Genomic DNA, 72,089 nt, shown 5'->3' with positions numbered 1-72,089 from the left:
ATAGACTTTTGTTAGGAATCTACCAACTGCACCAACATTTAACAACATGACCTTCCTAAATATCAGCAATGTCATATGAGAAGTCACTATCTTCTCATGATCCTCTCTAATGAGCATATTATTTCTCTAGATCTCTAGTAGAACTACTATTAGATGGCCTTAAGACAAACTATAGTTTAAAAATTCAAAAACTAAAATCAGATAAAACAAAAAAAAGTTAATTTTAGATCATGTCATAGGACAATAATTTGTTGGCAAATAGAAGTTGAGTAGCTCTACTCTATTTTTGATTACGAGGGCAGGAAAATAAATTAATCAGGGTCTTTGGTAACAAGAAAAATGTTTTTTTAGTATGTCTGAATTTAGAATCTGGATAAAATTTATAAGATTCTGAAAAATTTCACAATTTTTTACGTAATCAATTTAATTCAATGAGATTTTACGAGATTTTACATCAACTATGTGAAATTTTACGTAAATTTAAAATCACCAACTATTTTTTATTTCTATCTTATCTTCTCTAAATATATTTTTCAGTTTTTAAGCCAGATGCAGAGGTAAAACACCTCCCAATCCAGACATTCACCATGAATTAAACCCAAAAGTAGTTATTAAATAATATATGCTATTGTTGTGCAAGACATGCCTGCATATAACAAGACTAAGTCATATTGACAACCCTAAGGATAAGTTATATGATTATCTAAATTTGTATGTTGTAATTGTAATCCTTGAGTCTGTAAAAATGTTAAGTAGATTAGACTGGAGGATTTTTCTGTGAACAACCTTTAAGCTAAAGAATAAACTCTAGAATTAGATCAATTCCTGATCATGCCTCAGAGAGAAGTATAACAGCTTGGATTTGAATAATTATGTTCTAGGAAAAAAGTTCTAAGTCAGATATCGACAAGTCACAAATCAAGGGATATCGAGAAGTCTGTCGAGAAGTCCAAAATTAATTGTAGAGAAGTCCCAAGAAATATCGACAAATCAACATGCATGTAGAGAGCTCAGATGTAACACCCTCCAGACCCGGGGTATAAGTCCGGGGGTGACTAACTAATCACCAAACCTGTACAATCTGACTAACAAATAACAAAGAAATGAATCTAAACCCCTTTAACACTAACCAGGAACTTTTTAGGTTGAACTATGAAAACAAGAACCACTAACTACTTTATTACAAACCAAATTCAAAATCTTACAAACTCTCTTTATTACAAACCATTGTCTAACCAGTTTTAAACTGATTTCATTTTTTATTCAAACACACACACTAACGATCCACACTCCACCTGTTCAGGCAACTCAAAGCTTTCCTCCTGGATTGGGATCAACACCTTGGGTATGAGAGGATCCCGAGGCTTGACCCGCTTCTTTACCACTCAAGTCATGATGGGTTTCATATTCCTTCTTAACTGAAAACAATAAGGGGAATAACAACAAAAAGGGGTGAGCCAAAAATTGCTCAACAAGTCCGCAAAATATAAACAGTGTTTAAGCAATTTAAATGAATCGGTAACCTGGGTATATCTGCAAAGATATAACCCCATGAAAATAAAAAGAAGGCCATTACTGGCAAGTACAAATAAACAAAACAGGACACAAGTTCACATCTATATTCTGCTGATCAGCCAAGATATAATGCAGATCTATATCTCCCTATATTGATCCAGTCGGGTACCCAGGCTCCACGGCCCATCTCAAGGCACCGGTCATATTCCGGTCCTTAGGATCAAGTAAAACTTAATCCCCAAAATATCATTATCCAGTCCATAGCATAGCAACCGGAATAATCGCTATGATTTGATATATTCTAATCACCAGAATATATCAACATAAGTGAGTAACAAATGGAATATGAATAAGGGATTCAAGGAAAAAGGAGAAATCAAGAATCGAAATGAAATATGAACAAGAGAATAACAAGTGTGTATCAGTGTTTATGAACAAGAATCAAAAGAGTGCAAGCGTGATAAGAATCTGAAAGAAATATCACTATTCTGAAATTAGAATAGGGGAAAATCTTGCCTTCTACGCGACTCACTGCAATTATATCACCTTCGTCTATCACCGACTCAACCTGCCTTGCTGGCTTAGCTTCTGTTTGAGAAATAGACTGGTTTAGTCATTTCGTACTTCAATTGCGTCTTGAACCGACTTCACATCGTTCCTATTATCTACTCATGCGCTTATGACTGACTCGTATATTATATATTAACAAGTAGGACTCGATTAACCACATAATACACATAAGCACATAATTATTTTTATAGTTAAAATAATTTTTAGAATCAAAATCGACTCGCTGATCGCTCAACTGATCATTATCTGACTCGTTTCCTATTTTTCGAAATTTTTTAAACTAGTATCGGTAGGCGATTCAACTGATACTCAAACAAATAACAAAGTCAACTAATTTTGTAGAAGAAATTAGGTTTTAATATTATTTTTAATGAAAAGAATGCATTTTTCTGAGTCAAAGGGCTTTCGTTTCGCTCGAATCGGACTAACGGTCTATTTAATATCAATTAAACATGGACAATTCAATTTATTTTTCAATATAAATAATTATTACTAATTTTTAAACCCTAAAATAATTTTTAAATAATTGTTTAAGAAAAATCAGAATTAAAAATGATTTTTCTATAATTTTTGGAATTAAAATGAATTTATTATGATTTATTGAAAATTATTTGATTAATTATCAAAATAATTAATTATTTTTAAATAATTAATAATTAATAAATAATTAATAAATAACTAACTAAGAAAATAATTAAATCTGATTTTCAGAAAATATTTCAGAATAATTTACAATATATATCAATTAATTAAATACTTAATTAATTAATTTATAATATAAATAAAACTTATTTTTAAAATTAATAAAAATAAAAAGTAAAAATAATTTCCAGAAATAGTTGTCAGAAATTGTATTCTGACAATTTCGGATCAAAACCCGGGTTTAAAAACTGTGTTGAAATTGGGTTATTAGGGCCAATCCGGGTCGGGATGAACTGGCCGGAAAATTTCCAGAATCCGGCGAGTTCCCCGGACTCCGACCATGTTCCGATAAGCCTCAAATCTTCACCGTTTGAGGTGATTCTTGAGGGGTTTTCATTGCAAATCATAACAACAATTCAGTCCAATAGTTTGTTCATCAAAATCATCCCAGTAACAATTTCTCCAGCCAAAATCGATTGAACACCGGCCAAACTTCGGCCAAACATCGAACTTACAAAATCGTACATGAAATTGAACGTTTAATAGTGCAAATTATAGCTAATAACACCTACAATCAAAGCCCTAACATTAATAGAACCAAAGATTCACATAAATTACAGAGTTATGATTTGAAAATCGAACATAAACCCTAGAAATCGAGTTCATCGATTCAAGTATCGTTTGTTCAATTAATTATTACCAATCGATTGCTTACAACACAAAGAAACTATATCAGTCATCAAAATTATTCAACAACCCCTAGAACTAAAAACCCCAAATCGCAGTTATGAACCCTAGAATCGAAATCACAAATATACTGATTTAAACATGAAATTGATAACACAAACCGAAAGAACAACTCAAGAGCTTCGTTTTGACTATTTACATGACTATAATCGATGCCGGAAACTGATCGGAATCACTGCTCGAATTCTTGATCCGAATTGCAAACCCTAACCCGACTGTAGAGAATTTTCTAATTTTATAATTTTTAATTAATTAATTAATAATTAGGCTATTTATAGTAGTAAAATTAATACTCCTAATTAAAATTAAGGCCCTAATTCTACATTTTTTAACCTTAATAAGCCCCTAATTTTATAATTTTTGAGTATTAAAATTTAATTTATCAATATTATATATATACAATATATATGCCAAAATTTCCCAAAAATTGTGAATAATGCAAAAATACAAAGAAATGGTATAAATAAAAGTCTTATAATTTTATAAAAATAAAAATGTGATTTTTTGGGATTTTTAACACCCAATGGGGCCCGGAAAAGTCATTTTTCGCAAAACGAGAAAATTTATAAAATACCTAGATGTTCAGAATATTGCGATGGTAAAAGCCGTTTGATAAAAAATAAGGCCCATTGTTTTATTTGAAATACCAGCTTTAAAATCATGATTCGGGTCGTAAAACTTTTGAAATGCAAGCTATAAATGAAAAATAAAATATCTGAAAAATATCTTACAAATACCAGGTGGACACAAAATGCACATAACACATAGCAATTAGGGTTTGACAGTTAATTCCATGTAAATGACACATTAACACACATAATTTATTATAAATATGATATAATACAGATGTAAGTTTCCCAGACGTTACATCCTTTCCCCCTTAACGGGATTTTGTCCTCAGAATCTCACTAAGAAAACAAATGAGGATATTTCTCTAACATTTCACTCTCAAGTTACCAGGTTGATTCTTCAACCATAGGGTTTCTCCACAATACTCGCACTAAAGACACAGATTTATTTCTCAACACTTTCTCTTGCTGATCTAAAATCCATATCGACTATTCTACAAAAGATAAATTAGGTTGGATATCTACCGGTTCATACTCTATTACATGTCTAGAATCAGGATTATATCGCTTAAGCATCGACACGTGGAACATATTGTGAATATGTTGCATATGAGGCGGTAAAGCTAATTCGTACACAACTTTTCCTACTTTCTTCAAAATTTCAAATGGTCCGACGTATCGTGGCTTCAATTTACCCTTGTTGCTAAATCTGGTTAATCCTTTCCATGGCGATATTTTGAGTAACACATGCTATCCTTCCTGGTAGTTCATATCTTTCCTTGCTTGATCTGCATATTTGCGTTGTCTATTTTATGCTGCATCCAATCACTTTCGAATAAGTTTTTATCTTTTCTTTAGTCTATTGAATTAATTCTGGACCCAAAATCTTGCGTTCTCCAACTTCATCCCAATATACTGGTAATCTGCATTTTCTTCCATATAACGCTTCGTACGGTGGCATTCCAATGCTTGTGTGATAGCTGCTTTTGTAAAAAAATTCAACCAAAGGTAAATGCTCATCCCAACTGCCTTCGAAATCAATCGCACAAACTCATAGCATGTCTTCAATTATTTGGATAGTTATTTCACTTTGCCCATCGGTTTGCGGATGATAAGCGGTACTCATGTTTAATTTAGTTCCAAGACATTCTTGAAATTGTCTCCAAAATCTTGAATTGAATCGGGGATCTCGATCAGACACGATAGATATTGGAACTCCATGTCGCATCACAATTTCCTTGAGATATAAGTGCACTATCTTGTCGAGCAAAAATCTTTCATTAATTGGTAGAAAATGTGCCGACTTTGTTAGTCTGTCAATGATTACCCATATCGCATCATGATTTGCTTTAGTCCTTGGAAGTCCTACCACAAAATCCATTGCTAGATATTCTCATTTCCATTCTGAAATATCCAATGGTTGCAGTAATCCGCTCGGACGTTGATGTTCACCAAAAGTTTTCCTTCAAATCGCGGTACATTTTTTGTACTTCCGGGATGAATGGAATACTTCGAACTGTGTGCATCTCTCAATATTTCTTCTTTCAGTTCTACCATGTTAGGGATCCAGATTCTTAATGCAAAGCGTAGAATTTTTTCATTATCCTTCTGAGTTGTAATTTCTTCTCCCGTTAAGTCGTCATCTTGACTCATCACTTCTTCTTGACAGCGGCGAATCTTCTCTAATAATTCCGGTTGAAAAGTCATAGCGTAGATATCTTCAGTAGATTCATTGGGAACACGAATTTCCATTTCCAACTTGTCAAATTACTTGGCTAATTCTTCACATGAAGTTAACAGATTCAATCTTTCTTTCCTGCTCAGAGCATCTGCCACAACATTCACTTTCCCTAGATGATAAATGATTGTAACATCGTTATCTTTAATCAATTCCAGCCATCGGCGTTGTCTCATGTTCAGTTCCTTCGGCTTAAAGATGTACTTCAGACTTTTATGATCCGTGTAGATTTCGCATTTCTCACCGTAGAGATAGTGTCTCCAAAGTTTCAACGCAAATACGATCGTTGCTAATTCCAGATCATGCGTAGGATACTTCTGTTCATGAGGTTTTAACTGTCTCGAAGCATATGCAATGACGTTACCATGCTGCATCAGTACACATCCTAATCCGTGAAATGAAACATCGCTGTAAATGATAAAATTTACATGCTCGTCTGGAAATATGAGTACCGGTGCGGTTATTAACCGATTCTTCAGCTCTTGGAAACTTCCTTCACATTTGTCATCCCATACGAACTTTTCACTTTTTCGAGTTAACTTGGTCAACGGCGTTGCTACTTTCGCAAAATCTTTTACAAATATTCTATAATATCCTGCCAATCCCAAGAAACTTCGAACATCTGTCAGTGTCTTCGACCTTTCCCAATCCAACACAGCTTCAATCTTCGCTAGATCGACTTGAATGCCTTCTCTACTGATTATGTGCCCTAGAAATTATACTTCCTTTAACCAGAATTCACATTTCGAGAATTTCGTGTACAGTTGCTCTTTTCTCAGAATTTCCAAAGCTATCCTCAAATGCTCAGCATGCTCTTCTTCCATTTTTGAATAAATCAAAATGTCGTCAATAAATACAATCACGAATTTATCCAAGTATCTTTTGAATACCCTGTTCATCAGATCCATGAATGCTGCTGGTGCGTTGGTCAAACCGAATGTCATTACAAGAAATTCATAATGTCCATATCTAGTACGGAATGCAGTCTTGGAAATATCTTCAGCTTTAATCTTTAATTGATGATAGCCCGATCGCAAATCTATCTTCGAAAACCATGCGGCTCCTTTTAACTGATCGAACAAGTCATCGATTCTCGGTAGAGGATACTTATTCTTGATAGTGAGCTTATTCAATTCCCGATAATCAATGCATAATCGCATGCTACCATCTTTCTTCTTCATGAACAATACCGGTGTACCCCACGGAGATACACTGGCTCTTATAATGCCTCGATCTAGAAGATCTTGCAATTGTATTGACAATTCCTTCATCTCGATTGGAGCCATTCGATATGGAGCTTTCGAAACTGGTTCTATACCCGATGCTAAATCAATCGTAAATTCAATTTCTCGATCTGGCGGTAACCCTAGAAACTCATCTTAAAAAATGTCAGGAAACTCACATATAAATGGAATGTCTTCTATTTTAGGACTTCCCTTCTCGGCATCTAACACGTAAGCTATGTACATCTCACATCCATGTCGAAGCAATCGTTTGGTCTGCATTACTGTTAGGAATTTCTTTCGCTATTTTTCGCCTTTGAACATTACCGTTGCATTTTCCGCAGTTCGTAATTTGACTTTCTTGTTCGCGCAATCGATCTGAGCGTTATGACACGCTAACCAATCCATTCCCAAAATAACGTCAAACTCTCCTAACTTAAAAGGAATCAAGTCTACGGAGAAATGATGTCCGGCTATTTCTATATCGCACGCAGGACATACTCGATCTACTTGAACTTGGTCGTCATTCGCTAATTTTATAATTAACGTCTCGCCCAACCATTCAATTTCGCAATATAACTTATCAAGAATTCTTCAGAAATAAATGAACAAGTAGCTCCAGAATCAATTAATACTTTTGAATCTACAACATTCACCAAAAGCGTACCTGCAATTACACTTGGACTCTGCACTGCTTCTTTCATTGTCATGTTGAAAGTTCTTTCTCTGGGTTGATTAGGCGGTGGTGGAGGAGGTAATGCCAATACTTTTGAAATACTAGCTACCATTGCTAGTCCTTTACAATTCCTAGCGATATGCCCTTTCTTTTCACATTGGTAGCAAGTAATTTCTGCTTTTTTCCCGTTGGATATTCGTTAGAATAGTGCCCTTTATGCTTGCATTTGTAATATGTCACATCCGCTTTGATACATACGCCGGTATAATTTTGACTACACGTATTGCAATACGGTACTGGGACTCTGACAATTCCCTGCTGTCCGGGGGCTTGGAAACGATTACCCATTTTCTGGATACCTTGTCCTATCCTTTTAAAATTTAAATTTATCCGGGCTTGAAATCCCGGCTTCCTGCTGGAGCGATCTTGAAACTTCTCTGTCCTCTTTCCTTTTGAGATCTTTCACTTTCCCCTTCGATGATTAAGGCTTTCTGGACTACGGCGGTATACGTCGTTAACTCAAAAACTGCAACTTGTCCACGGATCCACGGTCGTAATCCTTCTTGAAACCTTTGGACTCATTTTTCTTCAGTATCAACTTGTTCTGGAACAAACCTAGCGAATTCAGTAAATTTGGCCTCATATTCTGTCACGGACATACTTCCCTACTTCAATTCCAAAAACTTAATCTGCATTTGATTTCTCACATAGCGAGGATGTTTTTATAAGAACAGCTCTTTAAACCTATCCCATGCAATAACATCTTCACCCTCTAAAGTCTTCTTAGATTCCCACCAATAATTCGCTTCTCCTTTTAACAAATAACTAGCAAAGTCAGTCTTATGGTCTTCACCTATCTTTACTAGTGCAAATGCTTTCTCTATTTCTTTCAACCAAGTGGTAGCCTTAATAGGATCTGCTGACCCATCATACTCTGGAGGTTTAACCGACTGAAACTGTTTGAAAGTAACAATAGGTATAGCTGGTGGTATCTGGGGCTCAGGACGAGGTGGCTGTTGTAACATTTGATGTTGAATCTGTTGCTGCTGTTGCTACTATTGTTGCTGTATCTATTATTGCATCATTACCATTTGTTGTTCCATCAGATGGAACATTTGGTTCATCGTATCATTGGTCTGTTCTTCGGAATTGCTGTTGGAAGTCTCAGTCCTAGTCTTTCTCTTTGGTGCCATTTCTTGATAATAAAACAAGTGATGTCTCTTTAACAGTTTATTAAACAATTGACAGTAGGTAAGAAAACAATTTATCATGTATTAACAAAATTTAGATAATGGTTCGAAGAAAGAAAACAGTTTACTTAATATAAAAATAGGAAGTATAACCAGTTTATGTTAACAGAAAATGTGAACAGTTAAATGAAATATTTGTTCTTTTTTTTCAACAAAATTTAAAGTACGAAAAGCTGTAAAATAATAAAGTAAAGGTAAATGCTGTAAAACTGTAAAGACTGAAATTAAATAAAAAGAAATTTGAAAAGTTCATTCTATATATGACACCAGCCTCAGGTGTAAGTGCTTGGTACAAAAAGTCTCGCTCTGCTGGTCATAACTGCGGCTACAAGTCAAACTAACTACTACCAGTCAAACTACTACTACAAGTCAAACTACTACTACACACATACACACTACTCACTATGTCATACTAAGCTGCATCTATATACATCTGTCCTCTGAAGTCAACATCTCAGAACCCCGGCTGAATACGCCTCAGCTCATCCCTAAGTATCTGAACCAAAGTCTGCGCCAAATGGAAAATCCTGTAAAACTCTGTAAAAGCAGGCGGCCCCTCATGTGTCAAATCATCCAACTCCCAAGTAGCACTCATCAAAGCAGACTGTAACCTCTGCCTCATCATATAATCTGGCTGTAAGGCGGCTAACGGTCCTCGGTCTCTCTGATCAAATAAATGCATGATCTCCCTACACTGAGCTCTCCAATACTCAACGTCCTCTCTCATAACCCTGTACTCATGGTACGATACCATATGTGGCTGTGCAACCTGACCCACTGACTCCTGTGACGGAACCCTCAGCATCCATGCACCCTGATGTGGTAACCCCAACTGTAAATCTACATCCAGCTCACCCATCCCCTCAACTGGGATCATCTGAAATATGTATGGCTCTGGGGCATGTACTGGTATAGGCGGTAACACTGGTGGTGGTGGAAGCTCTGGCTCAATCCCCAGTATAAACTGATGCTCTACCGGAAGTGGAAGTGGGGTCATCGGCTCAAAGAACTCCAATGGATCAAACATCTCTATAGGGTCATGAACTATCCCCTGCACTGGGGTGCTGGCTCCTGTGGCAATGGTGGTGGAGGTGGAAGAGGAGGAAATATGAACTAATATACTGGTGGCACAACTGGTGCGACTGGCTCGGTAACTGTCCTCTCAGAAGAAGCCGAATAACATGACGACACCATCTGATAATATACCAAAGAAAGAAGAAAGGTCACTAAATCATTCCTAACACTAATATTTTTCTATCCTAATCTTATCTAATTCCTAACACTACTCTTCCTATTTGACTATTCCTATCCTATGTGATCTCCCTATCTTATCTTAACCCTAATGTTCTTGTTTGCAGGGACCAAACCAACAGCTCTGATACCAAACCTGTAACGCCCTCTAGACCCGGGGTATAAGTTTGGGGGTAACTAACTAATCACCAAACCTATACAATCTGATTAACAAATAATAAAGAAATGAATCTAAACCCCTTTAACACTAACTATGATCTTTTTAGGTTGAACTATGAAAACAAGAACCACTAACTACTTTATTACAAACCAAATTCAAAATCTTACAAACTCTCTTTATTACAAACCATTTTCTAACCAGTTTTAAACTAATTTTATTTTTTATTCAAACACACACACTAACGATCTACACTCCACCTGTTCGGGCAACTCAAAGCTTTCCTCTTGGATTGGGATCAACACCTTGGGTATGAGAGGATCCCGAGGCTTGACCCGCTTCTTTACCACTCGAGTCCTGATGGGTTTCATATTCCTTCTTAACTAAAAACAATAAGGTGAATAACAATAAAAGGGGGTGAGCCAAAAATTGCTCAACAAGTCCGAAAAATATAAATAGTATTTAAGCAGTTTAAATGAATCGGTAACCTGGGTATATCTGCAAAGATATAACCCCGCGAAAATAAAAAGAAGGCCATTAATGGCGAGTACAAATGAACTAAACTGGACACAAGTTTGCATCTATATCCAGCTGATCAGCCAGTATATAATGCAGATATATATCTCCCTATATAGATCCAGTCGGGTACCCAGGCTCTACGACCCATCTCAAGGCACCGGTCATGTTCTGGTCCTTAGGATCAAGTAAAACTTAATCCCCAAAATATCACTATCCAGTCCATAGCATAGCAACCGGAACAATCGGTATGCTTTGATATATTCTAATTGCCAGAATATATCAACATAAGTGAGTAACAAATGGAATATGAATAAGGGATTCAAGGAAAAAGGAGAAATCAAGAATCGAAATGAAATATGAACAAGAGAATAACAAGTGTGTATCAGTGTTTATGAACAAGAATCAAAAGAGTGCAAGCGTGATAAAAATATGAAGAAATATCACTATTCTGAAATTAGAATAGGGGAAAAACTTGCCTTCTGCGCGACTCACTGCAATTATGTCACCTTCGTCTATCACCGACTCAACCTGCCATGCTGGCTTAGCTTCTGTTAGAGAAATAGACTGGTTTAGTCATTTTGTACTTCAATTGCGTCTTGAACTGACTTCACATCGTTCCTATTGTCTACTCATGCGCTTATGACTGACTCGTATATTATATATTAACAAGTAGGACTCGATTAACCACATAATACACATAAGCACATAAGCACATAATCATTTTTATAGTTAAAATAATTTTTAGAATCAAAATCGACTCGTTGATCGCTCAATTGATCATTATCTGACTCGTTTCCTATTTTTCAGAATTTTTTGGACTCGTATCGGCACGCGATTCAACTGATACTCAAACAAATAACAAAGTCAACTAATTTTGTAGAAGAAATTAGGTTTTAATATTATTCAATATAAATAATTATTACTAATTTTTAAACCCTAAAATAATTTTTAAATAATTGTTTAAGAAAAATCAGAATTAAAAATAAATTTTCTATAATTTTTTGAATTAAAATGAATTTATTATGATTTACTGAAAATTATTTGATTAATTATCAAAATAATTAATCATTTTTAAATAATTAATAATTAATAATTAATTAATAAATAAATAAGAAAATAATTAAATCTGATTTTCAGAAAATATTTCAGAATTATTTACAATATAAATCAATTAATTAAATACTTAATTAATTAATTTATAAAATAAATAAAACTGATTTTTAAAATTAATAAAAATAAAAAGTAAAAATAATTTCCAGAAACAGTTGTCAGAAATTATATTCTGATAATTTCGGATCAAAACCGGGTTTAAAAATCGGGTTGAAATCAGGTTATCAGGAACAATCCGGGTCGGGATGAACTGGCCGAAAAATTTCCAGAATCCGACGACTTCCCCGGACTCCGGCCATGTTCCGATAAGGATCAAATCTTCACCTTTTGAGGTGATTCTTGAGGAATCATACCAACAATTCAGTCCAACAGTCTATTCATCAAAATCATCCCAGCAACAATTTCTCCGGCCAAAATCGATTGAACACCGGCCAAACATCGAACTTATAGAATTATAACAATCCGGGTCGGGATGAACTTGCCGGAAAATTTCCAGAATCCGGCGAGTTCCCCGGACTCCGGTCATGTTCCGATAAGCCTCAAATCTTCACCTTTTGAGGTGATTCTTGAGGGGTTTTCATTGCAAATCATACCAACAATTCAGTCTAACAGTCTGTTCATCAAAATCATCCCAGCAACAATTTCTCCGGCCAAAATCGATTGAACACCGGCCAAACTCCAGCCAAACATCGAACTTACAGAATCATACATGAAATTGAACGTTTAATAGTGCAAATTATAGCTAATAACACCTACAATCAAAGCCCTAACATTACCAGAACCAAAGATTCACAGAAATTACAGAGTTATGATTTGAAAATCGAACATAAACCCTAGAAATCGAGTTCATCGATTCAAGTATCATTTGTTCAATTAATTAGTACCAATCGATTGCTTACAACACAGAGAAACTATATCAGTCATCAAAATCATTCAACAACCCCTAGAACTAAAAACCCCAAATCGCAGTTATGAACCCTAGAATCGAAATCACAAATATACTGATTTAAACATGAAATTGATAATAGTCGGGATGAACTGGCCGGAAAATTTCCAGAATCCGGCAAGTTCCCCGGACTCCGGCCATGTTCCGATAAGCCTCAAATCTTCACCTTTTGAGGTGATTCTTGAGGGGTTTTCATTGCAAATCATACCAACAATTCAGTCCAACAGTCTGTTCATCAAAATCATCCCAGCAACAATTTCTCCGGCCAAAATCGATTGAACACTGGCCAAACTCCGGCCAAACATCGAACTTACAGAATCATACATGAAATTGAATGTTTAATAGTGCAAATTATAGCTAATAACACCTATAATCAAAGCCCTAACATTACCAGAACCAAAGATTCACAAAAATTACAGAGTTATGATTTGAAAATCGAACATAAACCCTAGAAACCGAGTTCATCGATTCAAGTATCGTTTGTTCAATTAATTAGTACCAATCGATTGCTTACAACACAGAGAAACTATATCAGTCATCAAAATCATTCAACAACCCCTAGAACTAAAAACCCCAAATCGCAGTTATGAACCCTAGAATCGAAATCAAAAATATACTGATTAAACATGAAATTGATAACACAAACCGAAAGAACAACTCAAGAGCTTCGTTTTGAGTACTTACATGACTGTAATCGATGCCAAAAACTGATCGGAATCACTGCTCGAATTCTTGACTCGAATTGCAAACCCTAACCCGACTGCAGAGAATTTTCTAATTTTCTGATTTTTAATTAATTAATTAATTAATAATTAAGCTATTTATAGTAGTAAAATTAATACTCCTAATTAAAATTAAGGCCCTAATTCTACATTTTTTAACATTAATAAGCCCCTAATTTTATAATTTTTGAGTATTAAAATTTAATTTATCAATATTTTATATATACAATATATATGCCAAAATTTCCCAAAAATTGTGAATAATGCAAAAATACAAAGAAATGGTATAAATAAAAGTCCTATAATTTTATAAAAATAAAAATGTGATTTTTTTGGGATTTTTAACACCCAATGGGGCCCGGAAAGTCCTTTTTCGCAAAACGAGAAAATTTATAAAAAACCTAGATGTTCAGAATATTGCGATGGTAAAAGCCGTTTGATGAAAAATAAGGCCCATTGTTTTATTTGAAATACCTACTTTAAAATCATGATTCGGGTCGTAAAATTTTTGAAATGCAAGCTATAAATGAAAAATAAAATATTTGAAAAATATCTTACAAATACCAGGATGACGCGGAATGCACATAACACATAGCAATTAGGGTTTGACAGTTAATTCCACATAAATGACACATTAACACACATAATTTATTATAATTATGATATAATACAGATGTAAATTTTCCAGACGTTACATCAGATATCGACAAGTCAAAATATATATGTAGAGAACTGGAGATATCGATAAGTCATTTCTTCATGAAGAGATCTAGAGATATCGATACGTCAAAAATCTTCATGTAAAGAGTTCAAGATGTCGATAAGTCAAAAGCCCATGTAGAGAACTGGATATGTCGACAAGTCATTTTACATATAGAGAACTGAAGAGCTCAACAAGTCATTTATATATGCCGAGAACTCGAGATATCGATAAGTCATTTTACCTATCGATATGTCACTTTTCTACAGAATTAACGGAGACCTCGATAACCTATCTCATAGTTCATAATACATATAAGTTCAAGATTCAAGATTATCAGTTAATAAACAATTCATTCACTTAATTGGAAAGTCTACAAAATCGGCTTGAAGAATACAAGATCAAGGGCCAATATTCATTGGGCAAAAGATGGTCACAAACCTACAAGATTCTGCACAGATTTGCTAACACCAGAAATTGAATTAGACAAGATAGCTTTAGAAAATGTGTTAGTACATTTTAGTGCAAGTTTTGTAAACCCGTGTTGTTGGTCTATAAAGCATGCACATGTCCTTAATTTAGAGGTAAGAAAATAGATCTATAAAAATATTTTATTTTCTCTCAAGATTTGTAACTGAGTTCTTATTTCTAAGAACACGGATTTGTAGTAAAATAAATTTGATTAATACAATCAAGTGAGTTTTTGATATCTTATTTTGTGTGTTTACTGGCAAACAATTCATCTCTACAAATTCACATCTACTTTGTTCAATTTAAGCCAAATACTTTCAAAGTGAATTAAAATTGAAAGAAACACATTCACCCCCTCCACTGCACTCAATATCTAACAAGCGGTATCAGAGTAAAATATGAAAGAAAACAAATAAAGATCTTGGAAGAATGAGTGCTGAGAAAATAAGCATCATCAAGATCCATGTCTTTGATAAGACAAACTACATATTATGGAAGAAGAAAATGTTGTTATTCATAAAGATGGACAACTCAATATACATTGAGATTCTCAGGCATGGATCCTTCATTCCTATGAAAAGGGTTCCTGAATCAACAGATAAAGATATGGTCATACCAGCACAATTTGCACCTAAAGATCCCTCAACCTACACAGAGCCTGAAAAGGAAAAAGGTTTCACTGGATAGTGGCTTACAACTCATATTGATTAAGTCTTTTGATAATGTAACGTACAATAACATTATTAACTATGAGTCAGCTAAATAGATCTGGGACAAAATAGAAATACCGTGTGAGGAAACAGAAGAGGTTAGATCAAATCAAATAAGGATCTTGGTTTCGCAGTATGAGAGTTTTATGGCTAAACCAAAGGAAGGCATAACTAAAGGTTTTAAAAGGATCAATAAGTTGATAAATGACCTGCAGCTTCATGACAAGTATTACGAAGCTGAAGAGGTCAACCTTAAATTCTTGCTCACCTTCTTGATCACCTAGAACAAAAGATATCTACAATCAGGGAAGGAAAAGATTTAAGAAGAATAACATTTGAGGTATTGTATGGTATTTTAAAGACCTATGGGCTGAAGATGTTACAAAGAAAGTCATTGAAAGCTGGTCAAGGGCATGTTGTTGAAGGATCAAGTGCCTTGGTAGCAAATGACAATAAAATGTCTAAAGATGAACTGGAACCCGAGACTTAAGTTGTTAAAGCTGTTGAGCAGAAAAACAAGGAGCCACAAAAGCAAGTCATTTTAGAGCTGGAAGAAGATGAGTTTTACACTCTTGATGAACTGAATGAAATGGATAAGTCAATGGCTTATCTTGCAAAAAAAAATTTAAACATCAGAGTTAAAAAGCCTAAGTGCTGGAAGAGTAAGGGCCAAACATCCAACAACAATTGGAAAGGAAAAACTCAGTTCAATGCAACTGGCAAAGGTGGCTATAAGTCAGGATCTGTGGACAGATCAAAGATAAGGTGCTATAATTGTGTTGAACTTGGTCACTTTGCCACAGAATGCAAAAAGCCAAAGAAAGTGAAGAAAGACAAGGCTTATTTGGAATTGAAAGCAAAATATGAAGCACTCTTGAGAAAGCAATAGGTAAAGGCTTACATTGCAGAAGGACAAAGTTGGGATGGTACAGATGATGAGGATGACTATGAAAAATATGAAAATTATGCTCGCATGGCTCTAGAGCAAGGAGAATCATCTGCATCCAAATCATAGGTACATATTCTAACTATAATTGATTTAAATGTCACTCTATATAAAGAAAATGTTGAGAAAATGATTGTAGAGATGTTTCATATCCATACAAGCATGATGACAGCTACTGAGGAAGTGAGTAGGCTGTCAAAAATATATGAGAAGCTTGAGATTGAGAAAGAAGAGCTAGAACTGCTTTTTGTTGGTCTTGAAACAGTCAAACAAGAAAATGAGTACCTCAAGAACAAGCTTAAGTGTGCTGGAGAAGTAGAGGTAGTGTTGAGAGAAAGAATTAAGAAAAATGATCTGAAGCTCAAATAATTCTAGAATACGTCTCAGTTGATTGGTCAGTATCATGAAAAAAAACAAACCATGTGCTAACATAGCTATTGATTTGGAATATGAGGCCTTGAACTCTCACAATAAAATTGAAGCTGACAAAGGAAAAAAATTGTGAACCAGGATGTTCATGTGATGCTGAAAAGAGTGAATGCACCTCTATTTAAAGCTTGTGAAGTAAATTTCAGTAAAGTGGAGTTGGAAATCAAGCAAGAAATTGCAGATGAAGACAAAGAGAAGAAAGATGCAGAATCCACTCTCATCACTGAATGTGAGAAGAAGCCTATAGTGAGTCAAGCTACTAAGACACCAACAAAGAAGATCAAGACTAAAAACATTGGGAAAAAGAAAAAAAACAGTAATGGAAAAATAGGTGTACACAAGAGCAACAATTATGCCTATGTTGCATATGCTCCAAGGAAGCAATATCGGAAATGTGGCTCAACAAATCCCTTAACTCACCTTTGTAAAAAGGCTGTTAGTGAGCCAAAATTTGGGGCATGCAAGTACAATGAGGCACTGGCTAAAGATCCCTATTTCTTCTGTGATAAGTTTGATTGCATTCTTTGTAATATGAAGGCTATGACAAGTTGTCATAAACTGAGGAAAGAACTTAAATAAGTCAATTTTTATTCTTCAATTAAAAAAGGATAATGTTGATCAAACTATAAATGTTGTTCTTTTCGAATGTTCAAATTTTACTTCTGCAACTTCTGTGAACACACTTAATCCTTATTGTGTGCAGAGTAAGAAGAATAAAGTCATATGGATCATTGATAATGGATGTTTCAGGCATATGACATGTGATAAATCTCTGTTATCATTGAGGAGATGGCTGACCCATTGGTGACTTTTGGAGACAACATAAAAGGATTCACAATGGGATATGGCAAGTTGAATTTTGATAATGTTTTTATTGATGATGTAGCACTAGTTGTTGGTCTTGAAGTGAATCTTCTAAGTGTCAAACAGTTTACAGAAAAAGGTTTTAAAGTAATATTTGACAAAGAAGATTGTTCAATCACTAGCAATAAAACTGGTGAAGTTGCTCTAGAAGGAGCAAGAAAAGGATGGAATATGTTGCTTCTACACCAAGGCATCCAGTGAGCAAAGCAAACTTTACCACAGGGAATTCTCTCACCTGAATTACAAAACAATCAGCACCTTGGTGAAAAAGGAATTAGTGAGAGATACGCCAACTCTAGAATTTGCTCAAGATGAAGTTTGTGAAGCTTATCAAAAAGGAAAAATGAAGAGTTCCATTCACAAGAGCAAGACTGTAAATTCAATAAGTGCTCCATTGCAGCTTATTCACATGGACCTGTTTGGATCAGTTAATGTCTTATCTATATCCAGAAAGAAATATGCATTGGTAATGGTGGATGAATACTCAAGATACACTTGGGTGAAATTTATGCATTCAAAGGATGAAACTCCACACATCATCATTGAACACATAAATAAAGTTGAGAAGCAGGCTGAGGATCAAAATTGTGTTAAAAGTTTGAGAAGTGATAATGACACAGAATTCAGGAATGCAGCATTAAGTGAATTATGCAAAGACAAGGGCTTTATTCAAGAGTTCTCAGCTTCAAGAACACCTCAGCAAAATAGTGTGGTTGAAAGGAAGAATAAAACTTTAGTTGAGTCTGCAAGAACAATGCTACAAGATGCCAATTTGCCAAGAAGTTTTTAGGAAGAAGCTGCCAACACTGCATTCTACACTTAAAATAGATACCTAATTAATAAAAACCTTGGCAAGTCACCCTACTCAATTTTATCAAAAAGAAATCCTACTGTAAAGCATCTGTATGTGTTTGGAAGCAAATGATTTGTGCTCAAAGACAACTCTGAATATGTTGGAAAATTTGACTCTAAATTATTCGAAACTATTTTTCTGGGATATTCATTGGAAAGAACTGCCTACAGAGTTTATGTATTAGAGCAAAAGAAAATTATGGAAAACACAGATGGGACCTTTGATGATGATAAGTGTCCAGGCTTGTAATGCCTTGATTAAAATGAAGCTGAAGCCCTAAAATTTGAAAATCTAAACATTGACAGTGATTCTAAAGATGAAGCCGAGATCAACATAAACAATAGATTGGAGCCTTAATCAAGTGAACTAGTGAACTGTGAAAATGAAAATTTATCTCATTAAAGAAGCATACCTGAATTTGGTGGCACAAACTCAGGGGGAGAATAAGATGATAGTTCTGCAGCCAATAATGGAGAAAATGCAAACAACTCTAGTCAACAAGATCATACCAAAAAATGGGATGAGAATCTCACATGTGATGCTATAATTGGTGATCTAAGTGCTGGAGTGAGGACTAGGAGTGCCACTACAAATGAATGCTTGTATGCATGCTTTTTGTCTTAAATTGAGCCAAAGAAAAATGAGAAAGCTCTGTTTGATTCTGACTGGATAACTGCTATGCAAGAAGAGCTAAATCAATTTAAAAGAAATAAAATTTGGAAATTGGTTCATGCACCAAATAATAGGAGTATTATTGGAACAAAATGGGTGTATATGAACAAAATGGATGAGCATGGAATTGTGACAAGAAACAAAGCCAAAGGCTACTCACAAGAAGAAGGAATTGACTATGATGAAACTTTTGCTCCAGTTGCAAGACTTGAATCAATAAGAATGTTTCTTGCATTTGTTGCACATTCAAACTTCAAGGTGTATCAAATAGATATGAAAAGAGCATTCCTCAATGGTGAATTGGAAGAAGAAGTCTATGTGCAACAACCACCTGGCTTTGAAGATCCAGAATTTCTAAACTTTGTTTATAAATCGTTGAAGGCTCTTTTTGGATTGAAGCAAACACCTAGAGCATGATATGACACACTGTCATAATTTCTACTCAGACATGGATTCACTAGAGGGACAATTGATAAGACTCTATTCTACAAGCAACATGGTGATCACATTGTCCTAGTTCAAATCTATGTGGATGATATCATTTTTGGAGCTACTAATGAAAAGTTATATCAAAGATTCTCAAGACTGATGCAGAGTGAATATGAGATGAGCCTGATGGGAGAGCTAAGTTACTTCCTGGCCTTCAAATTAGTCAAAGAAGTGATGGAATCTTTATTAGTCAAACCAAGTATGTCAAAGATCTGTTGAAGAAATTTGGCATGGTTGACTGCTCACATGCATCAACACCTATGTCTATAGCTACCAAGTTGGATGAAGATAAGAAAGGAAAAAAGTGTAGACATTTCAGGTTATAGAGAAATGATTAGATCTTTGCTCTACTTAACTGCTATTAGACTAGACGTCATGTTTGCAAAATGTCTGTGAGCTAGATTTTAAGCAAATCTTAAAGAGTCACATTTGATGGCTGTCAAGAGGATTTTCAGATATTTGAAGAGAATAATAAACTTAGGATTGTGGTGTCATAAGAGAATTGATTTTGAAGCTGTTGGATACACAAATACAGATTTTGCTGGATGCAGGGTAGACAAAAATAGTACAAATGAAAGCTGTCAATTCCTTGGTCAAAGACTTGTATCTTGGTATAGTAAGAAATAGCAATATGTGTCAACTTCCACAGCTGAGGCTGAATACATAGCTGCTGGAAGTTGTTGTGCTCAAGTACTTTGGATTAGAAATTAATTAATGGACTATGGCCTAGTGTTACATAAACTTCCAATCATGTGTGACAATATTAGTGCCATATCTATTGTTGTTAATCCATTTAATCATTCTAGAACTAAGCATATTGATGTAAGGTACCATTCTATTAGAGAACATGATGCAAATGGTACTATTGAGCTTATTTTTATTCCAATTGAAAAATAATTTATTTTCACTAAACCTTTGGATGAAGCAACTTTTACTAGACTTGTAGGTGAAATTGGTATGTTAAACTCTTCATCCTAAAGGCAAGAACTCAGCTAATGTGTTGCAGCAGATTAATTTCTGATAAATCAAAATTAATTTGATTTATTTAAAAATTAACTGGAATATAATTTATAAATATTTCAGGATTCTCTGTATATTTATTTTTCAAAATTCAAATTTAACTTGGAATTTTTCTAATTCCAAGCAAAATTGTCTAAATGTTAATTCACATTTTCAGTATGTGAAATTAATATAAGACAGAACTGAGAAAGAAAAAAGTATGTAGAGAACTGAGTTCTCGATAAGTCTAAATGACTTCTCGACAAGACATATTAAGACTTCTCGATCGAGTTCTTGATAAGTCTTTTCTATGACTTCTCGATGGACTTCTCGATAAGTTTCTTTATGACTTCTCGATAAGCATTGAAGAGATCTCGATATGCTCTATATGGAGTTCTCTACAAGTTCAAATTTTAGACTTCTCGATAACTCAAAATTGAAATAATTTAATTTAATAAATTATTTCAGTTAAATGCTTTTGATATAAAATCAATTCTAATCCTATGTTGAAGATATATTCAATATAAATTGGAATAATTCAGTCCAATTAGGATAAACTGGGTATTTATTCTACATCTCGTTAAGTCACTATCTAGTTCTCGATAAGAGTCAGGATAGTGACATCTCAACATGAGTCTTCTAATTCACGTGACTTCTTGATAAGAAAATATCAATCTTTTATTCCTTACTTCTTGAGAAGTCACATCTCTAGCCTATAAATACCTAGAAATCTCGACATAACCCCTCTTTACGCTTTCGAGATCTCAATTGACCTAATTTCTGTAAATCTTCATTGTTCCTACTCATTTCAAGCTCTTTCTTTCTCTAGATACTTACCCACTCAAACTCAAACACTTTCAATGGCTACCAACAATGTTAGAGCTGTTATCCCCAAGGATGGAACAAACTACTTGGCCTTTGTGGATGCAAATCAAGCACTTGATACTTTCAATTGCTTTGTTAAATTTCTTTCTGATTCCTATCTCGCAGGATCCTTGACTGTAAATCCTGTGCTATATTTGGATGTGCTTAACGAGTTTTGGAACTCAGCTGTTGTAAACACAATTATTCATGAGAATCAAAAAGTCTTCTTGTTGGTTAACTGCATAATTCAAGGTGTTCCTGTAGAGTTTAATGCTGATGATGCCAACCAAGCCTTGGACATTCCTAGAGACATCATTGTGGAGGCTCCAACAATACATGAGTTGGCTGAGTTTATGGATTTTATAAACTACAGTGAGAAGATTGATATGGCCAGGATGAACAAGAAGAAACTGATGAGAGAATGGTCCTTCATCTTCGATTCTGTCATTAGAGCATTCACATGCAGGAAGAATGGCTATGACAACATGTCTAGTATGGTGCAGAAGTTGGTGCATTCTATAACATACAACATGCACCTCAATATTGGCATGTTGATCCTGGAAGAACTCAGCACAAGGCTGAACATGCCTTTGATAAGTAGATGTAAAGAAACTTTCTTCCCTAGATTTATAATTTTCACTTTAAATTATAAAGTAGTTGACATTTATATGCTTGAAGGAATAAATAGAAATCAAATAGGCAATTGTAAACATGTGTCCAAAATTTTATTTGGTTCACTAATTACAAAGAACCAAGTACAGGTTAGGCTAAATGTCACTGACTTCATGTTGAGGAAATTTAGAACCTATCCTTACCCTTTGCCTGACATGAGATCGACTATCACTTATAACACAACTATGGCTCCTGCACTCGTAGAAGTATACAAACAGGATAGCACACAGGGGCCTTCCACAGGTGAGACCTTTCCTTCACAATCATTAGATTATAGGAAGCCAATTACTTCATCCTCTCAAAAGGATGGAGTTAGTAAAAAGAAGAGAAAATAAACATCTATAGTAGTTGTAACTGAGAGTGGTGAGGACCAAACACATACCGAGTCTCCCTTGGTAAAAAAGCCAAAGAAGCAAAGGAAGGTTGAGTTGACCACTCAAATGGCCACCTCTGCATCTTCTCAAAAAGATGCGGTTGTAATAATGGGGCAACAACATACTCTAGTGGCACCTTCTCAACAAGGTGTCACTATTGAAACAAAATTCTCCCCAATACATCTTGTCAAGAGTCTGCACCCCCTCATGAACATTCTCAAGAGGGTGAAAAAAATCATTTGGTTGGCACATATAGTGAAAGCACATCAATTGAAACTCCATTATCCATTCAGGGAAGTTAACAAAAATCATTCCTGAACTCACTCATCTCATTTCTCAAATTTCTTCATCTTACAATGAGAGGTTTGGATCTTCTTCTCAAGTCTTGCCAACATCATATGACATAGTTCAAGAAACTGTAATCACCACTCAAATACAATCTTTAGATGGTGAGAGACTACATGCTAAGATAGACCTTGATGATACCATAAAAAACACAGGGGTTTCATCAGTTTTTACTGAAGACTCTGTGCAGATTCCAACTGCACCTTCATGTGCACAACAGTCTTCACGGACTGCAAGGTTTGAGGGTACTACTCTTGAGGGGAGATACTCAAATCCTCTCTAATTTAATTGGAGGTTTCTCATGCTGAAACAACTCCCCCCATAACCTTAGATGAAATTTCTTTATCAATAGAAGATAGGAGTTCAATTGTCAATGATCCAGTTATTAGGGATGCAAGTACTCAAGCACATTCAAGTGCCAGTCTCTTGTAAGAGGGACAAGGGTTTGAGGACATGGTACATGAAAGTAACCTGGTCAAATCCCCTCCAATTCAAATGGAGGTTCACTCTACAAGTGAACAACACACTGTCACAATCATAGTTCACATTGTGAGTCAAACTGTGACACCTGTCACATGTATAGTCTTATCTTCACCACCATCCACCTCAAACACTCAAACCAACCCTCAACCTCTACTCGATCACCACATATTTTATCTCAATGGTTGCAAGATACTCAAACACCAACCCAAATAGTAGATAAGATGTTGGTGGATCAAATTGAAGGTTTTACAAACATTGCTCAGCAACTACTCACCTTCAAAATGACAAATCAAGATTATCAGACAATCATTCTCACTTACAGGGAAGAAGTGGAGAAACAACAGGATAAAATTGTGGATGAGGCTAAAAGGGATGGAAATATAAATGTCCGGATCTCAAAAGATTTATCTATAAACATGGAGGAGGCTCTCATAAGATTTAGGGAGGAGTACATTACCATACTTGAGAGTCATGCCAAGGTGCTCACTCCACATGAGGTATTTGATGCCATTACAGAGGTCTACAAGGCTCATCTCAAAGCCTTCAACTACATTGGCAAAGCTCTAGAAAAGACTCTGGATAGTCATCAAAGTGAAGTAAAGAAAATTGTTAATCAAAGGATTGATGAACTGATGCCAAACTTTTCTGAAATGAAATCCAAGTTCAACAAATTCTCAGACAAGCTTCAAGCTCTCTCTCTTACACCAGTTGAAAAAAATGTATCCAAATTGAGGGACTCTTTCATAACATTGCATAATGTGATCCAAACTCAAATTACCAAAAATAATGATACCAAGGTCAAACTGGATCATTTGTACTCTGCTAGATATGAACCATCAGCCTTGGTAATGGAGAAGATCATGAATGTTTTTTAAGACTCTCTTGGCACTATCTTGGCATCTAGTTCACAGTCAAATACCTTCTACATCCACAAACCTCCAAATCCAAAATCTTCAAGCTCAAGCCACAGATCTACAAGCCTCCAACACTTCTCTGTCAACTCAAGTCTCGCAGCTTACCTCCCTTGTCATAAGTCAACAACAAGATATAAAGTCTCTAATAGACTCCCAGAAATACTTGTAAATGCAGACATCAGTGTCACTAGGAAATATTATGGGTGCTTTAAACATACCCCTTCTGGAAATAGCTCAACAAGTAAGGACCTAAATCCCTCAGCATTCCACTATGCTTGTCATCAAGACTAAGGGGGGGATGGAGTCCAAGCTAAAATCCAGCCAAGTTTCAAGCAAAAATAAAGATGATGCTGGATTGGACAGGCTCAATATGGCAGCTGAAGGATGTTGCATTGATAAGGAATTTGATCAATTCCTGGAAGCCCTGAGAGTCTCTCTAAATTTCAACCATTTCTCCTACAAGAAGGTTGTGGATAAAAACATCAATTTCCTGAGGGTGGTGATGGTGACTAAGGGAAATTTCAGGGAGAATAGAGTAGTTGTCAATATAAATGACTCAGGGGTGGACAAATGTATGCATGTGTCTCTCTCTTTCTTGCAATCAAGAAGAATATTTGAGCTGGATATCTTCATCAACAGAGTAAGGGTGATAATTCCAGAGGATACTCTCCTGCTTAATGAGCTCAAAAAGGGTCAAATAGGTGCGTTTTCTGAAGCCTACCTACAATCAAGAAAGGGAGTGGCCTACATCTGTCCAAACACGAAGAAATGCAAACACTTTCAAATACCAAAGCAATATGTCAAGGGAAATAAGAAGCTGATAATGATCTTGGAGACAGAATTGAGTGATAGAAGATCAAGACTTTTGAGGATGTGGAAATGATCAAAATTCTTGGCAAATACTTGAAGATTGTTGAAGCCTTGCTACCTAGAACACATATCAATACAAAAGATGATTTGGATGATAATGAGCAGAAGAAAGATGAGCATAAATCTTTTGGCTCAAATCCAAGTCACTCTAGCAAAACTAGTGGCATCAAGGTGGATGATAAAAAGGAGGATAAAAGGAGGTAAAATAAGGGGACAAATGATGAGAAAAAAGAAGAGGGATGGTGAAGAAGACAAGAAGAAGATTCAGAATGTACCAGAAATTCAAACCTCAAAAACTCTACCAACCCAAACACATAAACCTAGTCAAACAAAAACTCAGTCTATCCAAACTCCTAAGCCTAAGTACCTATACAAGCCAACTACTAATTCTCTTCTCAAGATCCCTATCACAGCTAGCCAAACCTCACTAAAGAAAATATCTAAACCACCTTCATTCAAACCTCCAACTAGAACTCACTACAAGACTGTAGGAAGAAAGCCACAAAAAATTCAAGTTAAAGCTGGTGCACTTTGGAATTGTTTCAAGCAAGATGACTTTTTACCAGTTTCTAAAAGCATATCAGATGATGACTATCACCAAATGTTAGCTGAGGAGATAGTCAAAGTTTGTGTTGTTACTCTAGGAGAAGTCAGGATTTACTACAAAAATAACCCCCTTTATTTTGCTAAATAGAGAAGTAATTGAGACATTTTTAACTGCAGAATTGGAGAGAGTGATTAGTTTGATGAATGCAAGAAATTCATGTACAAGAATGAGGAAGGTTGTATTGAATGAGAGGTTGAGAGAGAGGAAATATAAGGCACGCAAGGGAAAAAGCTAAAAGGGAGGAAAGAGAAAGAAAATATGCTAAGGAAATTGAATTGTTTGAGCAAATCTCAAATGAACTGAAGGCTAGGGGTTGAGCATGGTATCTAATGATGGATATTTTATGAACATAAAAACCAATAAGTTTGCAAGGTACATGATTCATTGTTATACAGTTACTCATTAGTTGAATGACTCAAACTGGGGGAAACTCTAAAGAGGGACTGAGATTATTGAAGAATTTGAAGTATTAGTCAAACTCAAAGCCCTTATTAGAAAAGAACCTGGTTATGAGAAATTCAAATAGTCTTTATAACTCAACATTTGATGTAATCGCAAGTTGTATAAAAATGTAATTTGTAAATTTTTCAGTCTTATTGTATTTGATTTTAGCTTGAGGTTAGTTTTGTTATCAAACATGAATTTAGGACAAGTGATCTTCTCACAAATTAGGGGAGATTATTGTGCAAGACATGCCTGCATATAACAAGACTAATTCATATTGACAATCCTAAGGATAAGTTGTAAGATAATCTAAATTTGTATTTTGTAATTGTATATCTTGAGTCTGTAAAAATGTTAAGTAGATTGGACTGGAGGATTTTTCTGTGAACAACCTTCAAGCTAAGGAATAAACTCTGAAAAAAGATCAATTTCTGATCATGCCTCAGAGAGAAGTATAGCAGTTTGGATTTGAATAATTCTATTCTAGGAAAAATGTTCTAAATCAGATATCGACAAATCACAGATCAAGGGAGATCGAGAAGTCTGTCGAGAAGTCCAAAATGACTTGTAGAGAAGTCCCAATAGATATCGACAAGTCAACTGGCATGTAGAGATCTCAGATATTGACAAGTTAAAATGTATATGTAGAGAACTGGAGATATCGACAAGTCATTTCTTCATAAAGAGATCTAGAGATATCGATAAGTCAAAAATCTTCATGTAGAGAACTGAAGATGTCGACAAGTCAAAAGCCCATGTAGTGAACTGGAGATGTCGACAAGTCATTCTATATATAGAGAACTGGAGAACTCGACAAGTCATTTACATATGTCGAGAACTCGAGATATCGATAAGTCATTTTACTTATCGATATGTCACATCTCTACAGAACAAACGGAGATCTCGACAACCTATCTCATAATTCATAATACAAACAAGTTCAAGATTCAAGATAATCAATCAACAAATAATTCATTCACTGAATTGGAAAGTCTACAAGATTCTGCACAGATTTGCTAACACCAGAAATGAAAATAGAGAAGATAACTTTAGAAAATGTGTAAGTACATTTTAGTGCAAGTTTTGTAAAACCGTGTTGTGGGTCTATAAAGCATGCACGAGTCCTTAGTTTAGAGGTAAGAAAATAGATCTAGAAAAATCTAGTGTTCTCTCTCAAGATTTGTAGCCGAGTTCTTATTTCTAAGAACACAGATTTGTAGCAAAACAAATTTGATTAATACAATCAAGTAAATTTTTTATATCTTGTTTTGTGTGTTTACTATCAAACAATTATCTCTATAAATTCACATCTACTTTGTTCAATTTAATCCAAATACTTTCAAAGTTAATTAAAATCCAAAGAAATACATTCACCCCCTCTGTGTTATATTTCACTGCACTCGGTATCTAACAGTTAATACGTTTCACTCAAAAAATAAGATGCTACGCATTTTGAAGATACAAATTACTCCCACATTTTAAAATTTTGAAGATACGTATTTCTCAAAAAATAAGTTTTTTTGGGATTTTAAAAACTTTTGAAGTTTTGTCTAGTGGGTCAGAAAGAATACAACCGTAAAGTTTCTTTTTGTCTTTTGTGAATATGCGTCGACTCCCTGTCGGTAAGTCTCGTGTGAATATAACCAAAAGTTTAGGTATTATCTCGTTCACTTTATAATTTCTGTCTCTTTTAACATTGATACTTAGTTTTATTTCACACATGTATGCATTTATCACTTATTTGAACTATCATGCACTAAGTCGTGAGTTTTCACGGAAACAACCTCCCAACTTTGTGGAGTAAAGGCATGATCGACATATATCTTATCCATATTAGATTTTGCTCCAAACGAGATATATTGAGTATGTTTGATTTGATTAATAATACTCATATGCAAAATGCATATTTCATGCATATTTCATCAATAAAAATAATCTAAACTTAAGGCAAAAGAAAAATAAAATATTATATATTTTTATAAAAAATCTTTAGAGAATGGAATGGAAATAAACCTTGGGTCCTATATAGAGATGGCAATTTGTATCGAACCGATGGATATCCGATCCGTACCGATCCGATCGGGTTTTACCGAACCCGAATATTTCGGGCTTGGATTCGGGTTCGGGTTTGATTTTTAAACCCGAACCATTTTCGGGTCGGGTTTGGGTTTGGATTCGGGTTTGATTTTTAAACCCGAACCATTTTCGGGTCGGGTTTTGATTTAAGGCATACCGTTCCGAACCCGACCCGAAACCGTTCCGTTCCGACCCGAACCCGATCCGAAACCCGTGTTAATATATAAATGATATTTTATATTTTAAAAGTAGTAATATAATATATAATATAATATATTACTAATATTAGTACTAAAAAATTATGCTTTTTACAAATTATTGCATTAAAGTCGTTGAAATATGTTTTTAGCAAGCATGTTCAATACAAGTATACTAAAGGTCAAGATTATTGCATTATTTCACTAACAATTTTATTCATAGAGGTATGATCCATTGTCTTCTCTGAACCCTCCAATTCAACCCCCAAAATTTAAATATCATCGTATTTATGAGCACTTTACTGAAATCAGATCCTAGTAATTTTTCACTAGAGTTTGTGCAAATTGAGGTGCAATTTAATAGTGATCTACAAACACGAACCTGAACCGAACCCGAACCGAACCCGATGGGTTCGGGTTTAGTGGTTCGGGTTTTTCCGGGTTTGGGTTTGGGTTTGGGTTCGGGTTCGACAAAAATAATCGGGTTCGGGTTTGATTTTTGTTAAACCCGTTTCCACCGACCCGATTGTAATCCCTAGACTCCTGTAACATGAAAAGGTCCCACAAGCTAACAGTAATCGCCTTACTCCTTAACGGCATCAGTTAACGGTGCTGTAACCTCTCTGTTTCCTCCATCCATTTCCCCCCTAACGTCGTCTACAACTCCTCTTCAAACACTCCCCCACTCATTAACGTCCGTCGATGGCGTCGTGTGACGACGATTTCTCTCTCCTTGACGGTTACGCAACAAATAACGCCCAATCTAACCCTAATATCCACCACCGTCTTGCCGCCTCTCATCACCACCAATCATTTTCTCACCGTTTCAATAAAACCACTCCGATCCACGCGCCGCCGCCTGTTCAATCGTTAATTCAACCGATCCACGTGGAGACTTCGAAGGATTTGTCCGGCGACGATGACGGCGATGCGGACGGATACAGCGACGGCGCGTTCTGTTCACAGCCTGATCCGAAGTCATTTCACGGTGCGATTCCGTTTTCGAGTGAGAACGAGCAGGTTGCGTTTGAGAATGAGACTGATATGACTAGATCTAGGATCAATCACGAGAAGCGAAGCGATCGAGAGGAGCTGAGCGATGGAGGAACGCCGTATAGTTACAAAAGATCGAAACTTGTGAGTGCGATTGCGTCGGCTGGTGGAAGTGGAGAGTACAGGAAGGATCGAGAGGAGTGGAGCGATTCGGCGATCGCGTGTCTTCTCGATGCGTATACGGATAAGTTTATGCAGCTTAATAGAGGCAATTTGAGAGGGAGAGATTGGGAGGAGGTTGCGGGGAATGTTAGTGAGAGATGTGAGAAGCAATGTAAGAGTGTGGAACAGTGTAAGAATAAGGTGGATAATTTGAAGAAGAGGTATAAATTGGAGAGGCATCGGATGAGTAATGGTGGAATTTCAGCGAGTCATTGGCCTTGGTTTAAGAAGATGGAGGTGATTGTTGGTAATGCTTTACCGATGAAAACTGTTTCTGAAGAGGATAAGTCTATTGGTGGATCCGCATCGTCACTTAAACCGTCCAAGAGGTATTCGTTGCTAATGCGTGTTTATTTTGCAGTATGAATTATTAATGTATTGTTATACTCTGTTCTCTTTATCTGTCGATTACAATATTGATAGTCTTTTATAGAGAATTGAGGTTGCATTGTACCAGTTAGGGGAGAATTGCCGATATTTGAACAACTTTACAGGCATTTGCAGCTTAACTTCAGCTGCTCTCTAATCATCCTTTTTTTTCTTTCTTTCCACATTTAGTACACATTTAGTTCTTATCTTTTCTTTCTTTATAAAATTCTTTTAGTGATACTTCGTATCAATTATCACACTAATGTTATGGATCCATTTGAATTGTTAATGACATTCTGTACAGCATAGTTCTTGGAAGTTCGCATTAATGTTATGGATCCATTTGAATTGTTGAAGTTATACTCTACAGCTATTGGAAGTAGTTGTATGATTATTATTTTAGTCCATAGTTTCTAATTGCAGCTTATTTGTTGACTCCAAAAAAACTGTTACAAATTTTCTTACTAAAATGAATATTTATTAAAAAAGGTGTTTTTACTAACATTTTTTCTGGACTGTGAAAGGCAAACATATTCTCAAACTGAGAACTACATGATATATTTTTGGCAGATATGGAACAGCTACTTCCAGCCCAAGTGCTCAAATAACTAACGTGAAGACAAAACCGGCTACCAATCCTAAGTGGCGGAGAGTAGTCTTTAAAATTAGTGGTGCTTCCTTGGCGGGTTCTGGATCTCACAGCATAGACCCAAAGGTTTTCTTTATAATTACACAGATTTGTAGATGTCTTATTCTAGACCTGTAATATGTTTTATATTGAAAAAGTTTGTTTCCAACCCCCCTTACTAATGCACAAAGACACCAACACACCTGTGTTGTGTGTGTTTGACAAGTGGGGAGAAAATTAGTTTAAACAGATTCATGTGGTAACCTCTGGCATTCTGTATCCCCTAGAAGCTAAAATCCGACTTCATAACTGCTTAATTTAATAGGTGGCAATGCTGATTGCTAGAGAAGTTTCAATGGCTTGTCACGTTGGTGTTGAGGTATATATCCTTTGAGGCAATCTTTTTAGTTCCAAGATCTTCTTTTTGGCTACTTCCTCATTTTTTACCGGCAAAATTAACATCTTTATCTCAATCTTAAGGTGGCGATAGTTGTTGGTGGCCGTAACTTCTTTTGTGGAGACACCTGGCTAACAGAAACTGGTTTAGACAGATGTACTGCATATCAAATTGGGTAATGGAAGCTTGACCTATATTTTTGCACAGCCTCTTTTCATAGTAAATAATCTAGTATCAGTTATTCAGTTGTTTACCAATACATGATGTATAATAAGGAAATCTTGTTTTAAATATATGTCATGATTGGATATGTTATATGTGCATTTCTTCACGATTCTGGAATATTTTTTTGTTATCTGTTAATGTATTTTGATTTCTTATCATTGTTGCAGCAGGTTAAGAAGCCTTTGTTTATGCTTACAAATACGACTGCTTTATTTTAGGAGTATGATAGGATTGTGGAAAGTGTATTATGCTGTTACAGTACTAGAATCTAACATTGGAACATTTAATCTTATCTGAAAGAATTGTTTGTTATTCTACCTTTATCATTCCGAACCATTAAACCACCCATTTTAATGTGATTAGATAAACACAGTAAAGCTAAAATGGTTTTGGAGCGAGTTATTAAGATAAAAAAAAGGTTTCAGGTTACATTTGTCTGATTTTTTTGGGAATTGCATTATAAATACTGTAACTAAATAGTCAAACTTGGGGGGTGTTTGGTTGATGGTTAATGTGTCCGGTTAACGGGAATCGGAACCCTAAACCCAAGTAATAGTGTTTGGATTAGCAATTTAGTGGTGGGGAATGGGAACCTCATTCCCTCTTGGTGGGTAAATTAAACCCACCATAACCCTTGGGTTACCATTTCATTCCCATACCCATTAACCCCCATTCCCATACCCTCCATTCACATTCCCGATTCCCACAATACATCCAAACGCCCCCTTGATGTTTCATCCTCAATTTTATAGTTTCCTTAGACCTGGCAAGGATAATAGGCCAGAAACAAGCACCCTTTGTTATCCTGGTTTTTCAATTTATCTATGTACCTGTGTCCGACATTCGACACACTTACATGGGTATGGACAGTTGGACACCCAACACCTCACTTTCAGGTCACATCTGCAAAATCACGAAACTTTTTCCACCACGTGATGTTTTACACTTCCACTTAAGTCTCGGTTCCATAGCTATCGTCTACTTCAGCACCCTAGGGTTGCTGGGAATCTGACCTTTTCTTGGCTGTATTCTTTGAATCCAACTTGTTCTTTAGGATAATATTTTTAAGTAACATAATCACATGTGATTGGGTTTATTTCTGTATGTGTGAATTGGTCACATACCAGACGCTAAACAATTTGAGTGATTACTTAATGTGTGTTTAGTCTTGAGAAGTTAATAAACTTTTTGAACTTTTTAATGTTTTCCCAGTATGATGGCAACTGTGATGAATTCCATACTACTCCAGTCTGCCTTGGAGAAGATGGGTGTTCAAACTCGAGTGCAAACCGCATTTGCTATGCCAGAGGTTGCTGAACCGTATAGTAGACAAAGAGCCATCCGGCATCTAGAAAAAGGTAGAGTTGTAATATTTGGAGGTATTGGTGCTGGTACAGGAAATCCACTCTTTTCCACGGACACGGCAGCAGCTTTTAGAGCTTCTGAGAGTATGTTTTGTCTATAAATTCGTCTTGTTTAATGTGATTATATGATTTAGAAAAAGTAACGGTCTCTATCAAATGTAATATTGGCATCCATTTTTGCCCAGTTCATGCTGATGCTGTCCTCAAAGGCACTATGACAAGCAACACAGATGGTGTCTATGAATTTGAGTCCAGAAATAACAATGTTTTGTTTGAGCACGTTTCCTTTAGGGAAATGGCTTCCAGAGGTTCATCTGCAATGGACATGATGGCTGTGACATTCTGCGAGGAGAACTGTATTCCAGGTTAGCATTTTTTGTGATATTCTCGTTTATTGGTTATCATACTATCATATGCAGTTTTCAACTCAAGCTTATTACAAATCTGTCATCGAGTCATACTTACATGAAATCAAGTCAAAAAGCGTCGGAAGCAGTAATTGGTCTAAACAATGAACATTTTGTTGCACACATTGTTGAAAATCTTTAGCTTGTTTGCAGTGGTGATTTTTAACCTACTTGAGCCTGGTAACATATCAAGAGCATTATCCGGAGAGCAAGTTGGAACTTTGGTTGACCAGTCAGGGCAGATCAGTTGACATCTGTTTTTTAGTGAGCTAGGTAATGTTTCTTACAGTGGCCTTTTGAAGGCGAAGGAGGCTTCCCCAAGTTTTTGGGCAGGGTTCTCAATTTCCATTATCTATCAGATAGGAATGGACAGTTCCAATAAAAGGCCGTAGATTTAGGACTGGAAAAAAGAAGAAAGGAAGAGAATATAAGATATGCTGGCTGTACAGATAACATGAAGAGGGATAAATTATGTATCCAGATAGAGAATATAGAGATATGCTGCTGCCTGTACAGATAACATGATAAAGAGGGATAGTAAACTTATCTACATACCTTCAAGAACTAGTGAGTCAGTTCACCTGTTCTGTTGGGTGTTATATATGTAAATTGTGTCAAAAAGAGAGTTGACAGTGTTTTACAAAGCTGTACTTGTGTAAAGATGTAACTGTGTATGAAATGCAAACAAATTTCTTACTTCGGAATATTTAAAGAATAAATGTACTCTGACTCATTTATCTCTATACATTTTCCTTTTGGGATGTCACATTCATTTCTATATATTTCAAAATTTACTAAAATTAGTAAAAATTTTATAAAATGAAAATTAATTACATCTATTTACATTTACTACTTTCTTGAACTAAACCAATTTTATATGTTAAACTTTGATTGGTACCATTACTTTATCCAATTTTCTTATTTTTTTTAAAACATTCTATTTTTTCTTAATTTCCGTGTCCAAATCAAACTTAAAGAGTTGAAGGGGACAGGACAGAAGGAGTAATTGATCACTCTTTTTTACGTGGAACGTAAATTCAGTTAAAGATCATCTGTAATTTCGCAGGCAACTAGGCCCTCGGATACTGAACTGACAATTTGGAATTGTCTTTTCTTATAGATAGATAGTAGATACTACCATATCTGATCATCTGTATCTTCTTTTGGGCCAGTAAGAACTGATTGATTTATAGAGTGTGCTATAAGTTCTAGCACTTAGTCATGAGTTTAGGATTTTGTCAATTGGTTAATGACTGATGTAAACTAAATGCAGGTGAGAGAAGGCCAAGTAAGATGCTTCTTTGTATCTGTGACATTCTTTGTAAAAAGCTTCTATTACTTTATTTTTATAGAGTAGGGGGGCAAAAATCAAATATTTTGCTATCATGAAGTTAAGATTGTGGAACAGCAAAAGAAAGGTAAAAGTATTTGATGGTGTTTTTACTTGCTTTTGAAGTTTTACAAGGCTTAATCATATCCATATGACCCTATCCATCATCATATATTACTGCTGTTTGGTGGCATGTCTTGCCTAAAGTAACTTGAGAGAATGAATGGTGATAATGATTGAATGTCAGGCCTGCATAAATTTACCAGAGAAATTCCAAATTATGCAGCCTGAACAGAATAATTGTGCTAGTAAAACTCATGCCTGAAACTTTGAGATACTTACAATGGAGATCGGTGTTGGTTTGCAATTTACAAAGCTCAGCTGATCCAATGAATATTATTTTAAGTCAAATATGTGAAAATACATCTAACAAAGACAGACTGACTTGAAACTCCCTGGTTCTAATTAACAAGATCATCAGGCAGATCTTTATGACCAGTTTTGATATAAGCAATTTGCCAAGCAGATATCACATAAAAGACACAAGAAAGCACAATAAATTAACAAAGAGCAGCAGGCAACAATAATATAATGTTCAACCTTACTAAAGCTGGCTCTTAGTCTCATTATCCTACAACCACCTCAATGGTCAACCTTCAGTAGTAGCAACTGAAGGTGACAGCGAGTCGCGTGACTCGTCGTAATCTTCTCCTAATGGAGACTTCTCCACCCTAATTTCTTCAATCAGTTTCGCCACTTCTGACATGGAAGGCCTCTTTTCAGGTTGTGGCACAACACAAACCATTGCCACCTGAAGCATTGCTACAAGCTCTTCCTCAATGTTCTTGTACCTCAACAATTCCTGATCAAACACTTCAGCAGTCCACTCATCCTTCACCACTGACCGAACCCATTTCGGAAGGTCCACAACTTGCTCCTCCTCTTCCTCAGCTAGAGGATGATTTGGAGCTGGAGACGGGAATTTGGAAGGAGCTCTTCCAGTGAGCACTTCCAGTAACAAAACACCGAAACTATAAACATCTGCTTTTTGCGAGAGTCTCTTGAATTCAACTTGCTCAGGTGCCCTATATCCACCCAACCTTGTTGTGGCATGTACTGGATTCAGAAGCAATGCTAACCCAAAATCAGCTATGCAAGCAACACCATTCTTATCAAGCAAAACATTTGACGATTTCACATTTCCATGAGGAATTCTTGCAGTCTCATACTCTTCATGAACACGAGCAAGCCCACGAGCAGCTCCCAAGACTAAGCTGATTCTTGTAGTCCAATCTAATGGAATTCTTCCAGGCCCTCGATTCCCTACCATCATAATCAATAATAAAGATACAATTCAAAAACATAACAACATAAGAAAACATTCAAACAAGAAGCAGCAACAATGTATTGTCTAAATTATTAGTAACAGTTACCATGAAGGAGAGAGTATAAGCTTCCATTTGGGAGATAATCATAAACAAGAAGCTTCTCTTCTTTCGCGTAATAGAATGCCCTTAGTCTAACAACATTCGCGTGCTTAAGCCTCCCAATAACATCCATATACTGCTCAAACTCTTTCCTCCCACAAGGATTAGCATCTTTTAATCTCTTCACAGCCACCGCAATACCATCATCAAGCACAGCCCTATAAACAGTCCCCAAACTCCCTTTCCCAAGCATCTCCGCAGAAGCTTTCAACAAATCCTCAAGCTCAAACTGCTGCTTCCTATCGAAAAACACAAGCTTACTCTTATCACTAGCACTTGTTCCATCACTATCTCCACCTCCATTATTCGCGAAAACTTTCTTCTCACTCCCATAACTACTCCTCTTCTTCCCACTCTCACTCCCTACATTCGAGTCTCTCGAGTATCTACCACAATAACAAGCAACTATAACATAGATAACCACTACTATTACAACCGCAGTTGCAATTACAATTGCCACAATAGCGCCAGGACTAAGACCTTTCCGCTTCGATTTTTTAGATGTCGGTGATGATTCAACAGTCCGATTAGAAGCAGCCGATGGAGGTACATTAATACTAGAACATTCCGGAAAAGAAGAGGCACCGCATAACTCTTCATTACCTAAAAAGCTCTCATTACCAAATTTTTGAATAAGGCTTTCAGGTACTTGACCGTACAACAAATTATTCGAGAGATTGAGCTGCTCAAGCTTCGGAATTAACTCGAGAGACGAAGGAATTGTACCGGAGAGTTCATTATTATCTAAACGAAGTGTAAGCAACTTAGCTGGAAATTCAGTAGGAATTAGTCCATTAAAATTATTATCCGATAAATCTAACCGGAGAATTCTCCGTAGAGAAGTGATCTCAGCTGGAATTTCTCCGGATAGATCATTACCGGAGAGATAAACAAGTTTTAAATTTATACAATTAAGAATTGCCTTAATAGAGCCGTTGAGACGGTTATTAGAGAGATCGAGAAAGCGGAGCTGATCGAGAGAGGCGAGAGAGTCGAGAGAGCCGCGGAGATTGAGAGAGGGGAGATTGAGAGCAATGACACGGTTGTTGGTGCAATTAACACCTATCCAGGAGGCAGAGCAGGCGGTGGAAGTTGAGGAAGTGAGAGTCCAGTTGGAGAGAAGTGCGCCGTGTGTGTCGGTGGTGGAGCGGAAGAGAGAGAGAGCGGCGGTGTCGTCGGCGAGAGAGATTGAGAGTTGGAGAGAGATGAGGAGAGAGATGAGGAGGAGAGAGAGTGTGTGAAGAAGCTCCATTTAGTTTTGGAATTTGGAAAGGCTAGGCGGGAAGTGGTTAAGAGAGTGTGAGTGTGAGTGTGAGTGTGAGTGAGGCTTCTATGTTTATTTGTTTACTATTTGTGAATAAAGACAAAAGACATAGCAAAAAGTGAATCGAAGGAACGAGAAATGTGTGTGCTCAGTAAATTTTGCATTGTCCGTTATAAATTTTCGCGGACTTATTTTATAATCGTGATTTGTGAGAATAATTTTTTTATTTGTAATTATATTAATTATTATTATTGTGTAGTTGTGTTACGTGTGATACGAAATATTATTATTATCTTATAGTTGTGTCAGAATTATTATTTTCGCAGATTTGTTATTTATAAAAATAAAAATAAAAATTTATTTGTAACTGTGATAATTATTATTGCGTAATTGTATTATGTGTGTTATTATCGTCTAATTGTGCTATATGTGGGATCATAAATTATTGATTGCATTTGTTTCCCTTTACCATATTTCCATATTTTTGTTGATTAGAATAATTCATGGTTTTGTTTTAAATTCCGACTTGTGAAACTATAAAAAGTGAGTGAAATTTAATATAAGGATAAATATCAAAATCGTCAAAGATCGTCCAAATATATAAAATTAACCATTCATTTCAAAAACGGCTCAATTTAATCATTTATTTAAAAATCGGTGTCAATAGGATGATCTCACATATTTAAAATAAACGTATATATGCAACTAAGTGATGTTATGGAGATTGTGGAAGGAACTCAAAAGTATGATTATAAATTATTCAAGGCCGGAGCTATCAAGTAGCCTAAGCGGAAATTATTCTTCATCCACTATTTTTTTTAGATTTCATTCATTTAAAAAATAACTCAATTTAGTCACCGAAAATCTGTATCAACAGGACTATCTCCTATACATGATTGTAAAAATCGGTAATCGGCACTAATCGGTTTGGGTACCGATGTGGCAATAATAGTGACTGGTTTGTTAAAGTTGAATGATTGAAATCGAGGATAAGAAAAGGCTGGTTTGTTGGTTAAATGATAGCTGTTCTCCGCTTTCCCAGATTTTGATTATACATTTGGGGTAAAAAAAGCATACGCCTGTCTCTTTTTCTTTCTTCACCTTTTTCTTTTATTTGTATTTGGTCACAACCCCTACTAACAGAAAAAAGCATACCACAGTCCCCAGGGTACTATAGTCTGCTCTCTCTAGTGTTTCTTGTACCATTGACTCCTACCAAAGTGACATTTATTTTCTCCCAAGTGTTTGATTCATAATTAATGTGTTTCGTTAATGAAAATTGAAACATTAAATTTAAGAATTAGCGATGTGGACTTATCGTACCCCTTGAAATTTTATTCAATTCCAAATCACATCTTGTCTTACATTTTCATTGGTGATTTTATTAAATTGGTGATTTGAAATTTTAATCAAATGCACAAAATTAACACATTTCAGTACCTATAATCTTTCACAAGTACGGGAGCTGGAGGAGGACATCACATTATTTCGAAACTGTTAAAAAAATTGTGAAGCTTCAAACTTACAAATAACAAAACTCTAATTAGTGCTTCTGTTCTGGAACAGTATGATTGTGGAGTAAGGTAGTTGTTTTGTCGGCCATATGTTTCTTACAGTAAAATGTAGTCTCTCTCTTCTCCATTTAACTTGCAACTCATGTACTCAATGCTGTAGAAGAACCCAGACAAATTCAAGGCGCGATTAGCGTTCAAAAACTTCAAAGCAATATGCATCTGTGTATACACCGGTAATCCGATTTTTTTCATCGGATAGGATCCCGGATCGGATTTTTAATAGGTCGATCCAGATCCGTTTAAATGACCTCGGATTGGATTGGGTCGGATCCAATTTTCGTTTCATTGACAGGTACAAGTTGACTTTGGATATGTAAAGTGAAAAAAACAATTTGAAGTTCGGAATTTTCTTACATCTCATCTCTACTTTTAATAACAACTTGCAGTTAGATAAGAGTCTCACTTCTAAATAGTAACCGTTTTGTCTATAGAATGACGGCAACTAACAGGTATATGGACCAAGGATGACCTCTTCTCTCCTTATTTCTTGGATCCAATTTGATGATATAATTCCGTTAAGGCGTGAGATGTTCCGTGTATTCTACTTGGTTGGGCATGAGCTGTGACCTCTTCCCTTTACTTTCATGATTACCCACGAGTGTTGTGTGTGGCCTTCTAATTTACTATCAACTAGTAGCAAGCAAGTGTATTGAGCTCAAGTGCACCGGCTATCTTGGGTGTATGCGAGAAGAAGCTGTCCCACGGATGCCAGTAGATGTCGGGAGTGTTTTACTCTCCTTACAAGTTCCTGCAACATATAGAAAGTTAAATTCATTGTACAGTTCTTTGTTAACATACTATGTTGATAGATAATTATCACCATTACAGTTCGCATGGTAACATACTCTAGGGCCCTTCTGCCTTTATGGACCCTTTGTTGGTCAAAAGTTATTAAGCATCACCAAATAGAGGTGATCGATAACACAAAAATGGCAAACTACAATCAATGGACCCTTTGCTGATTATTAATTTTGCATTTACGAGGAAAGTTTCAACTAAATTTGGAATGAAGGGTGTTCTTATGAAGCTTAAGTAGCAGACCGTGGAGGCATGATTAAGAAAGGCGTTTGGCTCCTTATGGTAAAACACAAAATCCTACACACACTTTGAAGGGGATAGAAAGCTGTACCTTTACATTTAGTACTGCACTTCACTGATCTAAGTCTCTATTGAAGCTTCTCCAAAAACATGACAGTTTAGAAGATTCCAGACATTTTCAGCTACACCATTTGATAGGACATGATAGGCTTGTCTTCCAGCTCCACGGCATGCTTCCAAAGCACTGGAATTACTGAAGAGCACAGTAAGAACTTCACAGAGCTCAACCTTTCCAGCAACCTGAAGCATATGTGAGCTTTAACCCAAAAGCAAAAGATAGAGAACTATCATAAAATCAACAACACTTTTCCAGAAAACTACTTCTTAAACAATATATTATCAAATAAATATATATCTGGTGCAAATATGACAAGGTTTACATTTTAAGTAAAGAATATGGCTTAGCTACTGTAGAGATAGAAATGCATGTAAAGAGATGCTATTATCAAATTTTAGTACTATGTATAAACTGAAAATCGTGACCTCCAGATCCGGGAACCTGAACAAAATTGAAAAAGTGGTTCTTAAGGGCTCTCTCCTTCTGTACAGGTCAGATTTCCCAAATTCTTTTCTACTAGTTGATAAACCGTGCTAAGAACGGGCCCAAGATAAAAAATATCAAATTGGTATTTGCAGAAAATTGAATCTCATAACCCGTGCAAAATACGTATTGAAATTAAAAATAGTAATATTAAATATTAAATTTATTTAGTACATGTAGAGAATTGAATGTGATGAGAGTGTATAATAAATAATACTATTAAATAATGTAGGTAATGGGAATTGAACCCAGGTGAAATTAAGGAAGTTAAATTAAATAAATATATCTTACATAATTACGTGTTTGTAGGGGATCGAACCCAAGTTTAGAGTGAAAATAACTAAGGTCAGTACCAAAAATTTGGTCTTTGGTACTATTGTGTTCCACCGAAATAGTGTTTCCCTTATTAATAAATAGTATAGATTCTTCCAATTTGTCTCATTATTGTACCCTTTTCTTCCTCTCTGGTTCAATTTCTCCAAACATGTAACTGCTGTAGTGCCAATTCCAGCCTCCTCTCTCCCCCTCCCCCCCAACCACATACACAACAGAAAAAGAAAAAAAGAAACTTATATATATGAATGAGGACAAGGAGTCTGCACTTTATACACCGAGAATTCCTCTCCACCCTTCATAAACCACATATGTAATCTAACAGATACACATTACACTCTTGAAACATACTAGAACTGAAAACGAAGCTCCTCTACTGCACACTTACTCTTTCACGCACCTTCTGTTAAACCTCTATTTTTTAACTACATAAATCTCATGCATCCCTTCTACAACTAAGAAACTTTATACGTAGTTTATGCGATCCAACGAATAGCAGAATCCATGTTTTGAGGGTATACAAGTTCTGATACTAGCTCCTAGATACCTATTAAGTTAAAGATTCAGCAGTCAGCACAAGAATTGACATTTTATGCCGTATTACTGTCTGACAGGGAGCATGTATATGTGGACTATTATGTCCATAAAGTTGCACTAAACTGATGTTTTCAATTATTTAAAATTATTTACACTCAGCAGGATTATTATCTTACATGACAATCAATATAAGGAATGCACGGCTGTTTTAGAATACAATGACTTTACTATATTGAAAATAGCTACCTTGAGTAGATATAGAAACGACAATGTGAGTACCACACTTTATTGTATAAATCTGAAAAGATGGGAGTAAAGATTAGGAAAATAGTTATACACCTGGTGAATCGACAAAGGATTTATTCTTTGCATTTCTAATACCATGTTCAAGAAATGGCCAACATGATGACCTGAAATTACCCGATTTAAGAACATGAGTACTTAACAGATAATGAAGCAAGAATATAAAAAAAATCAAAACAAACTTTAACCAGTTAAAACAGCACAGCCGGCAGCAGCAGCTTCTGATATATTATGCCCACTCAAACCAGGCAAAAGAGAACCTCCAATAAGAGCTATTGGAGTTATTCTGTAAAAGCTTCTGAGTTCACCTACAAACAATACAAAAGATCTACATTTATGATGTACCTTGAGAAGCTCAAACACCACAAAGATTGTTTGCACATATTATATTAAAAAAAATATAAAGGATTTCATCCTTCCATACATAAAGATATCAGTCCTGGCACTTCAAAACATAATGTTACCAGATATTAAATCAAGTTACATTCCGTCAGTTTGGGCACCTTCCAGAATATCCCAAAAATAGTGACCTTAACGGCTTAACCCCCAGATATTTTGACAGTATTTTATTTAAGCCAATATTATTCAATCTGGTCCGGAGTTGTGTCACCAACCAAATCACTTCTAATACCGCTGTCCAAATCAAATTGGTCCATGCATGTATCTAGGAGAACTAGGATCTAGTGCAAATTAACGATTAAGTCCAACATACAAAAATGCTGTCAAAAACCATACAAAGAAAGTTCCTCCATTTCTAAACAGAAGGAGTACACACAAACCTAGTGTATCCACCATATAGACTTCTGTTTGTGGCATAAGTTTGTCATGATTAGACCTCAGTGCAACGCTTATCCCTTCATTTCGCCATTCCTGTATTACCATAGCAAGGATGTATGAGAAGTTCAAATCATTAAAAACAGCCTAGCAGCATTCACAACAGAAGGTACAAAGTACCAGTCTTTTGCTGAAATGTTTTGATGAACATATAAATGGGCAAGTGTAGATGATAAGATATGAAAAATTCTACAAATATTCACATGCAAGTCAGTAGCCACATCCAACGTATGTAAGAGATAACTGACAAATGGAACACCCAACTACAATGGCAGAGCCCGTTGAGGGCTAGTGGGTGCCAAAAAAGATTTTATGAGCACACAAATAAGGACGTTGAAGGTCTATTATAGTGCTAGAAATCCTGACTTGCTATCCTTTACAATTAGAATTCTCAGCCTAACTTGTAGTGCATCAGGATGTAAGAGAAACTGGAGTGTGTTTTCACATGTCAGTAGTTAATTTCTTATTTATTACATATAAAACAAGTTTACATGTTTCTTAGTGGATGTTTATGTTCTTACTAGTTTTGTTTTGAATATTGCAATTTGCAGCTTCAGAGTAAGGAGAGAAACAGACTTCAACAACAAAAACTAAATATTCTTTAAGAAAAAATACAATATAGCATTGAAACGACGTTTCGAAATTTGAACTAAGAGATAAAAATGACCTTGTATCATTGTTTGATGTTGATGAAAGCAATGAGTGACTGGTTGGAAAAATAGATGGGGAATCAAATGAAGATAATGAATTAATGATCATGTCATTCCCGATGATGTATTAGAATGGACAACAGTTGCAAAAGCTTCTAGTTCCGGAGAGCTCGGTATAACTCCAAGTCAGAATCAAAATCAGCCTCAAATATGAACAAAGTAAAAATAAGTCATTTGCTTCAAGTTCGGAGAAAGAGTCCACGTAAGAGACATCGGTGCTTAGTAGACGAAGAAGAAGAGAAGGAAGAACAAGAGCTTGAATATAAACTCTAAAGTGACTATTTCACCACTTGAAGACACTTGGGATGAAGATTTTGAAGATGAAGATGAGTTGGTTGAAGTTTGTAGATACTGGAACTTAGTTATAAACCTAAAATTACAAATCTTTATTTTAAACTTTATGATTGTTCTTGCCCAAGAAGTATATATTAATATAATATGAACTCTAATCATGTAATTTTTGCTCTAGAAGTGTGATTTAATATATTATCAAGTATACATTATGATATAAATCTAAGTCATTAAATGTACAATTCCTAGTAAAATATTTTAAAATATTTTATAAGATGCGAGCTTCGCTTCAAAGAAGCGTGTGCCTCCTTTTTTGCACTTTGCGCTTAGGCTCCAGGATGTTTACGCTTCGGTTCACACAATGCTTTCAACAACACCGGTGTAATTGGGATAGTTTGCTTATAACAGTTTTGTTAATAGGTCTATAGAAGTGAGTCCTTTCAAGATCTATATTGGCATTTGGCTGTCAGTCCCGAATATTAAGTATCACTTCCACTTGCATATAGGTATAGTTAGTCTACAGAGTCTTTTGAACGTCACATTCATGAATAGTATGCTGAGACACGACATAAAATTAATTTAAGAATGAAAATTATAAGTCCGCTGCAGATGTTCATCGGAGGTTTTGGGAGTATAACAAAGGTGATCTGGTTATATTGCGACACCACAGTAAGAGGTTACCTCATGTTGCGGGGAAGAAAGTGCATGCTAGGAGGAAAGGTTTATTATCGGATTGAAAAGAGAGTTGACACTAATACTTACGAGTTAAATTTTCCTAGTGGTATGATTATTGCCCTGTGTTTAATGTGGAAGATCTTGCTGCATTGAAAAGAGAGTTGGTACTAGTACTTATGAGTTAACTCTTCCTTGTGGTATGATTATTGCCCTGTGTTTAATGTGGAAGATCTTACTCATTTGCATGGATCGATTAATATTTATCAATCTTCTTCACTTTCTTTACCTGCACATTCTACTGGTACACCAGTTCCTTCTAACTCCATTGATCCTATATCTACCCCACTAATATTTGTGTCCCTGCACCCCTTTAAATTTCTTCAAAACAGACAGTTGATGTGCCTATTGGCATTCTTGATGAGTGGTATGTGTTTACTTGGCATGATGGTGGTTACCATCAGTACTTGGGTGGGAGGTCAGAGGATGAACACACTTGGATAGCGATTCAGAGTTTCACCAGGATTTCTCCCAATCCTTTTGGGCAGTATACAGGAACATTTCTTAGCCGGGGAGAGTTGATGGGGATCCCTGGACATTATATATTTATTTATCATATATAGGGAGACTTAATATTTATCTGTTCGGTTTGTTTTATTATAGCCTGGTTGTTTTAGGCTTTAGTACTTCGGCAGATTACGGTAAATATACGATATTTATATAGTGATAATTTATGCTTAATTATTGCTTTAAGTTACTGTACTGCATTAAGGAGATCTCCAACAAACAAATTCACCGCTTCTTATAACACTGGTGTAGATTACCAAATTCGATATAAATGAAACTTTCAGGATCTTATCTTTTTATAGGTTGTCAGTTTTGAATGTCCAATCTCATATTCTTATAGTATGAGAAAGAGGGTGCTATGTCCCTTATTATAAATGCTAACAAAACATCCTAGACAGACTTAAAGGGTTAGCTTATTTACCCTCATTGGAAGAGAGATTTTAACTTTACAAATATTTCTTTTCATGTCTTGTTAAGTCAGATGATATCGTGGTGTCTTTCAGTTTTTTCCGGATACAAACATTTTTAGGTATCCTGTGCATAAATAGGAAGGAAAAATCGAAAGCCTATACCCATTTTATTAAACTTACAACTACAAGTCTACAAAAATCCACTCTACAATTAGTTGTAAGACCTAGGATTTCCTTATTATGCACTAAATATTCTTTGAAAGGCCGGCATGTCAGCTTGTAGTTGAAGGAATTTATTGGCAGAATATCCCAGGAACAAATGTTTACAGTTGAAAATGAATTGAGTGCAACAGCTGGCTATCCTAGCCTTTTATCTTGCTTTATAGTTGTTAATTTAGGGAGTGCAACAGCTGGCTATCCTAGCCTTTTATCTTGTTCGCAAGGGGGCTATATCTATCTTTCCAATAACTCAAAAACTGTCCATGATCAATTACTTAAGCTAAACAAGATTGCTTCAATGAATGATCTTAAGAAATTTAGGCATCGAAAAAAAATTACACGAATTTAGATATAGAAATAATAAAGAACAAGAATAGTAAAAAGATGCACCACAAAGACAGACAGATATTCAAATATAGAATTTTACAGATGTATAAAATGCATTAGAATCATACACGGGTAATCTCTTGTCCAAGCCGTGGACGCCGAGGCACAATAATGGTGAGTATATTAGAGTGTACTTTCTTCAGCATTTTGTGAACTCCAATAATCACTGATGATAAACATAATGTTAGAAATCAGTACACACTACGGCAAAGTAGTTGCAAAAATTAGTGAAGTAGGTAAAAAAATAAAACCACATACATCAGATAGTTCTAAACTTTCGACAAATAGATATTTCTGTATTTTGTTAAACCAAACCAGCATAAATTTCTCAAAGCTATGGAAGACTACTTGTTTTCTTTAAAAAACTCCAATTTTCTTTGTACCAATTATAAAACCATACCTGATTCTCTGTTGGCTAATACTGAACCTAATTATATATAAAATGCAGGGCCTCCAACCATATACAGTACGTAAACTAACATACTCCCTCAGTTCCAAAAACAGAAATCATTGGTCCTCACTATCACTTTTAAAATGTTGTATACCCTTTTCTTGTAGTCAGACGCAGACTACAAATTCTGAAATGCTTTAAAGTGAGTCCCAAAATCAAATATACTATGTATTTCATAGATGTGCCAGTCATAATTTTTAGCGTGTCTTAACATTTCTGATGTGAGTAAATCATATCTCAACAGACCTAGTTAACAGTTCTAGAAAATCCAACTTATGCAATGCAGACTTCATTTAAACTGTAGGCATTATTATGCCATTTATGAAAAGCCTAACAGTTCTAGAAATTCCAACTTATGCAATGCAGACTTCATCTTAACTCTAGCCATTATAATGCCATTTAGGAAAAGCCTAATCATATCAACTGGTACTCGAGACTCCAACCTTTTTCTTCTCCCTTGTGTATAGAAGAAGCCATCCAAACAGGTCTATCAACAAGTTGTCCCTTCAGATCTTCCAAAGTTTCAACTTCTCGATTAGAACTCAGAGAATCTTCTATAGCTGAAAATATTGATAATGACACATAATTTAAATCAATTAATTTTTGTGTGAAAGGGAAAAAGAGAAAAAGCTGCTCAGGCACTAGCAGATGAACAAAGCAAGCAGCGGATTAGAAAACATCGATCACTCTTATTCAGCTGATTAAGTGGTTTTATACTGTATCAGAAATTTAGACATATTATATTGTTTGTCCTTTTTATACAAGGGAAGTACAACTGTAATTGAATAGGATGAACTATGGCATACCAAACTTCAAATCACCAGCAAAGTAGATAGAAAATGGTGGTGCTTGCAGCATCTGAAAATGGACTGCCTGCACATTGCTCTTTAACAAATGCAAAATAAGATTTAGCAAAAAAAAAGGCAAAATAAGCTTTGCTCAAAACAATTACAATCTGGAGATATAAGAGCAGATATATACCAATGGAATAATTAATGAAAACTTTGACAGCATTAAATTCATCAATTGAAGATTTGCAGGCAAAGACCAGTTCCTAACAGATTTCGGAGACATGCGTGCATTTAATATTGCAAGGGCAATCTGCATATTAGCGCACAAGAACAAAGTGTCAACATATTAAACCAAATGCAGAAATATAGGCTGATAGATGTGTTGATCCACAATTTTAAAAAATATGAAAAGGAAACTTGAATAGGTGCATGGCAAAGATTTTTGTTTTTAACTGGTTAGAGTTAATTAATTTACATATACAGATTACTGTCATAAATTTTTTTATATACTGTCATTTGCTATTGTAAGTACCGATGTGTTCATAATCTATCAACTGAAGTATAAACTTACACCATTTCTTGCAGCACTCATTACAAGATTTGGCCAAAGTTCACTCTCCATCAGCACAACTGCATTTGGCTTCCAGTAGCCCAAGAAGGAATCTATAGCGACTGGTGTATCGACAGGAGTAAACTGGTTCATATAGAAATTTTGTATAAATTAAAGCAAAATAGCACAAGTTCTGTTTTAAGTGTCAAAACTCAAAAGGCGTTTATCTTTCTTTTGCTAGACATAGGTACCACTGAGAGTAGCAGAACCAACATAATCACAATTAACAGCATGAGAAAAACTAGCAAATGGTGAAACATATTCATGCAAACGTAAAATATAAGAACCTGTAGAGGCTAATACCAACAAATTCCTGGGGTTTATACTTTGCTCAGCTCTTTACCTGATCCACATTATAACATATAGACCCCAAGAATTTGTGCATTTCAGGCCTTGAAAATGTCACCTTTCAAGTTCAAACTGTAACTTACTTTTAATCTTATTACCATCTTTAAGTTCACATATTCAACAATATTAAGATGTTCGATAATACATAATTATAGAAACCGGTCTCAAAGATTACCTACAATCACAAGCTATTGCATAGAAAGAAAGCAGTGATATTTTTCATCTATCCTATATTCTCCTGAATGGATTCCTGCCTCCTACTCGAACAAACGAAGAAAATCAAATTACATGACCATTTCCGTTTCTTAAACAAAAGGAGCAATCTTTTATTCTTCCTCAAGGACAGATTTTATCCCTGCTTCAACTCTACCTAATTGAGTAAATTCTTATCCATTTGAAAAGAGAAAAACTGATATCAGGAGTCAATAATGTAAAGATTTACCTTCAGTTTATTGGTCAACTGAATATATATAATTTCAGGTGCATTTCAATTTTCAGCGGATAGTAAATGGCATTAAAGTACAACTTCAATTTAACTTGTACAGATATACGCAGTCAAGTAGGTTGACACTGTGTAGTACATAATTCAAAGTATGGTTAATGCGGCAGCATGTAAAAAATGAACTCTAAAGGACTAATACCTGATATATGACTCCAGAAGGAAGCAAATCCTTTATTACCTCACTGTAAATATAATTGAAAATAATATAAGTTTTAAGACTAAAGAGAAAGCATATTCCGTTCATCTTACAATAATAGTAAGAAGCCTAATATTAATCTCTAGCCACAAATTATCCTTCTCTCAAGCTACTAAATTTATGTACAATTTATGAAATGTATAAGTTTGAGCATTTGTCTTACCATAATAATATAGTATAACAATCTGTAATCAAAAAGTGAACGAAACATATTCAATATATTCCACAGACAAACAAACGCCTCTACGAACAACATATAAATTCATCCCTGTATTACTTTAGTCCATATTCCAACATTTTTTTGTCCTACACTCCTATTTCCTCATGCCTACATTTATCACCAGCTAGTGTCAATCAAAACTATTACAAGTTGCCTAATTACCAGAGAAATATGCATTCGCAAGATCAGAAAATTCATAAAGCTGGACTTCTAGAAACATTACTAGTTTCATTAAAATGTCTGGCATAGCTAATTCTACTGCATTGTGACTTATAACTGAACCCCTTAGAACCTGCTATTTAACAAATTGTTAGATTACTTATTACTACATAGCAAAGCAATCGGTACTTTTGTCACACACCAAGTTGATCAACTTTTTAGGAAAATCGCATAGTAGAGGCCCCCGTTTAATGGAATTCACTTATGTTTTAGATCTTTCCAACTTCCTTTGTTGCAAGAGAGTACAAACATGAGAAGTTGCTTGCAAATTCACAGTAACAATCATCAATTACTAGCAACCTTTTTATGTTCTTTCTTTCCTGGTGTATCCTAGCTTGTAGCAAATATATGTTCCCATCCCTTAAATAATATTTCTATCAACTGTTCCCCCAAAGCAGGACCACCATTACAATATGTTCCCATCACTTAGATAATAGTTCTATCAAATGTCCCCCCAAAGCAGGACCACCATTAAAATAGCATTAGGACATTTATAGAGTTTTATAACACTCATGACACGTGAAGATCCCTATCACATGACTGTATTCAATTGTAGGTAGATTTACCCTAAGATACATTATACACTATTACACTTATCAACGCAAGGATATTCATAATACTAATTTCGCATCCTATTCATGTTCTCGCCCCCTCTTAATATCATCAATATTATAGACTTTTATAACACTCATGACACGTAAAGGTCACTATCACATGACTGTATTCTATTGTAGGTAGATGTACCATAAGTTCATAATACTATTTTCGCATCCTATTCATTTTCTCATCCCCTCTTAATATCATCAATTCAATAGTTAAAAATCTGCTAATAGTAGCGACCAAAATTTGCAGCCAAGATGGAGCTTCCCAAGCTTTTCCCATCAAGTAGAACAGGACCACAATTAAAAAACTTACTGAAATAAATTTTCCTTGAAGCACACTTGATTGTAAATAAATGCATATATCTATTAGAATATACATATCTATACGTATTTCTTGGGAAATATAGATGCCACTCTATGAAATAGACAACAATAAAAGATTAAACACAACCCACAAGATAGTAAATTTTAAAAACTAGCAAAAATGAACAAGAACAATTTTTCATTAATAAATGAGAGCTGTTGCATCTTTAAAACACTAAAGTGACGCCTCCACTCTAAGATCCATAGTAAGTTACCTACGATATATTAGACCAATATACAAGGCTCATAGTTATAGATGCATCAAATAACTAATGTAAAGGATGAAGGACAAGCAAGTACTACAAAAAAATATAGACTTCATTCAATTGCCATATAACCCTAACGGATAACACTCGTCAAACATTTTTATTCTTCATGATCTCACCACAAAGTAAAGTTAGCCTGGCTATTATTCTTAAATATAAGAATATGCAAGTAGACCGAGATAGTAATTATTACTATACAATTTTAATTTCTCAAACAAAATATATAAGTCGTATAATATTAAAATTATCAGTAGCTTGTTAGTATACTTTATTTGGTACTTAATTATTATTCTTTTCTCATTACATGCATGTGTATATTAAAATATTTTTTTATCATGCACCTAGCTTTGAACTAGTGCCTTACGCCTACACTCTAGGAAGGTCTTAGGCCTCAGTGCGGCTTTCCCCTTAAATAAATTGAATTAAGATGTGATGAGAGGATTCACCTTGTTTTCAATTATATTAGGGGTTTGCCTTTCAGTAGGGTTGCACACAATCATTTTGGATTTTCTTTTGTCCATAGTTATAGCCAGAGTATTATTGTTTAATTGAGGTATACTAATGTAATGATGAAGTGATATGGGAAGGTGATTGTAGGTAGATAGTCAGTTGGATGATTCCAGGGCCATCAAACTATATTTTAATTCAAGCTCTCCTTTTAGCTCGTAAATAATATGCAGGAATTACGTATACATATTCTAGACGCACTAAATATAAATATAGTAAATATGTATTGATAAATGATCTAGATGCACTATACGAGTTATTAACTATGATTCCACGGTTCATCCTTCTCTCGAGCTACTAAATTATAAACAGGTTATGCAATCTATTCGTTCAGGCAGATGACTTACCAATTTACCATCGTAACATTGTCTTACACTTTGTAATTGCGAAGAGGACAGTTTAAAGAAAACAGATCATGAACATAAGCCTCCAACAAATAAATGAATTTATCCATGTATTTTTTAGTCCATCTTTCAACAATTTTGGTCCTGCACTTTAGTTATTTTCTTGGGCATACTTTACATCACTAACAAGTGTTAATGACGATTGACAACTATTACGAGCTGCCTTACTGCTAGAGAAATATGCATTCTCAGGACCAGCAAAATTAAAGAACTGGACTCGTAGAAAGATTACTAATTTTACAAAATATCGAGCATACTATAGTTAAATCCACTGCATTATGACCTTTTAACTGAACTCTTGGTACCTGCTACCCAACAATTATTAGATGACTAAACAGTAATAGAAATCAATACCATTGTTCACACATCAAGTTAATCAACTTACAAGAAAAATCTAATCTGCCTATTGCCCATAGAGGCCCTGCCACTTTATAAAGTTCACTTATATTGTATATCTTTCTACCATTTCATGTTTCTCGAATGCAAATAATTCAAACATGAGAAGTTGCTTTCAGATTCAAAGTACCAATCTTTAATCACAATTAATAAATGTTCTTTCTTCCCTGGTACTCCTAGTTTGTAGAAAATAGATGTTCCTATCACTTAGATCATAGTTCTATCATCTGTCCCCCCCCCCTAAAACCAGGACCACCATTACAGTAGCATCCAGATCTTATGGAATTATATAACAATGATGATAAATAAAAAGGTCACCATCACATGGTTGCATTCCATACCAGGTAGATGTACCATCAGGTATCCGGTAAACTAATGAAATTAATGCAAGAAGTCAAAATAATATTTTTACATCCTATCCATGTTCCCTTCCCCTCTTAATACCAATAGAAGTTTTTAATAGGATATACAAGTCAATTTCTTTGGCATTCTTGTAACTTGTAACGGCGACAAAAAATTTCAGCCAAAATGAACCTTCCTGAATTCTTCCTAATAAAAAGATTAGGACCACAACTTACAGACTTACTAATTCGAATATCCTTAAAGAACACTGATTGTAAACTATGCACTCAATTATTGGCATTATCATCTACATGTCCATATGTAATTCTTAGGAAATATAGATGCCACTTGTGTGAAATTAATAGACAACAAGAAATGATCACACACAACCCACCAAATTCAGATTTTGGGAATCTAGGAATAAGGAACAAACGTTGTTCTCTAATGCAGATGATTGTTGCATCTTTAAAACACTAAAGTGAGGCCGCCACTAACAGACCTACTACTAATCTATATGATGCGTTTGAGGCTCATCGCTGTAGGTGCATTATATATAATAATTATATACGATGCATTTGAGGCTCATCGTCGTAAGTGCATCATATAATCAATCAGAAGGATGAGGGACAAGAAAGTACTGTAAACTAAACCCATACTTAATTTTATTATAGAACATAACTCAACAGATTACAAATGTCAAACCTTTCCACTGACATATTAACATTTCCATCAATAAGTTAGCTTGGGTACAAATTACAAATATATTAATATACAAGTAGACACACAGTGGTTCGGCCATCCAATATTAATAAGTTATAATCTCCAATCTGGTCTTGATGACTTCATTTCCGGGACCAAAATTTAGAACTATCCAAGAAAGGGCCTCCTAAAACCGGACCACATCTCAAATCAAATATACAGATCAGTGCCTAATACTATATAAACTAAAACTAATTCTGATGGTGAATTTGTTTAAATTAAACATCATCAAACAAAAAGACAGATAATATCATATGCAACTCATAGTACTAACTAAAATCTATTTTATTCACAGGCATAATCATAACGATATTCAGCCAATCATAAAAAACCGCAGAATACAATAATTCAAACCAAAAAATGATATATAATAGGTGCTCACAATGCTGATAATGTAGTTGTGGTCAATAAAACGGTAACATCAGGTCTGCGCTGCACGCAACGTTTGATCACAGGTACAGCTGCAAGTCCTTCACCTATGTGTACATCAATCACACGGTAATAATTTTAACAAAACAACAACAAAATGACAGATCAATCATCGATTATCAATAAGAATTATAATAAAAATATGATGGGGGGACCTAAAGAGACGGCGTGGAACCAGAAGAGGGGACCAGGAGGACGAGGAAGAGAAGGAAGACCGAGACGCTCACGCCATCGGAGAGGGTGTTCGATGCCTCGAAATTTACGAAAACGGAGATGAAGGTGTATTAAGGGAGATAAACAGTGACTGAGACTTCTGTAGAATTTGTATACTAAGTAACCTCCCCTATTTCTCCCCATGTTAGAATCTCTCTGACTCTCTCTCTCTCTCTCTCGTGTTCTGTCTTAAACCCAGGGACCTGTAACAGGGTTCTGTACTGTTTAGCAAAACTTTTACTGAACCCGGGGATTAGAACCAATTCCAACAAACTCTTAAAATTTTTGCTAAAAATAATATAATTTATTACCTCTTAATGATTTAAGAGCAAATCCAACAATATCCTAATAAATACCTTATAAATATAATAAAATATTGTGTCAAAGTGATTTAAAACAATTTTATTATATATCAACTTTAACAATATGCCTTATATTTGTGACTTATTACTAAAATAATAATATATTTGAATTATAATGAGGAGAGAAAGTTTATGATAAGAGGAGAGAGAATTGTAAAAAGGGAGAAAAATAATTTTTTAATTGAATTAAATGAGATAAGGCATGCTTAAGCATGGTGCCTTAAAAATGAGTCACGTGAGTTTTAAGACATTGGGACATTATTGGAGCATATTTTTATCCAAAGTGCCTCAAATTTTAACTCAGGATAAGTTTTTAAGGCACTTCTGGACTTGCTCTATGATACAAAAATTACTAATTATCACCAACAACATCTTTATTCATGCCTCTTAACTTTTTTTTATCCATCAATATTTTAAAAAAGTAATTTTAAATGGGGAGAAAGTTGAAAGGAAGAGATGTATATGAATAAAAAATGAAATAGAGAAAGGAGAGGGACTCGTAAAAATGAAGAGGATAGAAATGATCCTAAATTTTGGAGGAATGTTTAGGAGTTTGTTGGAGTGAATTTTTATTACATCCTCCTCAAATTTTAACTTAGGAGCTTATTTAGGAGCTTATTGGAGTTGCTCTTAGACTACATAATAAAGTGTATTCGACTTTTAACTTACAACAGCCTTAAATTCACGGTTCGATTAATATTTTAATAATTTTTAAATTTTATTTATTCAATTATATGGTAATTTTAAAATTTTAAAATATTTATATAAATATACAACAATTACAAATTTATAATAAAAATAATAAAAATTAGGAAGAAGCTCTAATCGTAGTCCAGTTGCATGCTTTTGTCGTAATTTAGAGGTATAAGGAAACTATATCTATTAGTTTAGTAATTTAGTAGTTTAGCATGTGCATACCACTATTTATTTAATTATTTTTAATAATTTTAAATAAGGGATAACTGTTGAATCAAATTATAACTCATTTCGGTTATTATATTATAGTGCAATGCACGAGTTCCGTTAATATTTAAATAAAGTTTGAATTTTTTTATTTAATCATATATTAATTTTAATCTATTTATATAAATATATAATAATTACAAATTTATAATAAAAATAATAAAAGAATTAGGAAAGAGTTGTGATCGTAGTTTTGTAGGATAAGTTTTGGTGGTAGTTTAGTGGGATAATGAAACTATAGAGCAATTTAGTAGTTTAACATCTGGATAACTCTATTTATTTTTATTTTTAATAACTAAAATAAGGGGATAACCATTAAAACAAAATAAAACTCATTCTGCTTATTATATTATAATATAGATAGCAAAAATAACTAGCAAAAGTAAAAAAGGAAAATGTTTTCGGACAAAAGCAAAAATAACTAGCAAAAGTAAAAGCAAAATATATTGTTTCTTGATACGCACCTTTTAAAAGGAATATGATTTTTTTGGAAAAAAAATTGAATTTGGATATTAATTAAAGATAATAAAGAAAGCCTATACAGATGTTTGAGGTAAGCCAAAAACAAACTACGACTCAATATTGTTGATATCAAATCATATCATATGAGAAATATATTTAGTCGAGTCTCTTTCTGCACTCTTTTGAGAAACTTATCATTAGATGTCAAAAATTCAAATGTATCAAAAGTAAAAGGCATGAACACGTGTTTACGCACTCTTGCCTCAGCTACTTTTGTAGCCTACTGACCAACTACAAACAGTTTATTTTTAAATCCACTCAAAGAAAACACTTATTATATCAACACGAGTATGTTTTTCTCCATTTCAACTGTAAACTAACACATCAGCTGGTCTAAGAGTTGATCTGACTTCACTGAGAAAAGCAAAAATGTTAACAGATGCTTCCTTTAGCTGGAATCCCAGTTCTCTGTAATATATCATATATCACATCTCTTATCAAGTCATATTGATATTTGAACCCTAGTTATTTTTGACAATAAACATCGTACTCTCTAGATACATTCATCTGACACGTGTACAAGGGACATTGAGTTTCATTTGAAAATAAAGTAATCATGAACCTATACCGCGATATCATCGAATACCCCATTAGCGTCATACGCTGTCTTAATCCCTCTATGGGCATCGTAAGCTATCCAAAAATTTTGTGGTGGGCTGGTGCTTTAAATATAATAGAGTTTACTTAGTCACATAAAAACTCTAAGTAACACGAGCTCACATTGAGGACATTAAGTTTCTCCAAAACACCCATAAGCTCCACACACTTTACCACTTTTTTTAGTAAATTCCTCTACAAACTCTCCATCCATGTTTATAGAACCACCAAAAAGTTTGATCTCCACTTCCTACCGATATCAGGAGTAAAAAGTCCATCTCAATTAATATGTGGGTAAGAAACAAACCAAAAAACTTTTGTTTTTCTATATTAAACTCCAAACCCAATCTTATCCCCTCCAATGAATAATAGTCAAGACTTTAGAGATCTCAACTGAATCCCTAATCACGATACCATCATCCAAATACCACGCTTGAAGAGAAAGAGTACATCGTATTCCAAAAATTAACGGATGTAAATTTAATGCAAAGAGGAGAGGTCCCAATGGATCCCTCTTGTTGTATACCACGAGCTGGTCATATAAATTCGGACCCAGAATTAGCCTAGCTGATTACCCATAAAAAAACTCCACCCAAGAAGATATAGATGGACACCTAGCTTTGACTTCTTCAAGAATTTTCCCTCTTATTAAAGACATTCTTAAAGTCCATCAAAAGCATAGATAAATTAGGATTTGACCCATATACCTCAATAAACCGACTAATTACGTATAAAATAGCCTCGGCTTCTCCTGAAATTCCTATACCAAATTAAAAATCCCCTGATAAGTAGCCATTTCCTTACCCCCCTCCCCTCAAAATATGTTTACGTATCCCCATTTATAGATAATCAATCTAATTTAGTTCTTAGGAACATAAAATCTATACGGGCTACATTTCCCATTCTGAGATCTAGTAAGGAAAAACTACTAAACCGTCTTCTAATTGTTTTTAGATTCTACGACGATGAATCGCAGCCATGAAGGTCCAAGACTCGGCTATGATTTTGGGACTTCACGGATAAGGCATCTCCCTAACCAAGGACAACCACCCGCTACCAGTTATTATCCTATATCATAGCTATAAGTATAACCATGTCTAGCACCAAATTCTAGATGTATTCCTGTCCCCAAAATGAGAAGTACCCACTAGAAGTACCTACTAGAACACATGATTGGTGATCCCAAGATTTTGGGTGCAAAATTCAGAATTATGCCAAAATTTTTCAACAAAGACACTTGTTGATAGCACAATATAGCTCTTGAAGCACACACCAGAGTTTACAACATATTCTCAATGAGGACACCCATTGACTACATGAAGATCCTTCATTTTAGACATACCACTGAAGGACTCTAACCATGCACATTGCATTTCGTAGTCCCATCAAGAAAAGAATTCTTCAATAAGTACGTACAAAGAATACGTTAGTAAAATCATTTATTATCTTCCTGAATTGCGGAGCTTTTACCTCGAGCATTTCCCTAAACCAAGAAGCATTCCTTAAAATCATGTGGAATTTTCCTAAAAATTAGGTGAAGACGCGCCTTTTTAATCTAAAAAGAGAGAGGACGAGTCCTCTTTTTTGCGACCAACAACTTACTAATATCCATGTCTTTCCCTTTATTCTAAGTTCAATTGACCTGTATTTGATCCAAAAATACCCATTACCAAATTTTGGATATGACACTAGTGTTTAGTTTTCGTATTTAACTATTAGGAACAAGTGACTAGACCTTGAAATGGAGAAACTGAAACTAAAAATTACTAAATAAACATTGATTAGTTATGTATGAGTACCAACTGCTAGACGGTAAGAACCCGTGCACCTATTGAAGCAGCTTCCCTGGAACTAGCTACTGACAATTTGGATAATCGAATCGGTTTCAAATCAGATCCACTTTTAGATTATGACATATTTGGAGACTATACAGATCAGATTATATGAGAATTAGTTCCGGCCTATCTCGGATTAAAATCGGATGAAATTCGGATTAAGATCGGATACAATTTGGTTTATCTCAAATTTAGTTCGAATATTTTTGGAACATCACTTATTCATTTTTCTCAATCCGTGAGACTTTTAAAAATAGCTCTTTTATTTAATATAGTACTTTTAATATGATCAAATGTAATTTTTCAAAAAAAAGACTAAATAATTATATTATCATAAACATAAAATTGTACTTTTAAGTATGAATTTTGTTTATAAATAGGGAATTTTCTTAATATTTAATGTTTAAGAATTTTAAGTTATGACCCGCTAAAGTATATTAACTAAACTAAACTCAAATACACCATATTTCTAATTCGGATGCATATCAGATTACATATTTTCGGTCATATTTAGTTAGGATAATATATTATTCGATTTTGATCGGTTCCTGTTGTGCAAGACATATCTTTACATAACAAGACTAAGTCCCTTTGACAATCCTAATATTTAGTTGACTTATAATTTTATGTATTCTGTAATAATATTTCTTGAGTCTGTAAAATTGTTAAGTAGACTAGACTGGATTATTTTTCAGTAAACAACCAACAAGTTAGGAATAAGTTTCAAGAAGAAGATCAAGCCTGATCATGCCTCAGAATGAAGATAAATTTCTTGGTGAAGAATAATGATGTGGGTTGAAAAATATTCAAAGTCAAATGTTAAAAAGTCACAGATCAAGTTATATCGAGAAGTCTATCGAGAAGTCAGATAAGCTTGTAGAGTAGTCATTGCACTTGTAGAGATGTCACTCTACTTCTAGAGAAGTTATTACACTTGTAGAGATGTCAATCTACTTATATAGAAGTCATTATACATGTGGAGATGTCAATCTACTTATAGAGAAGTCAAAAATATATGTAGAGAAGTGGAGATATCTATAAGTCAAAAGCATATGTAGAGAAGTGGAGATATTGATAAGTCAAAATTACAAGTAGAGAACTAGAGATATTGACAAGTCAAACTGCATATAGAGAACTGGAGATATCGACAAGTCAAACTTCATATAGAAAACTAGGGATATAGACAAATCGTAACTCTTGTAGAGAAATGGAAATTTCGATAAGTCATTCTACATATTGATATGAGACATCTTTATACGGTAATGAAGATCTCGACAACAGCTCAAATTACAGAATGCAACCAACTTGAAGATTCAAGATCAGTCAACAAACAGTTTTATCACTGAAATGGATAGTTTACAAATGCAGCTTGAGGAGTGCAAGATTAAGGGCCAAAATGAACTGGACAAAGGAGGGTCACAGTCCCAGAAGACTATATGCAGATTTGCTGCACTTAAAATGGATATAGACAAAAGGACTTTAGAAAATGTGTTAGTCTATTTTAGTGCAACATCTGTAACCTGTGTATATTGATCTATAAAGCATGTCACGGGTCCTTAGTTCAGGTGTAACAAAAAAAGATCTAAAAATCTTGTATTATATCAAGAGAAATAGCTGAATTCTTATTATTCAAGAGCACAAATTTGTAGCATAACTAATTTGATTTTAATATAATTCAAGTGAGTTTTAATAATTGTGTTTCTGTCTTTATAGTTATCTGATTTTCTCTACATTTACTTAGTCTGTTGAGTTCAAGCTGCCAAACACTTAACTTAATTATCTTGAAAACATTCAAATAAAATTTTTGAGTAGGTAAAACCAAGAAAACACATTCACCCCCCTCTGTGTGCATTTCATACTGAACAAGTGGTATCAGAGCAAAATCTGAAAGTAAACATATTAGATCTTGGAAGTATGAATGCACAAAAACTTAGCAGTACCAAGATTCCTGTCTTTGAAAAATTGAACTACACCTTATGGAAGAAGAAAATGATGTTATTCATCAGGATGGCTCATCCACTATATCTTGAAATTCTCAAGCATGGACTCTTCATTCTTATGGTTAGGGTGCCTGAAGCAACTGAAGGTGATATAGTCATTCCTAGTCAATGCTCCTAAAGATCTATTTACATACACTAAACCAGAAAAGGAGAAACTTCCACTTGAGAATAGCTTGAACTCATTCTAATTGAATCTGTTGATAATGTCACATATAAAAACATTATCAACTGTGAGTCAACCAAACAGATCTGGGATAAGATAAAGATTCTATGTGAAGGTACTGAGGAAGTGAGGTCACAATAGACAAGAATTCTGATATCACGATATGAGGGTTTCATGTATAAACCTAAAGAAGGCATTACTGAGGTTTTTGAAAGGTTTAACAAATTGATAAATAACTTACAATTGCATGACAAGTTCTATGAAGCTGAGGAGGTCAACCTAAAATGTTTGTTCACTCTTCCTGATCATTTGTAACAAAAGATCTCTGCAATAAGAGAAGGGAGAGATCTAGGGAGAATAACTTTGGAGGTGGAGGTTTTATATGGTATTCTTAAAATATATGAGCTGGAGATGATGCAGAGAAACCAATAAAGCTGAGTCAAGGACATGTTATGGATGTGTCATGTGCCTTGATAACTAATGATCAGAAAATAACTAAAAATAAAACTAAATCTCAGACTCAAGTTATACAACCTATTGAGCAGAAGTTCAAGGAATCTCAAAAGCAAGTCATTCTTGAAGTTGGAGAAGAAGAGTTCTATACTATTAATGAATTGGATGAAATGGACCAATCCATGACTTACCTGGAAAGAAAGTTTTCAAATATTAGATCCAAAAATCCAAGATCTTTCAAAGGTAAAAGTCAAACATCCTACAACAACAATTGGAAGGGAAAAACTAAGATCAGGTGCGACTGGAAAATATGGCTATAAATCAAGATCCGTGGACAGATCTAAGATCAGGTGCTATAATTATGACGAGCTTGGCCATTTTTCCATAGAATGTAGACTTGGAGCTTGAGGCTAAGTATGAAGCACTTCTGAAGAAGCAATAACGAAAAGCTTATATTACTGAGAGAAAAAGTTGGGATGATACAGATGATGAAGATGATAATAAAGAATATGGAAACTCTGCTCTCATGGCCTTGGAGGAAGGAGAATCATCTATATTTAAGTCTGAGGTATCCATCCTAACAACCATTGATTTGAATACCTCACAATATAAGGAAATTGTTGAAAAGATGAGTATGAAAATGTTTCACATTCATACAAGCATGGTGGCTGCAACTGAGGAAATGACTAGATTATCAAAAATGAATGAGAAACTGGAAATTGAGAAATAAGAACTAGAGCTGTAGCTTGTGAGCCTATAATCAGTTAGACAAGAAAATGAATATCTTAAAAACAAGCTGAAATGTGCAGAGAAAATAGAGGTTGTTCTGAAATATAAAATTGAGAAAAATGAACTTAAACTTAAGTCATTTAAAAATGCTTCTCAACTAGTTGTCCAATATCACGAAAAGAACAAATTCCATGCTAACATAGCACTTGGTCTGGACTATGAGGTTGGTTCATCTCCAAAAGAAAATCCAAGTTGACAAAGGCAAAGAAAGTGTGAACAAGAAAGTTCCTGTTGTGCTTCAAAAAGTGAATGCACCCATATTCAAATCCTGTGAGGTGAATTTCAGTGAATAGGAGCTCATCATCAAGCAAGAGATTGCAGATGAAGATGAAGAAAAAAATGTCAAATCAACTGTCAACACTGAAAGTGAGAAAAATACTGAGATTAGTCCAGTCACCAAGACACCAGAAACTGAAACAAAAAATGAAAGCACAGTAAAGAAAAAGAAGAACAGAAATGGAAAGATAGGAGTCAACAAAAGCAACAATTATGCTTATGTTGTAGACGCCCCTAGGAAGCAATGTCAAAGATGTGGTTCAACAAATAACCTAACTTATCTTTGTAAAAAGATTGTTAGTGAGCCAAAGTATGGGACATGCAGGTACAATGAAGCTCAGACATATGACCCTTATTTCTTCAGTGACAAGTTTGATTGCATTCCATGCAACATGAAGGTCATGACTAGCTGTCATAAGCTAAGAAAAGATCTAAAAGAAGCTAATCTTATATCTGTGGTAAAAAATGAGGATGTTAGTCAAACTAAGAAAGCCCTTTCTTTTGCTAATCAAACTAAGAAAGTTATTTCTTGAGAATATGCAGGGAAAGAAGAATAAGGTCATAAAATCATTGATAGTGGATGTTCCAGGCACATGAAAAGTGATAAAGCCCTGCTATCACAGTATGAGAAGATGGCCAGCCCTTTAGAGACAACAACAAGGGATTCATAATAGGATATGACAATATAATTCGTGGAAATGTTGTCATTCAAGATGTAGCACTGGTTTGAGGACTTAAAGTTAATCTTCTAAGTGACAGTAAATTTTTAGAAGGTTTCAAAGTTATATTTGACAAAGAAGATAGCTTAATCACAAGCAGGAAGACTGGTGAAACCACTCTCAAGGGAGTAAGAAAAGGAAGCCTGCTTGTTGCAGACATAAACTCAGCAAACAAGGACAAAGTGTATTGCTTCAACACTAAGGCATTAAGTGAACAAAGCAGACTTGACACAAAAATTTCTCTGATCTAAATTTTAAAGCAATCAACACTCTTGTGAAAAGAGAATTGGTGAGAGACATTCCAGCCTTGGAGTTTGTCCAAGATGAAGTTTGTGAAGCTTGTATGAAAGGAAAAATAAAGAGATCAAGTCACAAAATCAAGTATGTGAATTCTTTTAATACTCCTCTACAACTTATTCACATGTATTTATTTGGTCCTGTGAATGTCATGTCCATCTCTAAGAAAAGATATGCACTGGTAATGGTGGATGACTGCTCAAGATATACTTGGGTGGAATTTATGCATTCAAAAGATGAAACTCCATACATTATCATTGAACACATAAAGAAGATTGAGAAACATGTTGAAGATCAAAATTTCGTGAAAAGATTGAGAAGTGACAATGATACTTAGTTTAGAAATTCCATATTAAATGATTTATGCAAATACAAAGACATCACTCAAGAGTTTTTAGCTCCAAGAACACCTTAACAAAATGGTGTAGTTGAAAAATAGAATAGAACTCTGATTGAAGTTGCAAGGACAATACTGCAGGATACCAATCTGCTGACTAACTTTTGGGAGGAAGCTGTTAACACATAATGTTATACTTAGAATATATATTTGGTGAACAAAATCATTGACAAGTCACCCTACTCAATCATGTCTAAGAAGAAGCCTACTGTTAAACATCTTCATGTATTTGGAAGCAAGTGCTTTGTGTTAAAAGACAACTCTGAATATTTTGACAAGTTTGACTCCAAAGTATTTGAAGCCATCTTTCTTGGTTACTCATTGGAAAAGACTGCTTACAGAGTCTATGTGCTAAAATGAAAAAAGATAACGGAGAGCATATATGTGACATTTGATGATGACAAATATCCTGGCTCGAAATACCTTGATGACAATTAAGCTGAAGCTTTGAAATTTGATAACCTCAACCTTGACAGTGATTCTGAAGATGAAGATGAAAATATGCAAATAGTAGAGAAGAAGAAGCTAGTGAACTAGTGAATTATGCATATGAAAACTCATCTCAAAAAAGAAACTCGCCTGAATTTGATAGCACAAACTCAGAGGGAAAGAGATGATGGTTTTGCAAGTCATGCCAATAATGAAGAAAATGAGGACACCTCTAGCCATCAAAATCAACACACCAAAAAATGGGATATGAGTCACACTAGAGACAATATTATTGGTGATCCTAATGCTGGTGTGAGAACGAGAAGTGCCACTGCAAATAAATGCTTACATGCATGCTTCTTATCTCCAATTGAGCCTAAGAAAACTTAAGAAGCTCTACTTAATCTTGACTGGATAACTACTATGCAAGAATAGCTAAATCAATTTGAAAGAAACAAAGTTTGGGAATTAGTTCCTTCACCAAGAAACGAGAGCATCATTGGAACAAAGTGGGTGTACATGAATAAAATGGATAGAAATGGTATTTTTACTAGAAACAAAGCAAGACTGGTTGCTAAGGGTTACTCACAAGAAGAAGGAATTGACTATGATGAAACTTTTGCTCCAGTAACAAGACTTGAAGCAATAAGATTTTTTCTTGAATTTGCTGCACACTTGAATTTCAAAGTGTATTAAATGGATGTGAAAAGTGTATTCCTCAATGGTGAACTAGAAGATGAAGTCTATGTGCAACAACATCCTGGTTTTGAAGATCCAAAATTTCTAGATTTTGTTTACAGACTATTAAACCCTTTATGGTTTGAAGCAAGCACCAAGAGAATGGTGTAATACCTTATCAGAATTCTTAATCAAGAATGGTTTCACCAGAGACACATATGAGAAAACTCTATTCTATAAGCAACATGGTGATGACATTATCCTGTTTCAAATCTATGTGGGTGATATCATCTTTGGATCTACTAATGAGAAGTTATGACAAAGATTATCAAAACTCATGCAGATTGAATATAAGATGAGCATGATGAGAATTTTGTTACTTGGCCTTCAAGTTAGTTAGAAAAGTGATAAGATTTTCATCAGTCAAACTAAGTATGTCAAAGATATTCTGAAGAAATTTGGAATAAGGTATTGCTCACTTGCGTCTACTCCTATTTTTACAGCTACCAAATTGGATGAAGATAAGAAAGGAAAGAGTGTAGACATTCCAAGCTATAAAGGAATGGTTGGATCTTTACTTTATTTGACTGTAAATAGACCAAACATCATGTTTGCTACATGTCTATGTACAAGATTTCAAGAAAATCCTAAAGAATCACATGTAATGGTTGTCAAGAGGATTTTCAGATATTTGAAGTGAACTCCAAACTTGGAATTGTGGTATTCTAAGGGAACTAGTTTTGAAGCTGTTGGATACACATATGCAGATTTTGCTGGATGCAAGGTAGACAAAAAAAGTACAAGTGGAAGCTGTCAATTCCTTGGTCAAAGACTTGTATCATGGTATAATAAGAAATAGTAATTTGTGTCAACTTCCATAGCTGAGGCATAATACATAGCTGCTGGAAATTGTTGTGCTCAGGTACTTTGGATTAGAAATCAACTAATGGATTATGGCCTAGTGTTACAAAAGATTTTTATCATGTGTGACAATACTAGTGCAATATCCATTTTTGCTAATTCTGTTAACCAATCTAGAACTAAGCACATTGATGTAAGGTAGCATTTTATTAGAGAACATGCTGTAAATGGTACCATTGAGTTTTTTTTGTTCCAACAGAAAAATAATTAGCTGACATTTTCACTAAACCTTTAGATGAAACTACTTTCACAAGACTTGTAAGTGAAATTGGTATCCTAAATTCTTCATCATAAGGCAAGAACTCAGCTAACATGTTGCAACTAGTGTTGTAAAAAACGCAAATCGGACCTAAGCGCTGATGTCAACTTCTAGCGCCTAAGCGCTAAAGCGAACGCTTAAGCGGTTTTAAAAGCGGGCCATTAATCGGATTAATAATAAATAAAAATATGTATATATATTAAAAATACTGAATATTATTTTGAACAAAGAGATAACATCCACATATTATAATAAACCAATAAAATGATCTTTCACAAAGTCATAATTAACTAAAAAAATACAAGTAACATTTAAAAATATCAAATTACACCTCTTTAAAAAATAATATTTTTATTTTTCTAATTATTTTTTAATCCCCATTCAATTTGGTCAAAAACCGCTTAAACGGTCAAAATCCGCTTAAACTTTACTAAACGCTTAACTATCCGATTTTGCACTAATCCACGCGCTTTTACCTCTGATTCCGCTTAAGCCCCCGCTTAATGCGCTTTTCACAACACTGGTTGGAACAAATTAATTCCTAATGAATCAAAATAAATTTGATTTAATTAGGATTAAGTGAAATATGATTTATTAATATTTCAGAATTCTCTGTATATTTATTTTTTAAAAAAATAAATCTACCTTGAAATTTTTCTAATTCTGAGAAACACTGTCCAAATATCAATTTATATTGTTAATATGTGAAATTGGTATAAGAAAGAGTCATATTAAGCAAAAGTATGTAGAGAAATGAGTTTTCGATAAGTTTAAAAAGACTTTTTGATAAATCTTTAAGGACATCTCGATAGAGTTCTCGATAAGTCTTTTAATGATTTCTCGATAAGTCATGTAGAGATCTCGATATACTTATCGATGTAGAGTTCTCTACAATACAAATCTGGACTTCTCATCAGACTGGAAAAAATTAATGGGTTAATTATCAAGTAGGTCACTTACTGTGTCCAAATTTATCAAGCGAGTCACTGATTACAAACCTGACTCCAATGAGTCACTCATTTGGAAAATTTGTATAAAAAATATGACATTTGGATACAGTAAATGACCTATTGTATAATTAACCCAAAATTTGATTCAATAAATTAATTCAGTAAAATAGTTTTGATATAAAATCTTCTTTAATTTTATGTTGTATTTTCAATATAAATTTCGAATAAATCAATCAAAGTGGACAAACTGGGTATTTATACAACATATCGATACGTCACCATATAATTCTCGATAAGAGTCAAGAAAATGACATCTCAATATGAATTCTCTACACACTTCATGTGACTTCTCGATACACTTTTTCACCATTTCTAATTCTCTTGTCGTGAAGTCACATCTATACACTATAAATACTCATACATCTCGACATAACCCCTCTTTATGCTTTCGAGATCTCAATTGACCTAATTACAAAGATTTTTTACCATTCTTAGTTTTCAAGCTTTCTCTCTCTAAAACACACTTGCCCGCTCAAATTCAAAACACTATCTCATGGCATCAAACACCAACACTATCAAAGCAACAAATCCCCAATGATAAAACCAACTATATCGCTTTTGTTAACCCAACACAGGTACCTGATAATTTCAAGTGCTTTATGAAGTTTGTGGCTGATTCATATCACGCAGGAGCCCTAACAGCCAACCCTGTGTTGTACTTGGACATTCTCAATAAATTATGGAATAGTGCATTTCTTCACACCAATATAGATGATAATCAAGCAGTCCATGATGGTCACTTGCACAATCAAGGGTTTGGCTATGGAGTTCAATGTAAATGACATCAACAAAGCACTGGGCATGTCCACAGAGAATATGGTTGAAGCTTTTGACTATCAAGAACTAGCTAAATTCACGGACTTCATCAACTACAGCGAGAAGATTGACTTGGCCAGGTTGAATAAGAAAACTTGAGAAGGGAGTGGTCCTTTATGTTTGACACAATTATCAGGGCCTTCACATGCAGGAAGAAAGGCTATGACAACATATCAAGGGTGGTCCAGAAGCTGGTGTACTCAATGGCCCATGACAAACACCTTGATGTTGGAAGCCTCATTCTTGGAGAGCTGAGCACAAGGATAACAATGCCTTTGGTAAGTAAAGGTAAAAATATCTTATTTACTAGATTATTATGTTTGCTTTATATTATAAAGTAAATGACATATATTTAATTGAAGGAATATATGTTAATTAAATAGGCATTTATAAGTCAGTGTCCAAAATTCTATTTGGATCACTAAATACAAAGAACCAGGTAAAGGTGAGTCTAAATATCACTAACTTCATGTTGGAGAAGTTGAGGACTTACCCTTACCCCATGCCTAATATGAAAACTAGTACAATTACTAGTACAACTATGGCTCCTGATCCTGTAGCAGTACAAATGCAGGAACACCCACATGAGCCTACCACAGATGAAACCACTTCTTCACAACCACTAGATACTATTAAACCAACTGCTTCATCCTCTCAAAAAGATGGAGTTAGGTTAAAAGAAGAGAAAGCAAATTAAACTAGATGTGATCAATGGGAGTGAACAAACATAAAGTGAGGAAGTGTCTCACCCGATCAAAAAGCCAAGGAGAAATAAAATTGAGTTGACCACTCACATGACCACCTCTCTATCTTCTTAAAAAGATGCAGTTATAAATAATAGATCTAAACAGAATCTAGTGACATCTTCTCAACAAGATGCCACTATTGAATCAAGCACTCTCCCTAGTGCAATATGTAAAGAGTTTGCACCCCTTCTTGAGTACATTCAAGAAGGTGAAAGAAAAAACTTGGTTGGCACAAAAAACACTGAGAGGACATCTTTTGAAACTCCCTCATCTATTCAGGGGGAGTTGCCAACACTCAACACTGAGTTCACAAATCTCATATCTCAATTTTTTTCCTCATATAACGAAGAGCTTGAATCCACTTCTCAAGCTCTGCCAACTTTAAGTGACATAGTTCATGAGATTGTGCTCACCACTCAGAAACAATATTTCGATGATGAGATGCCAAGTGTTGAGTTAGAACTTGATGACACCATAAAAACACATGGGTTTCATCAGTTATTACTGAAGATCCTGTGTAAATTAATGCACCTTCATGTGCCCAACAACGTTTATAGGCTCAAAGGTTTGAGGGTAGTACTCTTGAGGGGGAGCTACTCAAATCATATCCAATTCAATTGGAGGTTTCTCTTAAAGGAACAACTTCCCTCAAAACCTTAGCTGGAATTGGACTCAGAATTGAAGCCATGAGTCCAATTGCCAATGATCCTCTCACTAGGAAGGCAAGTACAATAGCACATTCAAGTTCCAGTTCTTTGCAATAAGAACAAGGGTTTGAGGCTATGGTACATGATAGTAACTTGGTCAAATCCCTTCTAATTCAACTGGAGGATCACTCTCAAAGTGATCAATACACTATCACAACCACAGTTCCAACAGTGAGTCAAATTGTAACCTTTGTCACAGGTGTACCATTCACCTCAACCACCATACAACCAAACACAAACCAACCATCTACCTCTACACAAAAACCCTCACACCTAATCTCTCAATGGCTACAGGACACTCAAACTCAACCATTTACCATAAATGATCACCTTGTAGATCAAAATGTTAGACTTGTCAGCATCACTCAACAACTACTTACCACAGACATGTCCAACCAAGAATATCAAGCAATTCTTTCATCTTACAAAGAGGATATTGAAGGTCAATAGACAAAGATTGCAGATGAAGCTGAACAAGATGATAATAAAGATGCATGGCTGTCCAAGGACTTTAGCATTGAGATGGAGGATGCTTTGGCTAGATTCAGGGAAAAGTATATCACCATATCACTCCACCAGAAGTGTATGATACCATAACAGAAGTCTACAAAGCACAATTAAAAAGCTTTTCACTTTTAGAAAAGAACTAGAAAGACTTTGGATGGTCCTCAATGGAAGATCAAAGAGATGATAGGGGCCAGAATTAATGAACTTGTGCCATCACAAATAGAGATCAAGAACAACTTTAACAAATTTGCTGAAAAGATGGCCACATTTAGTCTAACTGGGGTTGATTCCAGCATCAAACATAAAAAAGAATCATTTATGGCCTTGCATGATATTTTCAAAAAACAAATCACAAACAACAATGACACCAAGGTCAGATTGGATCAACTTCATAAGGCTAGATATGAGCTTTTAGCCTTGATAATGAAAGAAATTAGAAGGCTGGTGCAAGATACTTTTGGAATAACCACCTCCACACTATTTGCAAATGTTCTTTCCACCTCTTCATCTCATCAAATTCAAGCTCTCCAATATAAAGTAACTGAACTTCAAGCATCCAATACATATTTGGTTTCTCAAGTCAATCATCTCACAACTCTTGTCCACAGTCAGCAAAATGACATCAAATCCCTGATAGAATCCCAAAACTACTTTCAAATATAGATAGGTGTATCATTGGGAGCTATCATGGATACACTTAAAGTTCCTCTCCAAGAAATACCACAGATTGTTAGGTCACAGATCCCCCCGAACACAAACTTGCCTGCTACCAAGCCTAAGGGGGAGATGGATTCCAAGCTAAAATATACCAGTCAAAGTGATGATATTTCTATGTAGGAGAGACTCAAGATGGTAACTGAAGGCCTTTTCTATGACAAGGAGTTTAGTGAATTTCTAAAAGGCCTAAGAGTTTCAGTAAATCTCAACCATCATACTTACAAGAGGGTTGTCAACAACAATGTAAACTTCTTGAGAGTGGTACCAGTCACAAGAAAAATGCTAAGGGAAAAGAGAGTGGTAGTCAATATCAATGATTCCGGAGTTGACAGATAGATAAAGTCAAAGTGATGATCCAGGAGGACACCCAATTGCTAAAAAAACTCAAAGCAGGCCAAGAGGGAGCATTTCCCGAGGCATATCTTAAACCTAGTAAGGGGGTGGCCTACATCTGTTCAACTACCAAGAAGTGTAGACACTTTTTAGTTCCAAAGCATTGCAGCATAAAGAACAAGAAGATAATGATGGTGATTGAAACTGAGTTGAAGACTAAGAAGAACAAGATTGTTGAGGATCTTAAGATGATTAATATCTTTGGAAGATACTTGAGGAATGCTGGTGACATGCTACCAAAAACTGCTATAAATGAAAAGGATGATGACATGGATGATGATGAGCAAAATAAGGATGAACACAAATCTTTTGGATCAAATCCAAGTCAATATAGTAAAAGCAGTAGTAGTCAAAAAGATGAGAAAAAGAAAGGGAAAGTGAAAACAGAAAGAAGAAGGGTGGAGGAGATGTGAAAGATAGTAAGAAAACACCTCTAAGCCATAAATCTATAACACGACAAATCTCAACCGAAAACCCTAGAAAAACAAAAACTCAAATCATCCAAACCTCCAAGCTTAAAAATCTTTACAAACTCACAACCAACTATCTACACAAAATACCTATCTCAGCCAACCAAACCTCCTTGACGAAATTGACGAAATCTCCATCATTCAAACAACCATCCAAAACATACTTCAAGTCTACTAGAAGAAAATCGAAGAAAACAAAAGTTGAATTGGGTGCACTATGGAAGTGCTTTAATCTAGAAGATTTTCTACCAATTTCAGAAGAAATTTCAAAAGATGACTACAATAATTAACTAACTGAAGAAATAGTCAAAGTTTGTGTGGAGATTTCGGGAGAGGTGAAAATTTACTTAAAAGATGGCACATTCAACTTACTCAACAAATAAGTAATTAAAAATTACTCAACGGTAGAACTTGAAAGGATGATTAGTTTGATGAATGGTAAGGATGCTTTAAGAAAGATGATGCAGGTTGAGAGAAAGAGATGAAAGAAATACAATGGAGTAGGATGAGAGGGAAGAAAATGCCATCATAAAGGCTAAGGAGATGGAGATATTTGAGAAAAAATCAAATGAGCTAAAAGCTAGATGATTGAGTAGAGTTTCTCCAGATGATGTATTTCTCAATATCAAGACTAACATATTCTCAAACTATAGAGTGAAGTATCTTGATAGTTACTCAGTGAATGAATGGTTAAAGCTTGTGGAAGCACTTAGAGATACTGAGATCATTGAAAAATTGGAGTGTCTTGTTAGACTCAAGGATTTAATTAGATTCTAGCCTGCTGATGAAGATTTAGCTAGTTCTGTAATCTCAAATCTTATTGTAACTGTTAAGTGACATTCATGTATAAAAGTCTGTATTCTTGTATTTCTATTTGTCTTTCAAATTTTAGCTTGGGATTAGTCTTGTTATCAGGAATGAATTTGTGACAACTAATCTTCTCACAAATTGGGGGAGATTGTTGTGAAAGACATGCCCTTATATAACAAGACTAAGTCATTTTAACAATCCCAAGATTTAGTTGGCTTGTAATTTTATGCATTATTTAAAGATATTTCTTCAGTCGGTAAAATTGTTAAGTAGACTAGACTAGAGTATTTTTCAGTAAACAGCCAACAGCTAGGAAAAAGTTTCTAGAAGAAGATCAAGCCTGATTATGCCTTAGAATGAAGATAAACTGCTTGGTGAAGAATAATGTCGTGGATTGAAAAATATTCTAATTCAAATGTCAGGAAGTCACAAATCGAGTTATATCGAGAAATCTATCGAGAAGTCAGATAAGCTTGTAGAGAATTCATTACACTTGTAGAGTTGTCATTCTACTTGTAGATAAGTCATTACACTTGTAGAGATGTCAATCTACTTATAGAGAAGTCATTATACCTGTAGAGATGTCATTCTACTTGTAGAGAAGTAAAAAATATACGTAAAAATGTGGAGATATCAACAAGTCAAAAGTATACGTAGAGAAGTGGAGATATTGATAAGTCAAAACTGCATGTGGAGAAGTGGAGATTTCCTTCAGTCAAAATTGCACGTAGAGAACTGGAATCAATAAGTCAAACTGCATATAGAGAACTGGAGAAATCGACAAGTCAAACTTTATATAGAGAACTAGAGATATCGACAAGTCATAACTCTTTTAGAGAAGTGGAGATTTCGATAAGTC

At 34.9% G+C, this 72,089-nt stretch overlaps 3 protein-coding genes across 4 annotated transcripts; 1 reads left to right on the top strand and 2 right to left on the bottom strand.

Moving 5' to 3' along the window:
* The first annotated feature begins 29,194 nt into the window (after positions 1-29,194).
* Positions 29,195-33,915, top strand: LOC141713541 (uncharacterized). Its single transcript, XM_074517008.1, has 7 exons — positions 29,195-30,158; positions 30,769-30,913; positions 31,152-31,205; positions 31,307-31,398; positions 32,661-32,896; positions 32,998-33,177; positions 33,373-33,915. Exons 1-7 carry the CDS (start codon positions 29,317-29,319, stop codon positions 33,468-33,470), a joined length of 1,647 nt encoding a protein of 548 aa, XP_074373109.1. The 5' UTR covers positions 29,195-29,316; the 3' UTR covers positions 33,471-33,915.
* A 1,016-nt stretch (positions 33,916-34,931) lies between these two features.
* LOC141713540 (leucine-rich repeat receptor-like protein kinase PXC1) lies at positions 34,932-37,352 on the bottom strand. Its single transcript, XM_074517007.1, has 2 exons — positions 35,983-37,352; positions 34,932-35,872 (listed from the first exon to the last, which is right to left on the bottom strand). Exons 1-2 carry the CDS (start codon positions 37,286-37,288, stop codon positions 35,199-35,201), a joined length of 1,980 nt encoding a protein of 659 aa, XP_074373108.1. The 5' UTR covers positions 37,289-37,352; the 3' UTR covers positions 34,932-35,198.
* A 1,649-nt stretch (positions 37,353-39,001) lies between these two features.
* LOC141713539 (putative 3-deoxy-D-manno-octulosonic acid transferase, mitochondrial) lies at positions 39,002-53,652 on the bottom strand. Of its 2 annotated transcripts, none has more exons than XM_074517005.1 (13): positions 53,337-53,652; positions 53,135-53,228; positions 48,618-48,660; positions 47,590-47,712; positions 47,209-47,328; positions 47,034-47,112; positions 46,671-46,787; positions 45,845-45,942; positions 42,466-42,556; positions 41,875-41,994; positions 41,723-41,793; positions 40,004-40,212; positions 39,002-39,622 (listed from the first exon to the last, which is right to left on the bottom strand). In XM_074517005.1, exons 1-12 carry the CDS (start codon positions 53,536-53,538, stop codon positions 40,033-40,035), a joined length of 1,338 nt encoding a protein of 445 aa, XP_074373106.1. In that variant the 5' UTR covers positions 53,539-53,652; the 3' UTR covers positions 39,002-39,622; positions 40,004-40,032. The 2 variants fall into 2 exon arrangements, with proteins under 2 accessions (XP_074373106.1, XP_074373107.1); XM_074517006.1 differs by having other exon boundaries at positions 47,034-47,100.
* Between the last annotated feature and the right edge of the window lie 18,437 nt (positions 53,653-72,089).

This window comes from Apium graveolens, chromosome 3, assembly GCF_009905375.1.
Source record: "Apium graveolens cultivar Ventura chromosome 3, ASM990537v1, whole genome shotgun sequence".
Classification (NCBI taxonomy): domain Eukaryota; kingdom Viridiplantae; phylum Streptophyta; class Magnoliopsida; order Apiales; family Apiaceae; genus Apium; species Apium graveolens.
The sequence above is the reverse complement of the archived record's forward strand: the minus strand, read 5'-3'. Positions and strand labels throughout refer to the sequence as shown.

Excerpts from the sequence above, each read along its gene's own strand:
- LOC141713539 (XM_074517005.1), bottom strand. The coding sequence starts at position 53,538 with ATGGGGAGAAATAGGGGAGGTTACTTAGTATACAAATTCTACAGAAGT. Across the intron at positions 42,557-45,844 it reads TTGGACAAGAGATTACCCGT|GAATGGCGAAATGAAGGGAT; the intron begins GTATGATTCTAA and ends ATGGTAATACAG. Across the intron at positions 41,995-42,465 it reads CTATATGGTGGATACACTAG|GTGAACTCAGAAGCTTTTAC; the intron begins GTTTGTGTGTAC and ends TATTGTTTGTAG.
- LOC141713540 (XM_074517007.1), bottom strand. The coding sequence starts at position 37,288 with ATGGAGCTTCTTCACACACTCTCTCTCCTCCTCATCTCTCTCCTCATC. Across the intron at positions 35,873-35,982 it reads CTTATACTCTCTCCTTCATG|GGAATCGAGGGCCTGGAAGA; the intron begins GTAACTGTTACT and ends TTATGATGGTAG.
- LOC141713541 (XM_074517008.1), top strand. The coding sequence starts at position 29,317 with ATGGCGTCGTGTGACGACGATTTCTCTCTCCTTGACGGTTACGCAACA. Across the intron at positions 31,206-31,306 it reads CTTGTCACGTTGGTGTTGAG|GTGGCGATAGTTGTTGGTGG; the intron begins GTATATATCCTT and ends CTCAATCTTAAG. Across the intron at positions 32,897-32,997 it reads AGCTTTTAGAGCTTCTGAGA|TTCATGCTGATGCTGTCCTC; the intron begins GTATGTTTTGTC and ends ATTTTTGCCCAG.